The sequence below is a fragment of the Hordeum vulgare genome, chromosome 3H, assembly GCF_904849725.1.
Source record: "Hordeum vulgare subsp. vulgare chromosome 3H, MorexV3_pseudomolecules_assembly, whole genome shotgun sequence".
In the NCBI taxonomy this organism is placed as follows: Eukaryota; Viridiplantae; Streptophyta; class Magnoliopsida; order Poales; family Poaceae; genus Hordeum; species Hordeum vulgare.
The window spans coordinates 313,243,781-313,315,869 of record NC_058520.1 but is presented as its reverse complement, the minus strand read 5'-3'; the positions used below and the strand labels follow the sequence as shown (position 1 = coordinate 313,315,869).

General features: G+C 46.1%; 1 protein-coding gene and 1 long non-coding RNA gene across 4 annotated transcripts; both read right to left on the bottom strand.

Annotated features, from left to right (window-relative positions):
• Positions 1-32,728: 32,728 nt before the first annotated feature.
• Positions 32,729-56,096, bottom strand: LOC123443722 (probable protein phosphatase 2C 5). Of its 2 annotated transcripts, none has more exons than XM_045120219.1 (11): positions 55,644-56,096; positions 55,431-55,559; positions 54,672-54,774; positions 54,450-54,563; positions 43,605-43,684; positions 43,441-43,494; positions 34,815-34,931; positions 33,492-33,546; positions 33,362-33,394; positions 33,184-33,230; positions 32,729-33,053 (listed from the first exon to the last, which is right to left on the bottom strand). In XM_045120219.1, exons 1-11 carry the CDS (start codon positions 55,961-55,963, stop codon positions 32,927-32,929), a joined length of 1,179 nt encoding a protein of 392 aa, XP_044976154.1. In that variant the 5' UTR covers positions 55,964-56,096; the 3' UTR covers positions 32,729-32,926. The 2 variants fall into 2 exon arrangements, with proteins under 2 accessions (XP_044976154.1, XP_044976155.1); XM_045120220.1 differs by having other exon boundaries at positions 54,450-54,560.
• Positions 56,097-57,110: 1,014 nt separating this feature from the next.
• LOC123443721 lies at positions 57,111-59,314 on the bottom strand. Of its 2 annotated transcripts, XR_006630800.1 has the most exons (4): positions 58,746-59,314; positions 57,771-58,645; positions 57,606-57,670; positions 57,111-57,157 (listed from the first exon to the last, which is right to left on the bottom strand). It is a non-coding gene; the product is annotated as an uncharacterized LOC123443721 (long non-coding RNA). The 2 variants fall into 2 exon arrangements; XR_006630799.1 differs by lacking the exon at positions 57,111-57,157 and having other exon boundaries at positions 57,246-57,670.
• Positions 59,315-72,089: the final 12,775 nt, after the last annotated feature.

The window sequence follows — 72,089 nt, the reverse complement described above, 5'->3', positions numbered from 1 at the left end:
TTTGAGACTACTTTCAAAGCATAGATCAACTACCAAGCCACGCACCGCTGTGCTCTAAAAGATAGAAGTGAAGCACATAGAGCAAAAGTATCTAGCTCAAAAGATATAAGTGAAGCACATGTGAGCTGAATTGTCTACCTAAGGATATAAGTGAAGCTCGACAAAATCACGGTGAGTGCATGTCTCTCTCTCTAGGTGTGCAGCAAGGATGATTGTGATACAACAAAAAATATAAGACTCCTACGATACAAGACGCTCCAAGAAAAAACACATAACATGTGGTGAATAAAAATATAGCCCCAAGTAACGTTACCGATGGATTGAAGACGAGAGAGGGGATGCCTTCCCGGGGCATCCCCAAGCTTAGGCTTTTACGGCATCCTTGAATCTCTTGGGGTGCCTTGGGCATCCCCAATCTTGATCTCTTGCCACTCTTTATCTCTTTGTCCATAAGAACTTCACCCAAAACTTGAAAACTTCACAACACGAAACTTAAACAGAAACTCGTGATAACATTAGTATGAGAAAGCAAACCACCACTTCCTTAGGTACTGTAGCAAACTTAAATTCTACTTATGCTGATGTTGGGTTATTGTATTTTCAATCTTCCATGGCTAATACCCCCCGATACTATCCATAGTTTCATCAAAATAAGCAACCAACACAACAAAAACAGAATCTGTTAACAACAGACCAGTCTGTAGCAATCTGTATATTTCGTATACTTCTGGAACTTCAAAAATTCTGAAAAATTACGACACTCTGAAGAATTTTCTTAGAAATCAGCATCAAAAAGAATCAACTCAAATTCTCTTACATCAAAAAAAGTAAATTCTTTTCGTGAGCAGAAAGTTTCTGTCTTTTCCACCATGACCAAACGATCATCCCCAAGACTAATCATAACGGTTTTGCTTGGCACAAACGCAAAAATAAACACAAAAAACACAATCATAACATAATTATGAAAGTGTGTAAAACACAAAACAGAAAGAAAAAGAATAAATTTGTTGGGTTGCCTCCCAACAAGCGCTATTGTTTAACGCCCTTAGCTAGCTATAAGGTGATGCTCTCACAAAAGACAAGAATTGAAGGACAACGAGAGCATCCTAAAGCATGTGAAAACCACATATAAGTCTAACATACTTCCTATGCATAGGCATTTTATAGGAAAACAGATTGTCAAGACAACCAATAGTTGCCATATGCAAGGAAGAAGGAAGAGACAATAGCAATCTCCACATAACGAGAGGTAATTTGGTAACATGAAAGTTTCTACCAAAATATTTTCCTTTCTCATAGAAATTACATGTGGGATCATATTCGAATTCAACAATGTAACTATCACATAGGATATTCTTTTCATGATCCACATGCATGCAAAGTTGACGCTCTTCAAAAATAGTGGGATTATCATCAACTAAAGTCATGACTTCTCCAATCCCACTTTCAATATTGTTGCAAATATCATATTCATCATGAGGTTTGAACAAATTTTCAAGATCATAAGAAAGATCATCACCCCAATCATGATTATTCCAACAAGTAGTGGACATAGCAAAACTTGCATCCCCAAGCTTAGGGTTTTGCATATTTTTAGCATGATTGTCACTAATAGAATTTGTAGTGAAACCATTGCAATCATGCTTTTCATCCAAGGAGCCCTCGTGAATCACTTCATAAATTTCTTCCTCACAATTTTCAGATTCACGCATCTCAAGCAAAACTCCATAAAGATAGTCAAGTGCCCTCAACTCACTAGCAATTCGTTCCACATAAGTGGGTCTCTTAAAGAGATTAGCTAGTGGATGAGGATCCATATCACTGGATTTTCAACAAGCGAAAATGCAAGCATATTGAAGGCACATGACACACAAGCGAACAAAAATCAAGCGAGAGAAAAGGGCGAACGAAAAAGGCAAACGAAAAAGGCAAATGTGAAGTGGGGGAGAGGAAAACGAGAGGCAACTAGCAAAAAAAGTAAATGCAAGAGATGAGTTTGTGAGACGTACTTGGATAGATCTCTCCTTCCCCGGCAACGGCGCAAAAAATACTTCTGCTACTGCAACAAAAGACCTTCCAACGGCGCCAGAAATAGGTGTGTTGACGGCACGAGGAATCCTTCTGCTATGGCTACGCCTTAAGGGACTTCCTAGGCAAATATTCAAAGGATTTCCCCCGTGGCCTTGGAGCCTTGCATTGGTGTTCCCTCGAAGCGGAAAGGGTGATGTAGCGCGGCGGTGGTAAGTATTTCCCTCAGTTTTGAGAACCAAGGTATCGATCCAGTGATGGAGTATCACAAGAGCCTGCACAAACACAAAAGGCTTGCTCCCAACGCTATGAAGGGGTTGTCAATCCCTTATAGATTGTTCGCCAAGTGAGAACTGAAAGCAACAAAGTAAGAAAGCAAAGTTAAAGCGAAAGTGGAAACGATAGGTGCGAATAGACCCGGGGGCCGTAGTGTTTACTAGTGGCTTCTCTCATGAAAGCAAGTAGACGGTGGGTGAACAAATTGATGTCGAGCAATTGATAGAACCGCGCAAAGTCATGATGTCATCTATGGCAATGATTATATCTATAGGCATCACGTCCAAAACAAGTAGACCGATACTTTCTGCATCTACTACTATTACTCCACACGTCGAACGCTATCCAGCATGCATCTAGTGTATTAAGTCCAAAAGAACAGAGTATCGCCTTAAGCAAGATGACATGATGTAGATGGACAATCTCATATCTACGACAGAGGCCACCTTGTTACCCTTGATGGCAACTACACAATGTGTGCCTTGCTACCCCTACTGTCACTGGGAAAGGTCACCACACGGTAAGAACCCAAAACCAAGCACTTCTCCCATTGCAAGAATCATAGATCTAGTTGGCCAAACAAAACCCAAGACTCGGAGAGACTTACAAGGATATCAAATCATGCATAAGAAATCAGCAAAGACTCAAATATATATCATAGATAATCTGATCACAAATCCACAATTCATCGGATCTCGGCAAACACACCGCCAAAGAAGATTACATCGGATAGATCTCCATGAAGATCATGGAGAACTTTGTATTGAAGATCCAAGAGAGAGAAGAAGCCATCTAGCTACTAACTACGGACATGAAGGTCTGAAGTGAACTACTCACGAGTCATTGGAGGGGCGATGATGATGAAGAAGAAGCCCTCCAACTCCAAAGTCCCCTCCGGCAGGGCACCGGGAAGGGTCTCCAGATGAGATCTCGCGGAAACGGAAGCTTGCGGCGGCGGGATAGTATTTTCGTGGATCCCTTGATTTTTTCTGATTTTTAGGGAATATATAGGCGCAAGATCTAGGTCAGGGGGCGCTAGGGAGACCACAAGCCTGCCCACCGCCCCCTCCCCCACCCCCTGGTGGCAAAGTGGGGGCTTGTGGGCTCCCTGTAACCCTCCTGGCTTGGCCCACAAGCCCCGTGATCTTCTTCCATTCGGGAAAAAATCATTTCGAGGATTTTATTCTGTTTCGACTCCGTTCCAAAATCAGATCTGAAAAGAGCCAAAAACACAGAAAAAACAGGAACTAGCAATTAATAAGTTAGTCCCAAAAAAGATATAAAAGGTACATAAAACATCCAAAGATGACAAGATAAGAGCATGAAACCATCAAAAATTATAGATACGTTTGAGACGTATCAACTGCCAAGATGATGAAGATGGCCTCTGATGATGATTGCCCCTTGTGATGCCCTCGATTTAATCGTACGCTAATCATACACGCAAATGCGTACGATCAAACTCAAGGACTCACGGGAAGATATTACAACACAACTCTAGACACAAATAAAACAATACAAGTTTCATATTACAAGCCAGGGGCCTCGAGGGCTAGAATACGGAAACTCGATAAACACACGAGTCAGCGGAAGCAACAATATCTGAGTACAGACATTAAACATGGGGGTGCCTTAGAGAAGGCTAGCACAAAAGATACAACGATCGAACGAGGCGAGGCCTCCTGCCTCGGAACCTCCTAACTACTCCTAGTCTTCAACGGCCTCCAAGTAGTAGTAGGCACCGTTGGGGTAGCAGTCGGCGGCGGCGGGATACTCCATCTCCTGGGCTCCATCATCTGGTTGCACCAATGGATCAAGGGGGCAAAGGGGAGCAAAGCAACGGTGAGTACTCATCCCAAGTGCTCGCAAGTCTTACATCAAAACTATGCTAATTATGCATCAGTATCAAAGAAGGGGGGGTTATATGTGGACTGACTGCAACAATGCAAGAATAGAGAGAGAAGGCCTAGTCCTATCGAAGACTAGCATCTTCAGGGTCTTGCAGCAATAGACGAGAGTAGAGCAAGGTAACACAAATAATAGTAATATTGTTATAGCAATATTAATATGAGGTCACGCCCAGAGATCCTCTCTCGACTCCGTGCAAGGAAGCAATCTCGGGGCAACTAATTCCAGTTAAGTAACAAGTGTAGTTGTATAAGATCAGGGCACAACTCCAAGTCGTCCTATAACCGTGGACACGGCTATCCGAATAGTTAATATTCATCCCTGCAAGGGTGCACCAAATTTCCCGTCACGCTCGATAACACTCTGGCCGGACACACTATTCTGGGTCATGCTCGGCCTCGGAATATCGATACGTCGCAGCCCCACCTAAGCTCAGCAGAGAGGCTAGCCCGCCGGTCTAACTCCTAAGCACAAAGGGTTTGTGGTGTCCCACTTGCCCTGCGCGCTCCTGCATGATGCGTGTGCAAGGGTGCACCAAATTTCCCGTCACGCTCGATAACACTCTGGCCGGACACACTATTCTGGGTCATGCTCGGCCTCGGAATATCGACACGTCGCAGCCCCACCTAAGCTCAGCAGAGAGGCCAGCCCGCCGGTCTAACTCCTAAGCACAAAGGGTTTGTGGTGTCCCACTTGCCCTGCGCACTCCTGCATGATGCGTGGGCGGCCGATGTCAGTCCTAGCACCCCTTAATACAAGAGCGATGCATCTCGGGACCACTCGGGCGCGCCCCGCTCCATCGCTGACGTCTAAAGAGCTTCGGCTGATACCGCGACGTCGAGTACCCATAATTCTTCTGCGGTGCCGGTTAGTGCGAAAAGGTCTCCGACCAACCCAGATCAAATACCTAAATCCATTATCATTTTAATTTTGTCATCGACGCAAAAACGCGGGAATCCACCCGCCTAACATCTATTAATCAAAGATCCCAGTAACATGGTCAAGTAACTGTGTGGTAGAAACATCAGGGGGAATCCGAGGTATCACCCTCGTTGGATTCCGAACAATGTGTCCGTCAAGGTGGACCTAGAGGAATCACCCTCGAGGGTCCCACACTTGAGGGGTTGCACGATAGAGGCATCATCAGGAATGGTGAAGGAGGAATCACCCTCGATAACCACGACGGACTAGCTACACTACAGAGGTATCATCATGAGTACTTCACGAGGTGTCACCCTCGGTGCCCGATAGTAGCTCTGTAGCGTCGTATAACTAAGGGGGGTGTAATTGTTGTGCGGGGTCTGGCTCGTTGATCAGGGATCGAGACTTGAAAACAAAGCGGGGCAACTGGACTACGGTGTCAGAGAGGATGACTGCTCCACCTATACTAAACAGTTTAAAGTGCAATACTGAAAGTAGCAGTTCATCAAAATTAAGCTATGCATTAGATATAGGAGCTACCTACAACAGTAGCAAAATTCTAATGCAAGCATGAGGAAGAAAGAATAGGCGACATAGGGATGATCAAGGGGGCTTTGCTTGCCTTGCTGCTTTGCAGCAAAAGGGTTGGTCGACGGGGTCGTAGACGTACCCGACAGCAGCGTCAGTCTCGGGGTCTACCGGTAAGAAGAGGGGGGAGAAACAATAAATAACAGCAACAGGTGCAACACTAAGCATGACATGGCAATATGCAGGCTAGACATGAGCTAATGCAGTAACATCCGTCATAGACGGGTCGGGAGAATATTAGATGATATTTCCTAGGTGTGTGGCTACTACCGGACAAACTGAAAACAATGGAAAACTTCCACGTTTGCTCTGCTAGGGACGCGTGACACACGAATGGACTGCGTATCCGGGTTCGTCTCGTTCTGCTCATCAACTTTCATGTTGAAAATATTTTGATCTGACCTACGGTTTATTTTATATTAATTTTTAAAGTTTTATTAATATTTAGGAATTAAAAACAGATTTAATTAATTCAACTAATTGCTATTATGATATCAGCATGATGCCATGCCGACATCAACAGTTGACTGGTCAACTGACCAGTGGGTCCCATGTGTCATAGACACAGTTCATTAATTAGGTTAAATATTAATTAAGCAGATTAATTAAATGGGGGACCCACTTGTCATACTCTAATAGGATAATTATTTATCTATATTAACATATTACTAATTATTCTAATTACTCATAATCATATATTAACTAATTAATTAATTAATTCACTAACTAATTTAAACTATTTATTAAATATATATTTTTTCTCTTTTCTTTTTTTACACAGGGTGTGAGGCCTCCCTGTCAGTGGGAGTGGGGGGTTGGCCCCACATGGCAATGGCTCAATGGCCACACACACACACATCTTCTGTACATAAATTTTAAACACATACACACCTGTTTTTACATACATCCACACTTATACATACATATACACATTAATACATACGTACATGCATACATAATACATACATGCATCTAATACATCCATTTTTATTTTCTTTGCTAACTCTCATCTCCAACCTTGTGTTCCTCTCTGTGTCAACACAGAGACAGAGGCAACCTCCACCTCCTCCTCTCTCAGGAGAGGTCAACGGCGCCGGAATGAGGCAGTGTTCGCCGGAATGGAACCGGAATGAGGGAAAGGAGGAGAGGGTGGCTGGGGCCCGGAGCTCACCGGCGTTGTCGGGGATCGGGCCGGCGAGGCTCGGGGAAGCCGGTTGGGGAAGAGGTGAGGAAGCTGGTTGAGGAGGCGTGCGATGGGGAGGCGGCACGATTCCGGCGAGGAGGAGATCGAGGTGGTAGCTCGGCGTCGGGGCTGTCCGGGGTGAGGTGGTGAAGGGAGGCCCGACGACGTGGGGAGGGCCGGCCGAGGGGGAGGCCTCCCTGCTTGATCTCTCCTGGATCGAGCGGGAGGGAGGGGCCGACGTGGAGGCATGGGTGAGCGTGTGGGTGAGGGAGAGAAGCATTGGGGATGGGGTTTGGCGACGGTGGTGGCGCTGGATGGGGAGGGCCTCAGTACGAGGGAGGAGGCAGGGACGCCGTGGGCGCTGTGGTGTGGGGTGAGGGAAGCTCGCGAGAGGGAGTGGTTGGGGGAGGCGCTGGGATCCAGGGGGCTGCGCACGAGCGGGGTCTGGTGGGGTGGGACGAGGGCATTGTGGGGAGGGGCTCGGGGCGACGAGGGTAGGTGGGGGCGAGGGGGTTTCCCTCGGTCCCTCGCGGCGGGAGGAGGAATGGGTGCGAGGGGCGCTAGCGCTAGGGTTCCAGGGGGCCTTTATACCCCCTAGGTGTAGTGGGCTCGGGGGTGGCCGGCTAGGCCACTTGGCCCAATTAGGCTCGGGGGCTTTTGGGTTTGTTTTTTTAATTAATTATTTCTTTATAGTTTCTGTTTTTAAATATATATAGGGGTTTTAAATAATTTTAAAAATGCCCGGTTCAATTCTATAAATAATTAAATAATATTTGTAACTCATCCGACATTTTTATTTCAACATTTGAAAACTTTTCTCGTTCGACTTATTTTGAATTTGACTCGGTTTCGATTAACACGAGACCAACGATAGAAATCACGGTGACATGGCATCATTAGCGTGGGATCACTGTAGCTACATTACATACATTACTGTAGCAAAATATAAGGATGTCACACCCCTCCTGTAGGGTGCGGGAACAGGGCTCCGTATGATATTTATTTGGTACACGGGCTTGCAGCAGAGGAGCAGGATTTCTAGGTTTATTAGTGAGGGTTTCTCTATTTGTAGGCTTTTTCAACGTTGGAATAACGCTAAGTGGAGCCTCGGGGTGGTCCTAAGGTAACACGGCGTGCCCTAGGAGGTGGTTGCACCTTGTTGTCTTGGGGGAACCTCGGGGCACCCACCGGTGGTTCTCTGCTCTAGTTTTTCTTATATGTTCGAGAAAAAATCATCAAAAAGTTTCCGGCGATTCTGAGAACTTTTATTTTCTACACAAAAATAACACCATGGTAATTCTGCTGAAAATAGCGTCAGTACGGGTTAGTTCCAAATAAATCATATAAAGTGCATAAAAACATATAAAATATTGTAAATATAGGCAAATATGGCATGAATACTTCATTAATTATCGATACGTTGGAGATGTATCAAATAGCGCATAGTTATGACATCTTATTCAAGGAAATGATCATGTATATAGGCATCACATCCATAAATAAGTAGTCTGACTCCTGCGTGCATCTACTACTATTACTCCACTCATTGACTGCTATCCATTATGCATCTAGAGTATTAAGTATGAAATAGAGTAATACTTGCAGCAAGATGACATGATGTAGACAAACTAAACTCAAGCAATACGAATAAACCCCATCGTTTTATCCTTAATGTCGGCAATACAAATACGTGACATCCCCTTTCTGTCACTAGGATTAGGCACTTCAAGATTTAACCCATCACAACGGACCACTTACACTGAATATAAATCAATCTAGTTGGCCAAACAAAACCAATAGATCAAAGATAAATACGATGCTATAATAATCATGCATAAAATAATTTAGAGAAGACTCAATTAATATTCATGAATAATCTTATCATAAACCCACAATTTGTCGGATCCCAACAAACAGACCGCAAAGAAGATTACATCAAATAGATCAGCACAGGAATCGCAATGAACTTTGTACCTAAGATCAAAGAGAGAGAAGAAGCCATCTAGGTACTAGCTATGGACCTATAGACCTGTTGTGGACTACTCACACAACATCATGGAGGCAGCAAGGTTCATGTAGATGGCATCCATGGTCGATTCCCCCTCCAGCAGGGCATCGGAAAAGATCTCTAGATGGCCTCCCATCGTAACACAGACTTGTGGCGGCAAAAAAAGTGTTTCGGGTGGCTCTCTGATATTTTCCCAATATTTGAGAATTTATAGAGGTGGAATTAGTTTAGTTGGAGCAACGAGGGTCCCACAAGGTAACACGGCATGCCTACCCCCTTGGGTGTACCCTGTTACCTTGTCTTCTCCACGTGTGTCCTCTAGTCTCCCTTAGACACTTCCAGGTCTTATTTTTGTCCAGACAAAATGATCAAAAAGTTTGGCAGCGTTTGGACTCCATTTGATACCGGTTTCCTGGAAAGCCAAAAACATGTAGAAAATAGCAATTGTCACTACGTACTTGGTTAATAGGTGAGTTCCCAAAAATTATATAAAATAGCATATAAATGCATATAAAGCATCCAAGATTGATACTATAAAAGCATGGAAGAATCAAAAATTATAGATATGTTGGAGACGTATCAACGGACAAGAGAGAGGTTTGACAAATGATGATGATTCTTGGTCAGTGTTACAGAAGGTCTTAGTGAGATGCCCTCCAACCGACTCGAAGTTTGTGTGCGTGTGGTGGGGGGTACTTTATAATGCATATGTCATGAACCTCCGTGAGGTCGAGGATGTCTGGTTTGTGAGGCGCATGTACCACATCAAAGTTGTGAATTGGGTATATTTAAATATCACACCGCCCCTTCATACATATAGTTGGGCCACCCGCTCTTGGATGTGGCCTCAGCCATCACACGCCATACACACCCATCTATGGGCCCGCAGAATCCACCTTTGACCAGAAGTGAGATGAGGTGGTTTGATCATGATGTATTCATATGGGGTTTAGGGTTTCGTGTTACGACAGGGTGAGATGCGAGACCTATTTGTGGGCATGCATTCGTAGCTAGGATTCCCTCCCGTCGGAACGAAGCGAAGGCATACAAGACATGTGCCACATCAATATTTGAACATATCAAAACACCTTCTACATACATATTTCCGTTCCACATGCAAAAGTGTTTGTGTTCTAACCCTTCTAGCATATTTGTTTGTGAAACGCTCATATACATTATCGTTATTATACTACTAAATAGCAGACAATTCAAATGAAACAACCGTTTGTACATTCGACACACACGATTCCCTTGGACTACCATGTGTCACGATCGTGCCCTATCACATCACCACACTCCACTTGCGAGTGCTGGACACGAATTGGCTCCACGAGACTTCCCTCACAATCTAAAAAATATCTAACGCCTTGAGAAATTTGAAAAATTGAGGTTCTATGGCTTTTCCTACTGATGTTTGGGTTGTGTGAGATGTTTGTTGCTCCCACGTCGTTTCAATCTTGTAATGTAAATTTCCAGTAGCTCCGACATCCCAACATTTCACTCTGCCTAGTAAAAAATTTGGTATGTGCGGCATTTCCTCAAACACCACCTCCCCCCCCCCCCCCCCCGCGCACCATAAGACCTCTGCTCAGATTACGTAAAAAACAAAGAAAACCTCCGCTCACAGACACACCACTCACCCCTCGCTCAAACCCTAGCTAGCTCATCACCACCGCTGCCACCCCCAACTCTACCGTCAACCTCCGCCGGTTTGCCTCTTCATGTTACCCACCTATCTCCATACCCTCGCCACCCCGAGTTCCTTAGACGGCGTGTGCAAAACACCCCCTTTCCAACAGATCACCATCCTCATCCCTGCTCCCACTAAGCCCGGCTACGCTAGATGATGGATTGTTGGCCACCGAGGCCATGAGGGAAGCTCACTATGATGACCGGCTGGTGCCTTTAAATTAGCGGGCTAGGGCATGTGAGTATGTCGCGGCAGCCGGCTACGACATCAAGCTCGTCTACAACGATGACTTGACATGGGTTATGTCACAGGTTAAGTGGCGCACCCCACCCCACCCCCCAGTTTCAACCCCCGTTGTTAGGAATTTTCCTTCCTTCATCGTCATCGAGACCCTTTTGTCATTTTTGAAGGATACATTCTATGGCAGTGGCTCGGCATTGTTAGCAGCTAAGTCATACCTCATTGAAGACCACAAAGATGACAAGGGCACTCTATCTGTATCTTCCAAGGGGAAATAGCACATCCATGACATCGGGGAGGGCATCATTCAATCATGCTCTTCCAAAGGGAAGGATCCAATATGCAACATCATGGAGCCCACGGTGCGCACCCACAGTCCGGGCTCTTCCAAGGGGAAGGAGCATATATGTGACAAGTGATGAAACCCATGATTTGTTTTGTTGTGCCTCCTCTAAGGGGGGAAACTGCATATGATCGTGCAAGTAGCTTTTTCCATGCTAGGTGTTAACCATGCAGTGTTTTATCATTTCATTCATGCAAAATGTAATGTTCAAAAGTGCAATTTGATATGCTGGAGTATGAATTGTTTAGTCCAATTTCATGAATACCTATGTTTGGTTGTGTGTAATGAGCATATACCATGTTTAGCTATTTTTGGTTATTTGTAGTGAACATATGTCGAGTTTCAACCGCTATGTTTGGTTTTTCAATCATATAATTGGTTCCTATTAAAGTTGGTGTAGTTAACACGCCACTTTTATTTAAGTTTTCCCATAATGTAATGTTCAATCATACAATTTGATGTTTAAGCACAAGGTACATTCTATGAAATTTCAACAATACCGCTATGAATGTCTACTTGGTTGTTGTTAAGTTTGTTGTAGTGAGCATACACCTCCTTTAAAGGTTTTTGGTTGTTTCCAGTAAGCATTTGTCCAGTTTGAATTGCTATATTTGGTTGTTCGTAGTATACCTTGCTTATTTAGTTATTCATAATGCACAGTATAATTTGATAAACACCAGTTCAATGGCCATATTTGTTTCGTATTAAGCCTGGAGTAGGTAACATGCCCCAATACGTCTCCAATGTATCTATAATTTTTTATTGTTCAATGTTGTAATATTATCAATCTAGGATAATTTATATGCAATCTATTTTATATCAATTTTGGAAACTAACCTATTAACCCAGTGCCAAGTGCTGGTTGCTTTTTTGTGTGTTTTTGGCTTTTCAAGAAACCAGTACCACACAGAGTCAAAACGCAACAAAACTTTTTGATGAGTTCTTTCTGGACCAAAATAAGACCTAGAAGCTTCGACACAGACCACACGATGCACGAGGATATGACAAGGCAACAAGCGCGCCCCGGGGGTAGGCATGCCCTCTTAACTTGTGAGCAGCTCATGGCTCCGTCTGACTTAAGTCCACCCCTATAAGTTCTCATATATCAGCAGACAAACAGAGATCCACCCAATATTTCCGTTATCTCTTTTCTGATGGGAGGCCATTTGGAGACATTTTTCTGGTGCCCTGGCGGAGGGGGAATCGATTATAGAGGCCATCTACATCAACCTTGCTGCCTCCACGCCTCCATGATGTTGTGTGATTAGTCCACCGTAGACATACGAGTCCATTGCTACTACATGGATGGCTTGTTTTGTCTCTTTGATCTTCATACAAGTTCACCGTGATTCCCACAGTGATCTATTCAATATAATATTTTTTTGTTGTGTTTGTTGGGATCTGATGAATTGGGTTTATGATCAGATTATTCATGAAATATTAATTCAGTCTTCCTTGAATTATTTTATGCATGATCATTATAGCTTTATACTTCTCTCTGATCTATCCGTTTGGTTTGGCCAACTAGATTGATTTATCTTTCGTGGGAGTGGTGCATTGTGATGGATTCAATCTTATGGAGATAAATCCCAATGACATAAAGGGACATCACACATATTTTATTCTTCCATTAAGGATAAAACGATATGGTTTATTCATATTTCTTGAGTTTGTTTTGTCTATATCATTTCATCTTTCAACAAGTATGACTATGTTTGCTAGTTTATTTGCTTGCTTGTTACTATGGCTAGTTCTTCTCTTGTTCTGTGCATTCCCGAGAATGAGGTGCTTAGTTTTACATAAAGGGGAGGAGAAAGTTTAAAATATGCTTGGCATAGGATTTGCAATGCTCAAAATAGATCAACTCGTAGGCAATCCACCAATATATTGCTTCGTAATTTCTATGTGGGTATTACTACTTGGTATAGATTTGTTCTTGATACTATTACTCGTGGTAATTTCTTAATGAACCATACTTTGAATGCTTTCAATTCCATGGAAATTTTGGTGGGATCACCACCTATTACTATTAATGAAACAACATTGACTTTGGAACATGTTTTGCAAAGGCTAGAAATTATTTAAAAAATTCCTACCATAGAACACACTGAGGATTTAGATAAAAATATTCATAATCATATTACTGAATTTGGATGAAAGGTAGGTATTACTTTGAAAACACTAATAGAGAAGGAAACAATAATTAATTAGAGGATGGAGCAAGGTCTCGCTAGAATTGATAAAATGGAGGAAGTCATTAATAAAATAGGTTCCGGTTTTACCTCTACTAAAACTAATGCTAGGACTCCTCTCGATAAAAATCCCAAAGTTATGTATGTTCCTAAGCAACAAGTGTCACACCTAGTAAAAGAAACAAATATCTTAAAATGGTTAGTGTGCACGCCAATTTTATAAACATGATAAAGGAACATATCATCAAGCCTCCTATCTTTGTTCCTATGAGTGTGGTCATCAATAACTTATGTGCTAAAATTCCTAGGAGTCATGGTTGTGTGATTAAGAAGCTAGATATCAAAGATGACAACACTTGATACTATGCATTATGCCTAGTTAGGGGCATAAAACACTAGCACGTGTCTCGAGGCAACCCAATAGTTGACTTAATTTTTTGTTTTAATTTATATTTTAGCATGTTGACATTCTTATTACTACTTTAATGATTGTGTTCTTATGTCTTAATTCGTGTTTGTGTCAAGTAAAGTCTTTGGGATGATTTCGATGGTAGTAGAATTAATCTTGTGCAAAAATAGAAGCTTTTACGTCCAGCGCAGAATTTATCTTATTTTACTCAAACGTATTTTCAATCTGAATTTTTGAAACATAATTTCTATACAAAATTCCCAGGTTTTCCTAATATTTCAAAAAAAATGGAGTTACAGAAGTATGGTATTAGTGCTGATCACAACAAAATGTTGTGTTCTAGATAGATTCTGTTTTTGCAAGCATAATTTTCTTGTTTTCATGATGATATGGATTATATCGGGGGTATTAGTCATGAAGAATTAAGAATACAATACCTTATGCGATAATTAAATATGAACAAATTTATAACAATACCTAAATTTTATGATTTTCCCATTATACTAACGGATCTCACGAGATTTCTCTTGAGTTTTGTCTGCTGAAGTTTTGAAGTTTTGTATGAGACTATGATGGATGAAGGAATAAGGAGCGGAAAGACCCCAAGCTTGGGGATGCCCAATGCACCCCAAGGTAATATTCAAGGAATGCCTAGGCATCTAAGCTTGGGGATGCACTAGAAGGCATCCCCTCTTTCATCTCCATTCTATCGATATGTCACTTGGAGCTACATTTTTATTCATCATAGTATATGTGTTTTTCTTGGAGCATCGTGTATTATAGTTTTCCTTTATTTTTAGCTTTCCACAATATTTTTTTTGGACACACACATTTGAGACATACACATGTTCATCATAATTTGTTAGAATATTCTATGTGCTTCACTTGTACATTTTGAGCTAGGAAGTTGCTTTAATGCTTCAGTTATATCTTTTAGAGCATGGTCACAAGTAAATTTTATATAGAAATATTTGTAATCTCATGCTTCATTTAAGTCCATTTCGGAGTCTCGGGAATAGTAATGGCAATATGCACGGTTTATAAGACTTGTCCAAAAAGGATAGGTTCAAGGAGGATCTAATAAAAACTTTCATGTAGCTCACTAAAAGAGAATTGTGGGTTAATTATATTGACGTAGTAATATGAAGGGACATGAGTACATGATTATTTGTTAGTATAAATATTTGTATCAAATCATGTCATTAATTACTCATCTAAATATTGGTTATGTCATGATGATGATGTGTGAGCGTTCTTACGTCTGAATGAAATCCTATGTGCTACTTGGGTCGGAGGCGCGCGATGGTTAACTTCTACCAACCTTCTCCCTAGGATTATGTGGTAGTACTTTGCTTCGAGAGAGTTAAGAGGTTTTGCAATAGGTATATGAGTTCTTTATGACTAATGTGAACCCATGGATATGCGCACTCTCATATTTTCATATTTGCTAGACTCTTTGGCACCATGCATTGCCCATTCTCACCCCGTGGATCAATGCAACCATCGTTGGTGCATCCAAACAATGTGATATGATACGCTCTATCACACATAAGCGACCTTATATCTTCCCAAAAACATCCACCATACCTACCTATCATGGCATTTCCTAGCCAATCTGAGATATATTGTCATGCAACTTCCACCTTTCCGTCACATGACTTGTGTGTTCATCATCATATTGCTTTGCATGATCATGTAGCTAACATAGTATTTGTGGAAAATCCACCATTCATCATTAGCTACATGTTATTTTAGATCATTGCACCTCCTAGTACACTGCCATAGGCATTCGTATAGAGTCATCTTGTATAGAAGTTTTTCATATCGAGTTGTAAGTGAATAAAAGGGTGATGATTATCATTATTAGAGCACTATCCAAGTGAGAAAAGGATGATGGAGACTATAATTCCACCATAAGTCGGGATGAGACTCCAGAGAAAAATAAGAGAAAAATAAAAACAAAGAGAAAACCAAGAAGAATAAAAAAGAAAATAAGAGAAAGAAAGAAAGAAAAAAAGAGAAAAGAGGGAAGGGGCAGTGCTACTATCTTTTTCCACACTTGTGCTTAGAGGGAGCACCATGTTCTTCATATAGAGAGTCTTGTGAGTTTTCATTTTCATACGCTAGTGGGAATTTTTCATTATAGAACTTGGCTTGTATATTCCGATGAAGGTCTTCCTAAAATGTTTGAGGTCTTCATGAGCAAGCAAGTTGGATGCACACCCACTTAGCTTTCATTGAGCATACATACACTTATAACACTTAGTGCATCCTTTGCATGGCAATCCCTACTCCTCACATCGATATCTATTGATGGGCATCTCCATAGCCCATTCATTTGCCTAATTGATGTGACACTTTGTTTCCAATTTGACTCCTTTGATCCCTACCACCATGTTCTATTCCACCCATATGGCATATCCACGGTTCACGCTCATATACTGAGTGAGGTTGAAAATGCTGAAGCGCATTAGAAGTATGATATGATTGCCTAATTTGACACCGATCAGGTGCTCATGATTTATACTTGTGCGCTCAGGACGGAGTCATGCCATACTAATAAGATAAAATGGGTAGGGAATAACATTCTTTAAGGATATTATAATTTTAATATGAATGATTATGTTGTTTATGTTTATGTATATTATTACGATAATATATATTAGTTCATCATTTCCTAAGGTCATACCTAAAAGAGATAACATGTTGGGCAGCATGTCCCATAAAGAATTCTATTTTTATCATTTACCTACTAAAGGACGAATAGAAATTAAGCTTGGGGATGTTGATACGTCTCCAACGTATCTATAATTTTTTACTATTCCATGCTATTATATTATCAATCTAGGATACTTTATATGCAATTTTATGTCATTTTATATCATTTAGGAAACTAACCTATTAACCCAGTGCCAAGTGCCAGTTGTTATTTTCTACATGTTTTTGGCTTTTCACGAAACCAATACCAAATGGAGTCCAAACGCTGTGAATTTTTTATGATTTTTTCCGGACCAAAATAAGACCTAGAAGCTTCAAAAGGTGACGAGATGACGCACTAGGAGAAGGCAAGGCAACAGTGCATGCCTAGGGGGTGGGCACACACTCTTGCCTTGTGGGCCCCTCGTGGCTCCTTCGGACCTAATTACACCCCTATAAATTCTCATATATCGGGAAACCAACAGAGATCCATCCGAAACACTTTTTCTGCTACCGCACGTATATGTTCTGACGAGGGGGCATCCGTAGACCTTTTGCGATGCCCTATCGGAGGGAGAATCAATCACGGAGGTCGTATACATCAACCTTGCTGCCTCCATGATGTTGTCTGAGTAGTCCACCATAGACCTACGGGTCCATAGCTAGTACCTAGATGGCTTCTGTTGTCTCTCTGATCTTCAATACAAAGTTCACTATGATTCCCGCAGTGATCTATTCAATGTAATCCTCTTTGTGGAGTGTTTGTTGGGATCCGACGAATTGTGGGTTTATAATCAGATTATTCATGAATATTAATATAGTCTTATCTGGATTCTTTTATGCATGATTGTTATAGATATGTATTTCTATCCGATCTATCGGTTTGGTTTGGCCAACTAGATTGATTTTTCTTCAGTGGGAGCGGTGCGTTGTGATGGGTTCAATCTTGCCATGCTCAATCCCAGTGAAACAAAGGGCCATGACACGTATTTGTATTGCTGCCACTAAGGATAAAACGATGGTGTTTATTCATATTTCTTGAGTTTACTTTATCTACATCATTACATCTTGCTCCAAGCATTACTCTATTTCATACTTAATGCTCTAGATGCACGTTGGATATCGGTCGATGAGTGGAGTACTAGTAGTAGATGGAGGTAGGAGTCAGTCTACTTGTTTATGGACGTGATGCCTATATACATGATCATTTCCTTGAATAATATGCCATAACTATGTGCTATTCTATAAATTGTCCAACAGTAATTTGTCTACCCACCGCATGCTATTTTCAAGAAAGAAGCCTCTAGCGAAAACTATGCTCCCGAGGTCCACTAAAATTATATTGCTAAAACCACAAAAACATTGCTGCCATTTGTTTTTTTGTTATATACTTTTATATTTATATTATATATATATCAGTATTTAATCCTTGCAAGTAACGAGTTCAAGGGGCTTGACAACCCTCTTACCCGCGTTGGGTGCAAGGGTTTCATTTTGTGTGTGTAGGTGCTGAGGACGAGAGTTTGCATGATTATCGTATTGGTTCGATAACCTTGGTTCTCACTGAGGGAAATACTTACCTCTACTGTGTTGCATCTCCTCTCCTCTTCGGGGGAAATCCCAACGCAGTTTACAAGTAGCACGCCCCTATTTTTTCACCCTGTGGTGTTCAATTGTACAATTTTATGTTTAAGCACAAGCTATGTTCTATGCAATTTCAACAATACCATTATGAACTACTATGTTTGGTTGTTGTTAAGCCTGTTATAGTGAGCATATGCCTCTTTTAATGGTTTTTGGTTCCCACGGCTATATTTGTTTCCCATGTCTCATATATACTCCCTCTGCCCGATAATGTAAGATGATAATACATCCAATATGTTAGTATATATGATGTAATTACATCTTTTATAGCGGGACGGAGAGAGTATTGTACTACATCATTGTACAATTCTAGTTTAGCTTCTAATATTACTTGTGGCTTGTAGGTACATATGTTACTCGTAAAGATTTGCGCTTCGACCTTTTTTGCATATGAGGCAATGAGATATTCATGATCCAGCATCATGTGAGGTAACTAATACAGATTGTTAGTAAAATGCGTCAAAATATGGCAATTAAAATATTTATTTACAATTTGTCCAAGACAACAGTGATCCGCAGTATGGTAACTCAGAACTCTGTAGCCTTTTAAATGCCCATAATGAGTTGTTAGATGACAATGTGTGTATCATTTTCAATTGCAGTGATTCCCAATAGAGTTCGCTCAAGATCACCTCTGAAACTACATGGTTGTTGGACAAGAAAAGGTACATGTATTTCTACCAGACTACATTGACTATATACAAGTCCTCATGAAGATAGTGAAGGATGGGTGGTCGGCCACCACAAGGGGTTGGAATAGAGTCGAGTGTGCATTCGGCATGGAGGAAGGCACAATACGGGCATTCCGCTTCACCTTTTACAGCAATAGAATATCTTTCATTTTTTTTACCATCTTTAATTCAAGTATTCAACCATCGTTCATTATTCTTTACTTGTTGCTTATGTAATTCTTTTGTTTATGTAATTATTTAATGTTTGTACCTGTGAATCGAATAATGCTTTGGTTGTTGAACCTATATGTGTATATAATAGATATGGAAAAAGTTATTCCCTACTTTCAAATTCAAATTTTGTAAAATTTAAATTGTTGCGATTAAATTAAGGAAAAAATGCTCTGCAGGTCATTACTCCGGATACGGCTTATAAATCTCAACATTTGTGATATACTTCATGATCCGACACATTTCACATATAGAAAACATGTGCGACCATGCACACAATTGTCGTTTCTGAAAGGCTTGTGATGTGAGACAATATCACAAATGGTGCAACCGGATTAAATGTTAGTGATATTATCTATATCGCTCACAGTTCAAAATGATAAACTATTTGTGATGTCGTATGCATCGTAAACGTACACCATGGAATAGCATGTGCGATAGTTATCCCATCCGACACGAGTATGACATTCAGACGTTTCGTAAACTTAACGGACACTTGTATGACAGTTAAATTATCTACTTAGTGACAAAAATCGCAAACAGTGAAGAAAATATAGGTGTGTGGGATATTCTCCTTATCGTAGATGATTTACAATTCTAAACTATTTGTGATGCAGTGCGCATCATAAACGTTGCACCACAAAAGCTGAGTGTGGTGGTAATGCGATCTCACACGGGTAGCAAGGATGGGCCGTATGGGAAATATGATATATCTTAAATGGTTGAACGATGACTCCTGTTTGTGATAGATGTGGACATCACACATGCTTGTTTTTGGCAAAAATTTGCATTCATCAGTCACTATCACCGAGGATGGACCCTCCCTATCGCCCACACATGCGAGGCAACGGTTTAAAACTCTGTCGCGGAGAAGGGGTAAAAACCGTTTGTATAGGACGTCGATGCACCAGTGCAGGAACACTATGAAGATACAATAATGGTTGGGTTCGAATTGTTACCAACTCCGAGTTACAGCAGAATAATATGAGTAGGTGTAGATTATTGATGAAGTTCCTCGAAGCATAGATGAATGATCCCGCGAACCGCCCATGAACGATCCCTCAAACAGAATACAAAAAGCACGACCTCACTACTTGGTTGCAAGCATACGGTTTTCACGATCCGGCGACGCTTCGTCATCTAGAGCTAATCGTCACTAGAGAATTAGATGGAAAAGATTAGAACCACACTGGGATTCTAATTATGAGGATTAGATGATCTAGGTCTAGCTCTAACCAACCAACTTTGGTTAACTAGAACTAGAATTAGAGGACTAGAGGAGACTTCAAAAGTTGTGTATCCAAAAGGGTGGAGAACATCTAGTATATATCTATGTGAGAGGGGAGCTGGGGCTGCCACCAAGGAGGGAAAGTCCCTCCTTGGTGTGCCAACAAAGGGGGGAGGAGGATTCCTCTTGTGACAGCCCGAGACCGACTCCCCAGAAGATTCCCCTTTTATTCCATTGCCGTCGTGCGATTAGATTGTCTGCCGCACTCATCATCACATCATTCGCATCATAAGCATTGCATCGGCACTCCGTTGTCGCCGGTTTTCAAAACCTGCATCTGTTATTAGTAGTCGGTTCTCGTCGTGTTCGTCATTGACCGTTTTGAGACCAACCATACACGCACGTGCCCGCGGCACCGTTAAAAATATTGTTTTTAAGGTGTCCGAAACATATTCTCGGATTGGGTCGAAACTTGGCGTGTGGTCTTAATATAGTGTAGGTAGGCCACCTGCCAAAATTTCGTCGTAATCGGAGTCCGTTTGGTACCCGAACGGTGGACCGTAGCGGCACCGTCATCGGTTTATCGTCGGACGGTTTTCGGTGTTCAAATTCTCGTGTCACGGGCTGCAACATTCCCTCTCTTCCCACCTAGTCCATTCTACACAACCACCGCAACCCACCGAGACAACCCCTCCGATTGGAGCCATCGGATCGCGATCCAACGGCCCGAAAACGGAGCAAAATAGCAAACCCTAGCCCAAACTGCTATAAATGGACATTCCCACGTCCAAATCGGGCAGCCCCAATCCCCACCTCGAAATCCGTGCCCTCCAACCTTCAGCCGCCACCCAGCTCCTCTCTCTCCTCCAGCTGCCAGCCTGCCGAGCCAAGATTGGGCCCAGTAGGCCCGGATCAGCCACCAGCCCCGAGGGGAGCAGCAGCTCGAGTAGCCATGTCTGTCTCTCCTCCCGTGCGCCGAGGAGCTCTGGTCCTGCACCCCACCCACGGCCGACTGCCTCCCCTCGCAGGACCTAGCCAGCTCGCCGGAGATCCGCCACAGTAGGCCAGCTGCCGTCCCGCGCCGTTCCCGTAGCTGTGTCGGCGCCCTGCTTCGCCCCATCGCCTCCCCCACGCCCGATCCAGATCGGGAGTCAGATCCGATCAAGGATCCCCTGCTGCTCGTGTTGATCACTAGCGCTGCATGGGACACCGCCCCAATGACCTGCCTCTAGCCTCACCTCCTACGGGCAGGCCCAGCCGCCGGCCCAGCTCGCTCCCTCCGCGATGGGCCGCTTTGCCCTCTAGGCCAGCACCAGGTCAAGGGCCAGCTCAGCCCAAGCCATCCCAGCCCTCCTCTTCAACCAAGGTGAGCAACTCGGCAGCCCCTATATCGCGCCCTGGGCAGCATTTAGTATCTTGCGCCATACCCTATTTTGGTCCATATGCATTTCGGCCCGTTTAGTAATTTCTTTAGGTCCTCGAATTTAATTCATTTTCAGCAGAAAAAATGCATATTTTTAACACGGGCGTACTTTTAAAACCGTGCGTCGGATTGTAGAAAGTTTTATATGTAAAACATGTAGAATTTCGCGTAGATTAATATTTTTCAACTCTCATGCATATTTAAAGTTGCTTAGTGTGCTGTTTGCATCGGTTTGTGTGTCGACATGATAGAAACGGTTTAGATCGTAGTTATTTAACCGTAGCTCCATTGAAGATGAGCCATATGTGTAAATGTACTAGAACAACGACTAGAATCACGTGAAGCACTTTGTTTCTCCGTTTAACAAACATAAAATGTGATTAGGACAAATCTGGACAAAATTAGAATGTAACGCGTGGGGTCATTTCGGAGATGCTATATGTCATTTCTGGCCTCATTTAAAATGACTAGATAGGTAGATTATTTTTGCTTCACCCCGTGCCAGGTCTAACAACATTTAATATTGTCATGTACCTAACGGGAGTGAACTAAATAATTAAACGTGGAGTTTCGTCAATATGCAACCCGTTGCATATTGAGCTTCACTTAATGTGTAGCGTTTGACTGTATGAATTGATATGCCATGCCGTGCATATTTGACCCAATCATGCATCATATTAGGGTGTGCATCATATCGTGCATGTGCTGCGGTGAATATCGTGTGTTGATTCTTGTTTCCGGTTTGCTTCGTCTCGATAGAGTTTCGCAAGCGTGTCAGAATGTGAGGAGGACCCGTTCGACTACATCGGTTCGTCTACTTCACAGAGTCGTTCTTCTTCCAAGCGGAATCTCAGGCAAGATGATTATTTCCCCAGATATCATTACTATCATTGCCATGCTAGTTGTCTCGTTTCTTTCGTTGCTAGTTAAATAACAGCCTCCCAACATTGCCATGAAAACCTTCAACCTATCTACAACCTAGCAAAACACTGATTGGCTATGTTACCGCTTGCTTAACCATTTGATAACGTTGCTAGTTGCAGGTGCAGTTTCTTCCATGTGATAACATGGGTTCCTTGTTATATCACCATATTATTTCTAATTAATTTAATACACCTAGGTAAAAGGTGGAAGGCTCGGCCTTTCTAGCCTGGTGTTTTGTTCCACCTTTGTCGCCTTAGTTTCAGCTACCGGTATTATGTTTCATAAATGAGTGCTCCTAACATGCTTGGGGTTATTATGGGGACCCCCTAGATTCATGTTTTGGGATAAAGATCATCTGGCAAGGCCAAACATTGGTACTATATTTGCCCAACATAATAATTCTATTAATACTGAAAAACATACGGCATCATGAACCCGAGGAGTAATTCAACATAATACAGGGAGGGCCAGTGATGATGGTGCTGGTCCAAAACAGAGCACTATGCGGAACCAACCCAGGGCAACTTGAGTGATTCCTATCAGGCTACTGTATGCGTCGCTTATCCATCGTGTACTCAGAACGAGATACACGGCTCCTATCGGGATCGTCAACACGCCGGGCGGCCTTGCTGGACTTATTTTACCTTTCTCGAGCGTCTTGTGCGAGGGATTCTGAGGATACTTTGGGTTATCTCGAGGTTGAGGCTTTCCAATAGGAACCCCAGGAGATCACGGGTTTCCCTGATCAAGGTCATTCCGTCGTAGCATGTGGTAGTTTGTAATGGACTAGTTGGAGCACCCATGCAGGGTTAAATCTTTCGGAAAGACATGCCCGCGGTTATGTGGCAACGTGGAAACTTTGTTTAACATCCAGTTCTAGATAATTTGAAGTAAACTTAATTAAAACTTGCCAACTGGGTGCGTAACCATGATTGTCTCTTTTGTGAGCTCCTTCTCCGATCGAGGACACGGTGGGGTTATGTCTGACGTAAGTAGGTGTTCACGATCATTCTTTTGATCATCAGTAGTTCACGTTTGTTATGTGTAGATCATCCCCCTCTTTTATTCTTGTACTCGTAAGTTAGCCACCTCAAATAAATTCTTAGTCGCGTGTTGCAGCCTCACCACTTAACCATACCTCACCCATTAAGCTTTGCTAGTCTTGATACCTTTGGAAATGAAATTGTTGAGTCCCTGTGGCTCACAGATTACCACAACACCAGTTGCAGGTATAGGTAAAGAGTTACTTTGACATGAGCGCGTTGATTGTGCTATTTGGAGTTTCTTCTTCTTCATCATCGATCTAGGATGGGTTCCAGGCCGGCAGCCTGGGATAGCAAGGATGGTCGTCGTTATTTTATCGTTTGTTTTCGTCCATAGTCGGACCCTGCTCTTCTTCATGATGATTGTATATATTGTACTGATGTGACTCTGATGTAGCTTGTGGCGAGTGTAAGCCAACTCTTTATACTCATCTTTTCAGTACATGTACTTGCAACGATATCCATTCTTACGAATCAACGAGATGCATTTCTATCCCTGTCGAGGCCCTCGTGCCAAAATAAGGATAGGACCGCATCTTGGGCGTTACACCTCCCCCCACTCCAATTCGGCCTCCCCACTTGGAAAAGTGGGGAGCTTCCCTATTGGGACATGGTGGCCCAATACTACTTCCACTACTTGGCCTTTTAAGGCATGTTTATATTAAATTAAATACAAAAGCATCCTAACTATGTTAACAGCCTTTAATTGTTAATTTAACATCTCTCGGAACATGGTTACATATATAATATTTGTCGATAATTCCTGGTGTTGCCTGATAGTCACTAAAACCCTTTCGGTGACCCCGAAATACATCCGGGTCCTCTTGAAGATAATTAAAATATTAATGGAAAAATTTCAAAAATATGTTCTCATTACTCTCGTCCTACTAACACTAAATTGTGAGTACCTTAAGCTTGTGACCCCATAGTTTCGGTAACTCATAGACATGAACAAAACTCCTTCATTCAATGACTAGTAGTGGAACCGTGGACATCCATATCGATTCCTATGAGTACACAAATGATATTCGACTGAAACTTTGGTTATTGTGTGATATGCCTTTGCTTCACGATACTTTACAAAACCCGAGACGCATCGGTATCCTCCTGAGTCATACACATGCTCACTATACCATTTTCCTTGTTATCGGTTTTTTTTCTCGTTGATGTGTTACGGCATCCCTGTGACATAGTCACGGGGTCTGGCCAGAAGTTGATGGATGCCATCACCCCAAGAGGTCCCTAATAATTATATTCTCCATCATCGAAGGAGCTAATTCCACTCTTGAGCTATCTAGTCTCGCCAGAGAGTTAACATGTGTTTTATGATCCCACTCTCAAGCTATCAATTGTTATAACATAGAGAGTTAACATGTATTTTATATTTTTAGACCATGAGAGTATCGTAGTCACTTCTTACCATACTATGAGCTTTGGGGTTTCTCAAACGTCATATGTAACTAGGTGACCAAAACGACAACTTACATGTTCATCGGAAAGTTTGACAATTCTTTATGAGCATTCGTATATTGGTTATGGCATGGTGATAATGTGTGAGCATTCTTATTCCTCGTTGAAATCCTAGTGTTGTTCATGTCAGGGGAGCACGATGGTTAACTCCTACCAACCTCCTCCCTAGGGGCATGCGATAGTACTTTGCTTTGAGAGAGATAATAAGGTTGTGTGATAAGTATATGAGTTCTTTATGAATAGTGTGAATCCATGGATGTACGCACACTCACCTTTCCATATTTTCTACCCTTGGTACAATGCATCGCCCATTATCACCTCAAGAACCGATGCAACCTTCGCCTGTGCATCCAACCCCACTGATATGATACACTCTATCACACATAAGACACCTTATATCTTCCTGAAAACAACCATCACACCTACCTATCATGGCATTTCCATAGCCATTCCGAGATATATTTCCATCCAATTTCCACCACTACATCACATTACTTGTGTGTTCATCGTCATATTGCTTTGCATGATCATGTAGGTGAAATAGTATTCGTGGCACAACCATCGTTCATCATTATTTACATGTCACGCTATATCATTGCACATCCTCGTACACTGCAAGAGGCATTCATATAGATACATCTTGTTTAGTAGTTTTCCATATCGAGTTGTAAGTAGATAGAAGTGTGATGTTCATCATTATTAGAGCATTGTCTTAGTGAGGAAAGGATGATGGGGACAATGATTCCCCCACAAGTCGGGATGAGACTCCAGACGAAAAATAAAATAATAAAAGAACAAAGAAAGAAATAAAAAAAGAAATAAATGAGAGAAAAGGGAGAAGGGACAATGCTACTACCTCTTTTTTCACACTTGTGCTTAGTGAAAGCACTATGTTTTTCATATAGAGTCTCATGTTTTGTAATTTTTATATGCTAGTGGGAATTTTTCATTATAGAACTTGGCTTGTTTATTTTGATGACGGGCTTCTTCAAATGCCCAGGGACTTCATGAAAAAGCAAGTTGGATGCACACCCACTTAGCTTCCGTTGAGCTTTCATACACTTATAGCTCTTGTGCATTCGTTGCATGGCAATCCCTACTTCTCGCATTGTTATCGATTGATGGAAATCTCCATAGCCCGTTGTTTCGCCTAGTTGATCCGAGCCTTTCTTATAAACTTTTGCTCCTTTTGATACCTACCACCATACTCTACTCCATCCATATGCTATGTCCATGGTTCATGCTCATGTATTGAGTGGAGTTAAAAATGTTGAACCGCGTTAGAAGTCTGAGCCAATTTCCTCTCTTAACACTGTGGTGCTCAACATTTGTACTTATGTGGTGAAGAGGGAAACATGCCATGCTAATATGATAAAATGAATGGAGGAAAACATTCTTTAGGAATCGTTACTTTGGAAGTTGATTATTGTGTTATTTAGGTTCATGGATATTACTATGTTGATGTTTATTAGTTCATTGTTTCTCAATGGTAATACCTAAAAAGATTACATGTTAGGTAGCATGTCACATCAAAAAAATTGTTTTTATCATTTACCTATTTGAGGACACGTAGGAATTAAGCTTGGGGATGTTGATACGTCTCCAGTGTATCTATACTTTTTGATTGTTGCATGTTATTATATTATCATTCTTGGATGCTTTGTATGCATTTATATGTTGTTCTATATCATTTTTAGGAACTAACCTATTAACCCAGTGCCAGTTGTTGTTTCATGCATTTTTTGGCTTTTCAGGAAATCAGTACCAAACGAAGTCCAAATCCAACAAAACTTTTTTGATGATATTTTTGGACACATATAAGACACTGAAGCTTCAGAGGGAGACCATACGCCACACGAGGTGGTGCCAGAAAGGCCCGCCCAGGGTGGTGACCGCACCATGATGGCTTGGGACCACATCCCGCAACCTCTTGATCTAACTTCGCCTCTATAAATCCTAATATGTTGGGAAAACACTAGAGAGCCACCTGAAACACTTTTTCGGCCGACGCAAGCCTTTGTTCCGCCATGATCCCATCTGGAGCCATGTCCCGGTGCCTTGTAGGAGGGGGGTCTATCACGGAGGTCCTCCATATCAACTGTGTTTCTCTCATGGTGACGTACGAGTAGTGTACCACATACCTACGACACCATAGTTAGTACCTAGATGGCTATCTCTCTATATATGTTGTTAAATACAAAGTTCACCGTGATTCCCATGGTAATCCATTCGATGTAATCCTCTTTGCAGTGTGTTTGTTGGGATCCGATGAATTGTGGGTTTATGTTCAGATTATTCATGAAAACTATTTGAGCCATCTCTGAATTCTTATATGCATGATTATGATAGCTTCGTATTTCTCTTTGATTTATCGGTTTGGTTTGGCCAACTAGATTGATCTATCTTCAGTGGGGGTGGTGCGTTGTGATGGGTTCAATCTTGCGATGCTCAATCCCAGTGATAGAAGGGGACATGACACGTATTGTATTGTTGACATTAAGGATAAAAATATGTGGTTTATTCATATTACTCGAGTTTACTTTGTCTACATCATGTCATCTTGCTTCAAGCATTACTCTCTTTTATACTTAATACTCTAGATGCATGCTGGATAGTGGTCGATGAGTGGAGTAATAGTAGTAGATGCACGCAGGAGTCGATCTACTTGCTTATGTACATGATGACTATATGTGTGATCATTGCCGTGAATAAATATTACATAACTATGCGCTTTTCTATCAATTGCCCAATGGTAATTTGTTTACCCACCGCATGATGTCTTTGAGAGAGAAGCCTCTAGCGAAAACTATGGCCCCCGGGTCTTCACAAATGATATTACTAAAACCCTAAAAATATAGTTGCACTTTTTATTCTGTTATTTTATTTTATATTTATATTATTTATCTATTACTACTTAGTACTTGCAATTAACAAGTTCAAGGGGCTTGACAACCCTCTTGCCCGCGTACGGTGCAAGTGTTTTCTATTTTGTGTGTAGGTGCTGACGACGAGCATTTACGTGGTCCTCCTATTAGTTCACTAACCTTGGTTCTCACTGAGGGAACTACTTATCTCTATTGTGTTGCATCTCGTCTCCTTTGGGAAGAGGGGGAACCCAACACAGTTTACAAGTAGGAAATGTCGATAACACTCATGCTAAATGTTGCAAGATTAAAAGAATACCACATATGTGTGGCATTGTATTTAGTCACATGGCGGAAACCCGCATGGAGAAATTCCATAGTGATGGATTTTGAAGTCATCTGATTATGAATCATCTTACACTTGTAAATTTCTTCCAAATAGTGAAGTAAACCAAAATATCGTTCATAGGCCATACAGGAACAAGCAAAATAATAATTGGAAACATGCATGTTAATGTGTGTAGTCCAACAAGTATTGTTGCAAGGAGTGGATTTATCTATCTTCAAGGATGACTCAAGTAGATATTTATATTTACTCAGAGATAAAATCTGGATCCTTAGAAATGTTTCAAAAAGTTTTTAGAATGAAGTAGAAAAATATTGAAACAATAAAATTTTGTTTCTACAATTGAATTGGAGAAAGGGATATTTGAGTTACAAGTTTAGAGAATGTTTGATGAGTTGTGAAAAGAGTTTTATAACTTGCACTTCCTAGAACATTACTAAGTGTATAATGTTTTGAGTAGATGTGATTAAACTATTTATGACATGGTGAGATCAAAGATGACATTAATCAATTTGTCAATATAATTTTAATGTGATGCTTTAGAGATTATAGATTTACACTGAAAAGAGTGTCATCATATTTGTTAAAATGACACCATATAAGATGTGGAGTGGTATGCAAACATCATTTACTCTTTTTTAACATTTGGGAATATAAGTCGTAAGTAAAAGTTTTTATGAGTTTATGTCCCAAGTTAAATAAGTGCTACTTGTGGGTTATCCCAAGTTGAGTATTCCTCTATCACTACGCCAAGCCAAAGTGAATTGCCACAAAGTAGATAAAATTTTGGAAAAATTGTTTTCTACAAAAGAGTGAGTGGACGGTTCTGCATCTCGACGAGATTATAGAATCTTCGTAATCAGGTCAAAGAAAAAAATGCTAGAAGTTATTCCAGACTTTCCTACCGTGACTCATACGGAAGCCTCTACATGAGATACACGGACTTTTGTCAAACTGGTAGCTGAACTATGTAGGTTGGACAAACTCGTGCAAACCTTCATGATGCACAGACGTGATATTGTTGAAAAAACAATGAACCTAGAATATACAAAGAAGCGTTATGGGCAATGACTCCAGAATTGGCTACAAGCCAAAGTAATACTCCCTCCATTCCTAAATATAAGTCTTTTTAGATATTTCAGTATGGACTACACATGAGGAAAAATGAGTGTCTACACTCTAGAATATGTCTATATAAATCCGTATGTAGTATGTATTGAAATCTCTTAAAAGACTTATACTGGGGAACGTAGGGAGTACGAGATACTATCCATACACATAATTCAAGTTTAGAACTTGATGAAACCCTCCGGGAGACTCAGAGTCTAATGTATAGTAATAGATCTATAAATTGACAAACATAAAATTTGTTTAATGAAGCTTCACTTGTTGCAAATAATTTATGACAAGATCAAGGGATTGACTAGGATGACATTGTCTCATTATAGCAATACTTAAGGTCAGTTTGAAATAAAACTAGCAATTACTACATATTTCAATTATGATATAGAATGGATGGATGACAAAAGGATTCCCGTGTGATCGAAATGGAAGCAGGATTGATATGATATAATGTAAATTTGTCAATCCAGATGATGCTAGTAAGTGTACAAACTGTAAGAGATTCTATAATGAACTAAGGCAAGCATGGTGGAGTTGGAATCTTTGTTCTGATGAAATGGTCAAATAAATTGATTTCATCGAGGAAAGCAAAGATGCTTGTATTTACAAAAAAGAAAGTGGGAGCATGATACTATTTCTAAACACTGTGTGTGCATAACACATCACTGATTGCTAATTATATAAATTTCTTGACACGAATTACAACTTTATTCAATATATTTTTTTAGTAAAGCACTTAGGCAATATAGTTTTGGTATATGCGTAATAATCTATGGTGATAGTAGTGCCTAATCAAGGTAAGCCAAGTATATATTGACAAGATACTAAAGAAGTTTAGTACGGTAAAACGATAAAAGTGTTTCTTGTCGAAGTCACATGGAATATTCCATGGTATGTAAACAAGCTGATATGTCTAGTACTCCAAGTAAGTTGTGAGTAAAGTTACCACAGTGATCAAACTATTGATCATAGGACAACAATGAAAATGTCGTCAAGTACTAAAATAATAAAGATGACATGTTTCTCCCAAACGGAGAATTACATCAATAAATGATCCTTGTAAGTCGTTATATCTATAAAGTCTTCATTGGTACTCCAAGTGGTTCTCGATTTCAATTAGGAGGATTTAAGTTAGTTGGTGGTACATCAAGTTGGAATTGGTCCAAGAAAATTATTGTAGCCAATTCTATAACGAAGGTTGAGTATATTGTCACTTTAGAAGCAACAACGAAGGGTGATGAGTCAGAAGTTCATTTATGAACTTGGTATGGTTTCTATATGATTGTGCCAATGGAACATTGTTCTTAATGGTGGTTCCATAGCTCAGTCTAAGAAATCAATGGTCCTGCCAGTGATTCAATATATACAAAGCCAATTTCATACAAATTATGATATTTTGTGAAAGCATGGTAAATACATTGAAATGCAAATGATACTCATGGATCTGAACTTGTCAGTTTCGATAGGACGAAGGTTATACCACACGCAGATCATGGGTTGCCATTAGTGTAGAAGTAAAATATGCTAACCAGATTATTAACTTTAGTGCAAGTGAGAGTTTGTTGAAAATATGCCCTAGGGGCAATAATATCATACTATTATATTTCCATGTTTATAATTAAGAGTTTATACTTTATGTTATAACTGCTATGATCATGGAATATGTGATTGAGTGGAAAACTCATATGCACATGTGGAATGATAAACGGTAAAACCAGATTCGCGGTCTCACCTCTAAGACTAACTTAAGTGTTGTTAGTGATCATGTTTTGTAGATCTTAGTATGTCGTTAAATGTAACGATAGTCCTAAAATAACTTTGAGAGTATGACGCTCAAAGAATGGTCAAATTGAATCGACCCAAACTTATTTTTTATACTTTGAGATACAATCGTCACAATTGATATCCGGGGTTCTACTTTAATTTGCTCAAAATGTTTTAAGTGCTTTAATATAAATCTCATTAACCACTATTGTTTTCATGGAGTGTTCCTTAACTCTAACAAAAAAAGTGTTGGGAGACATGTACACTATTCTAACACCAAATAAAAACTTGCTATTGTACAACCAAGACCATGTTGTTGGGGATAGATCACGGGAACGGGTTTATCACTAGACACACAGTCACCACAACGAAATTAGAGTTAGTGATGTGTGTAGCCCATCAATCAAGCAGTCTCCTCCTCGTCTGGCCGATCTCCCGCGAACGATTCCTCACAGATCCCTCAAACGACTCATTGCGGTTCCCTTGAACGGTTTATTCTAGCACCGTATGTGTGATGCCTCCAAGGTATTTACACATACAGAAGCATCGGGCGATGCACTGCTAAGTCCTTTCACATGGCACGGTGGTGTGGGGAGTGGAGGCGGCAACTGTGTCAGGAGGAAAAGGATCAACCCTCGGAGGTGCGTCCACTTCCCTTTATATAGACCTCTGAGGTGGACTCAACACTCGAGGCCCACTAGGAATATACATCCATTTTTCATCTAGATTCAATCCGAATGGGATGCAGCCCCTAAAGTATGCGGCCCTATGGTTCAAGCACACATGAACATGACCTAAGTCGATACTTGGTAGTGGCTCCTAACAAAACGTTCCATCCGTGCATAAAGTCGTTTGACAAACCTTGACAATGTGTCCTATGCAACATTTCTTTTGCATCACGATATATGTTGTCGAACCCATGGCGAGTACTTGTCATCCTTATGTACTCCCTTCGTTCCTAAATATAAGTCTTTTAAGTAATTTCACTAAAGGACTACATACAGAGCAAAATGAGTGAATCTACACTTTAAAGTATGTCTATATACATCCGTATGTAGTCCTTTAGTGGAATCTCTAAAAAAACTTATATTATGGAACGGAGGGAGTACTAAGTATAATTACTAGTTGTGCATCTAATCTTTGAAACAAGTTTATGACATAAAATGTTCATCATAACTATCTATAGATGATATTTTGAAGTAAATTTACATATGCCATCTTTAAATCCTTAAATAAAATTTTGTATGGCTCATAGAGCAGCGGAGATAGTAATTATTCTCCATGCTAAATGTGTTTTACTCACGACAAGAGTTTATTCATCTTGTCAAATTTATGAGAGAGGATCTGAAGATCTGCGTCTGTGCCCCCGTTAGATCGTACATAGATGGTCATGCGACGCCTTGATAAACTGAACCCGGTACTGGTACCGTGTCAGGCACGGTACCGTATTATTTCAGGCACTTGTCGATGACTGCTACAGGCAGGACATCGTGCCAAATTTTAACGGGAAAGAGAAAAGCAAAGTTCACACGGGTGATTCACATGACCGTGTCGTAGTCAGCTGGAGCACAAGTTTTGTTCTTCTTTTCAGTCCAGATGCTACTCAACAGTTTAATCAGGAAACTAATTACCTATAAGGATATACAGTAGTACATACATATTTGCAACTGGAGCCGAAGATGTGAAGATGTGCACACCCGACCTTAACTAGGCCTATTGCAAAGTGAGAAGCCATGAAATCCAAATTCCTACTGATACAGCCCCTACAGTCGCAATTGCTTGACTTAGCTCCAACAACACGTTTGGCCTTGGAACGGCCAACTCCTGCCAGTTTGTCCTTCTGCCAGGAAGGACAAAACAAATTGTAGGAATATAAGCCAAGAGATGCTCAATTAGACTAGGCATGAAAGACCACGGATAACAAAATGGGCATAAACAAACTTCATGCCAACAGGTTTAAGAACCAATACCCCAAGTCAGCTATGACTATGCTAATATTGTCTTGTGACCGCCGATCCTACAATCAAAAATAAAAAAGAAGAAGGAAAATCAGAACATATTTGATTGTAATGAGGTTTAATAGAAGCCGAATATAAAGGTGGAAATGAAACAATGAATGGAAAATTTGAAGGTGGCAAACAACAATACCAGAGCTTTCTCCCCAAGCGCCTCACAAGCCCGCTACAAACAACCAAATGAGAAATAGGCAAGCATACAAAATGTACTGTAACAGGCATATAGTAGGGATCATTTATTTAAGCAGAGAGAGACTGCATACCTGGACATCTCCATGTTGACGTAGTTGATCTCTGACAAAAGCTACAGCTTCAGTGCTGCAGAATACAGTCATTATCTTAAACAGATAACTAAAGTATCTTGGGAAATTCTAATCAGCGTGCACGGCTGTCTTCGACATGCTGCGGGGCACAAAGACAACCTCTATGCATGTAAACTAGTACACTAACATGACATCAGCAAATATTCTTTTAATATTGAATTTTTAAAGAGTTTTATCTCTTAAACTACAAATCAAATTGACGATCCGTTTTCGTCATTAGCTTTCTCGCAACGAGATCTTCAAAACTAGATCCCATGTTGACATGTTTCGACAACTTTTTTTTTCGTCGATAGTTGCCAGATTACTATTATTTAGTTGTTAGATTATGAGACACTTAATAGCCACATTTAATTAACTTAGTTGTCAACTTCGCAACTGTGTGTATAGATTTTTTGCAACTACGCTTGCTTAGTACTTCCTCCGTCTCAAAATAAGTGACTCAAAAATGACTCAATTTTACACTACTTTAATGCAAAATTGAGTCACATTTGAGTCACTTATTTTGGAACGGAGGGAGTACTTACTAATATGATAAGTAAGTGCAACAAATGTGATAAGTACTAGAAAAAATAATAAGTATGACCACGTGAGATCAACAATCTTTGCATGAAACGACATCAAAAAATATAGTAATTAAGTTATTTTTATTGAGCAAGTAAGTGGTTAATAATATAGCAAGTGAGTGGAACAATGTGACAATTACGGAAGGAAAAAAAATGTTTGTCGAAACATGTCGACATGGGATCTAGTTTCAAAGATCTTGTCGCAACAAAACCAACGGTGAAAACAGATCATCGATTGAATTAACAGTTTTAAAGATAAAACATTTTGAATTTCAAACGAGAATCTTTAGGTGATGAATGTGGAGCCGCCGCATGGAAGCACCAGCATGCGGCGCCTCTGCATAGTTAAATCCAAGTATCTTTACGAGGACAAAAAAACGACAAACTTAAGGCTGTATCTATATCTAATAATAAAGCGGCTATTGCTTCCGTCGGAAAACCCACCACGCCATTTTTATAAAAAAGCCCCTGTAATTTTTGTTATTAACCCGCGCTTCAATTTCTCATTATGATGGAATTAACAATGAACGGGTTGATTTTTCAACAAAATAGGATAGGACTACATTAGTTAGTTAACTTATTATTTTAATAAATCAAAATAATTATAAAAAGATTAAAAGCGTGTGGTATTTTTTTCTCCCATTGCAACGCACGGGCTATTTTGCTAGTAACTAAAAACATGGACAAGTCATGGATTTACCTTTTAATGTAATCCCAAAGACCATCAGTTGCTACCAAAACAAATTCCGCATCCGGTCCAAGCTCTACCAGAGATACGTCAGGTGAAGAGATTATTAGATCCCCATTAAATTTTATTCTGCACATAAGAGGTTGCATAATCAAAAAAAAGTTCACGTACACCATCTACCAAAAGTGTTGTAAATCATGGTAGGCTCAACTTTGGCGACATGATATTTCAGGGCAAGAGTTATGGTTGAAACTATAATATTCACCATCAAACAGGGTAATGATATCTGTCTGATTTGTTGAAGGATATTAAGCTACACAATTGGACATGTCGTTTCTACTATACCAGTCATCTCATACTGTGCAGCACCAACCAAAAGCATGTACAGAAGTTGGATAAACATTAAATGTGTGGGAATAAGCAGATAATTATTGAGAGTATATAATTTAGAATAGTTTTCAACTATAATAATGGAATTTTTCATCAAATCCCTGATCATAAAATGATCATTTCAGTTTTTTTTTGGAAAACGCAAAGGCTTGCGTTTCTTTTCATTGAAAAGGAAGAGAATATGTACAGTACATGCCTTTGAGAAGGAGGCTATAGGGGCTCAAAAGAAAGAAAATAAAAAGAAAAGGAAAGAAAGGCCTGCACAAGACTAGTGCACGTCCCAGGTGGGCGGCACGATCGTCCCAAGGCCAGTGGCCCCAGCCCGAATCCAAAGGGAGGCTTCCTCTCTGATCTTTTTCGAAAGCACGGCAGTGGAGGGCCGTTCGCCGTCGAACACACATGAGTTGCGGTGCTTCCAAAGCATCCATGCTGTGAGGAGGGTTGCCGTGGCGAGGCCCTTGCGCATAGCCTTAGGCGTGCCCAGCCTGGTTTGCATCCACCAGTCGTTTAGGGAGGCCTCTTGGTCTGGCGGCCGGCATGTCAAACGCAGCCAGGAGAGCGTGTCATGCCACACCTGCCGCGAGAAGGGGCAGGTGACTAGCAAGTGGCGCATCGTTTCATGCTCTTGGTCGCAAAGGACACAGCGTGGGTGGTGTTGAAGGCCGCGGCGGCGCAGGCGGTCCGCTGTCCAGCACCTGTCTAGATTGGCAAGCCATTGGAAGAACTTGACGCGGGGTGGCGCCCAGCTTTTTCAGGTCAGCTTCCATGCATCGCAGCTAGTGGAGCCCTGGAAGGTGACGAGGTACGCGCTGCGCGCAGAGTAGCAGCCATTTGAAGTCCGCCTCCAGATTAGCTGGTCCGGTCCCTCGGTGAGAACAAAGCCTTCGGTTTCGCGCCACAGCAGCAAGTATTGGCCTATTTCATGGATGCCTAGGTGGCCGTGGATGTCTCTAGCCCAGGTGTAGTTGAGGAGGCCTTCTGCAATTGTGCGCTGTTTGCGCCGTCGCTTGGGGATGCAAGCGTATAGCCTTGGCGCGACCTCGCTGACGGAGCGGCCACCGATCCAGCGATCCTCCCAGAATCTCCCCGTTCTGCCATCCCCCACGGCCAGTGTGGTGGAGGCGAAGAACAAGGCCTGCTCGTCCTTGGAGAATTGGAGATCGAGGCAGCGCCAAGCCCGGCCCTCGTCGATACGGCTGAACCAGAGCCACCGCAGTCGTAGGGCGAGCCCCGCGCACTCCATGTCCTGGACGCCTAGGCCGCCGAGGGAAAGCGGCCGGCAGATGCGTCGCCAGTTGACGTGGCAGCTGCCACCGTTTGCGGCGGCGCGGCCCTCCCAGAGGAATCCTCTCTCAATTTTTTCAATGAGCTTGGTGGTCTTCTTCGGAGGGGCGAAGACGAGGAGCTGGTGGATGGGGATAGCGCAGAGAACTGACTTGACGAGGGCGAGGCAGCCCGATTTGTTCATGAGCCTAGATTTCCAGCCTGGGAGCATGCCCCCCACCTTGTCGACCAATGGCTGCAGCTGGGCGCTGGAGGGTCGCCTGATGGTGAGGGGGATCCCGAGATATGTGAGTGGTAGGGTCGCTATCTTGCACCCAAGGAGCTCCGTGGTCAGGTCTGTATCTCCCGGATCGCAGTTGAGCATGGTGGCAGAGCTTTTGTTGTAGTTGAGGCGCAGCTCCAGGATCGCCTTGATCGCAGCAATGTCACTCCAGGATGGGTGGCAGAAGAGTACCACGTCGTCAGCGTAGAGCGAGATCTCCGGGACGGGGCGGTGCGGGTGCAGCTGCTTCAAGATGCCCAGCGACACGGCCCGCTTAATGAGGCGCCCCAGCATGTCCACGACAAGGACGAACAGTTGAGGTGACAGCGGGTCACCCTGCCGCAGCCCTCGGCGATGCCAAATAGGGGGGCTTGGCTCGCCGTTGATTAGTACTCGCGTGCGCGCAGACGCCAGCAGGAGGGCCAGCCAGTCGAGGAATCGGCCTCCAAAGCCGTACTGACGGAGTACCTCGAACAGGAAGGGCCACGAGACGGTGTCGAAGGCGCGCGCGAGGTCTAGCTTGAGCAAGACCCGGGGCGCGCGCAATCGGTGTAGGAGACGCGTCGACTGCCGGACGAGGACAACGTTGTCGTGAAGGGAGCGGCCGGCGATGAAGGCGTTCTGATTCCTGCTGATCAACCTGTCCAGCTTTGGTGCCAAGCGTAGGGACAGCGTTTTGGCGAATATCTTGGCGACCAGGTGGATGAGGCTGATGGGTCTATAGTCGCCAATGGCCTGGGCATCAGGGCGCTTTGGCAAGAGCGTGAGCATGGCCTGGTTGAGGCGGTGGAATCCTCTGCTCCGTAGCTGGAAGAGCTGATGGAAGACGGCGACGATGTCGTGCTTGATGCAGCCCCAGCAGGCGCGGAGGAATTCCGCGGTGAAGCCGTCGGGCCCCGGTGCTTTGCGCGCGGGCAAGCGCTTGATGGTGTCCCATATCTCCTCCTCCGTGAATGGAGCGTCGAGGTCCTGGAGATCATCAGCAGGGTCGATCAGGTGCTCCAGGTTTAGCGTGCACTCGCGGGCAGCGGCGGTGCCGATGAGGGCGTCAAAGTGCGTGAACGCGGCCTCGGACATCTCGCTCTGTTCGGTGAGGAGCCGGTCTGCAGTGGCAAGGCTGAAGATCGTGTTCTTTTGCCGGCGGTAGGAGCACTGCTGGTGAAAGAACGTTGTGTTGGCGTCCCCATCTCGCAGCGAGGCGATGCGCGCCCGCTGCCGTGCGATGGTCCGCTCCAGCGATGCGAAGCCCAGGTAGGCCAGCTTCAGGTCTTTGTGCAGCCACACTTCCAGCGGCGATAGCGTACGCTCCTCTTGGGCCTTGTCGAAGCTGAGAATGAGCACCCTGCATAGCGCGAGCTTGTGCTTTACGCTGCCCACCGACCGCGCAGACCAGCTGGTGAGCGCCTTCGCGGTGGCCTGCAGGCGCAGCAGGAGGCGCCGGAAAGGATCAGCATCGTCCACTAACGCCCAAGCGTGGGCCACAGTCTGCTGGAATCCGTCGAGACGCAGCCAGAACTCCTCGAAACGGAAACGACGGTGGGCGAGAGGCGTGGGGGAGCAGTCCAGCAAGAGGGGGTTGTGGTCAGAAACCACAGATGCGAGGCAGTGCAGGTGGCCTATGCCGACGGCATCCTCCCAGTCTGACGTGCAGAGCACGCGGTCGAGGTGTACCAGTGTGGGCGGGGATTGAGCGTTAGACCATGTGTAGCGGCGACCGTGGAGGTACACCTCTTTCAGAGCGAGGTCGTTGACGCAGCGCCGGAAGCGGCCCATCATCCGCCTATCTAAGAGCCCGTTATTCTTGTCCTCGTCGTGCAGGATCAGGTTGAAGTCACCGCAGATCATCCATGGGCCCGGGCAGTCACGACGCACCTCCCGGATCTCATGGAGGAACGCGATCTTGTCGTTGTCATCCTGGGGCCATATACCACGGAGATCCACCACGGAGTGCACTCAGGCGCAGCGACCCTGGCGGTAAGGATGTTGGTGGTGAGCATTGGGTCGGAGATGGTCACGACCCGGCTCTTCCACGCCAGGAGGATTCCTCCTCGTGTACCTTCCGCGGGCAGGTATAGGTAGCCGTCGAACGCCGGCCCGAGCACCTCTAGGACAGTGGAGGAACTAATAAGTTCCATCTTGGTCTCTTGGAGGCAGACGACCGAGGCGTCGGACGTAGCGATGAGGGAGCGGATCGCTAGGCGTCGCGCGCGTGCGTTGAGGCCACGGACGTTCCAAATCACGAACTTTAGGTTGTAAGCCATAAACTAACATGTTCGACGATGGGAAACAACTACAGGCTAGACCTCCACGAGGCAGCCAGCAGGTACAGGCGTGTGTGGACTCGCGGCCAGGCTCGCCGGTGGCTCGCGGTCGACCAACTTGGCAATGGCCGCGATCACCTCAGCCGAGATTACGGTCGCGAAGACCCCATCGTAAGCCTTCATAGCTTCGGCCGTGACGGGCTGGTCAGCCCCGACGATCCCCAGGGTGCGCAGGACCTGCAAGCGAGCACGCCGCTCCGCGGTGGGGGGTGCCGAGGCCGCGTTCTTCGTCATTGTAGAACGGCCGCGCCGCGGCGCAAAGTTGAGGGATTGGCGGCGCGGGCGTTTCCCGGGTGTAGGCAGGGCGGCCCGAAGCTGTCCGGTGGCCGCCGTGAGGAAGTCTCCCAGCGTCCAGGGAGCTGGGTGCGACTCTGGTCTCCGGCGCGCTCTCCTCATCGTGATCGGTGGCGAGGCAAAACGGTCAGGGGTGGGGCGGGCCGTTTCCGCAGGGAGGGGGCTGGGTGTCCTCATCCCGGAGCAAGGCTCGGCGTTGGCGTCACGGCCCAACCCAACCGAGGGCATTTGCTGTGGGCTCGCCTCGGGACTCGGCCCGTTGCTTGCGCGATTTGAATCCGCGGGGGCGTGGTCGCGGGCTGGCTGGCCAGTAGCGCTGGCAGGCGGGGCCGCGGGACTGTGCGTTGCGCCAATGGATGACGCCGCCAGAGCGTCGCATGGCCCCGACGTGGGATCTTCCTCGGGTGCAGCGGATGACGCCGCCAAAGAATCGCTTTGTCCCGACAAAGTATCATCTTTGGGGATCGTGGGCGGCAGGGGCTGCGAGCCAGTGGGCCCACCGTTGTCTGGTTGCGAATCCGAGACCATGTCGCAGCTGCCAATCGTGGGATCTGGTGGCGAGCGGGTCCGCGAGACAGGCATTCCTGGCGAGGCGCAGGTCAGCTCCTGGTCGTGCGAGGGAGGCGACAAACGGTGCACAGGAGTTGCGGGCCCCGAAGCTGGCGTGGTGGGGCGGCTTGTGGACTGGGAGGCGCCAGCTGTCCCGGCCAGAGGCGGTTCGGTCGCAGCTTGGACCGTGGGGGGGTCCGCATCTGCAGGATCAGGCTGTCGGGCTTTCTTTTGCCAGACCCACTTTCCTCTTTTGGCTCGGCGACGAGGACGGCGGGCCCCGTCCTGGCCAGGCCATGGTGACATCCTCCTCGCATTGGTGGCGGGCCCCGATTGGGGTGGCGGCGGCGCCGTACGAGAGCGGGAAACGGCGGTGCGCCAGTCAGTCTCCATGGCGACCCCGTCGGCCCGACGCGAGCCCCCTGCGGCCGACCAGGTCAGGGCGTCGAGGGTGGCGTCGCAGGCCCGGTCCGCGGGTGTGGCCGGCGCGTTAGGGCAGCGACGCTTGCGCCCGCGGCGACGATCCGGGCCGCGGCCATCGGTGCGCCTAGGAGGGGGTGCCCCACCGGCGCCACCGCGGCCGCCAGCATGGTCGTGAGAGTGCGCACCGCGGGCGCCTGGGAGGGGACGCGCGCTGGGATGGTCTCCACGATCTCGAGGGTGGCATGGCGGCGGATGGACGCCGGGTCGCGGGCGCGCCCGGAGAGCCGGAAGGTGGCGAGGTCCGTCCGGGAACGTGTCCCTGGATGGAGGCGCTCGACCCAGCAGGAGTCGCCAAGGATGCGCTCCACGGTGTCCAGGTTCCAGGCGTGCGCAGGGATGCCGCGGAGCTCGAGCTCCACGCGGTGATCCAGGCTCTCGCAGCCGGCGTGGGCTAGCTTGCTCCAGGGGCGGGGAGACAGCGTGAAGGAGGGGCCTTCAATGTGGTGGTCGCCATAGATGCGGTCCTTGGTGGCCTGGGAGGCGCAGATGATGAGGAAGTCTTCCGGGTGGTGGATGTGGACTGAGAAGTTGCCAGGGTGCAGCTCGAGGTTGGCGTAGAGCGTGTCCGCGACCTCGTCGGCTGTAACTGGCGACCTGGAGCCAGTGATGGTGGCCACCATCCCGCGCTGCAGCACCGCCTCCGCCTCCTCGATCTCGACGGAGCGCAGGATGAAGACGCGCGGCTGCTCCACAGGGCCGACGGTGGGCGTCGTGGCGCACGGGGGCTGGCTGGGCCGCGGCGGGGTTTCGCGCTGCTGGGGCGGAGTGATCGCCGGCAGCAGAGCGCGGTCCCTGGCCTGACGCTCCGGCGTGCAATTTCTAGACTCGTGGCCGTTGAGGAGGCAGCGCCGGCACCGGACCTGGTTCGTGCAGTTGCGGACGGTGTGGTTGGGGTCGAGGCAACGGAAGCAGAGGCCGGCGGCCTCCTCCGGCGTGGGGCTGCGACGGAGATGCGGTGCGGGGGCGTCCGCGTGGCGGGGGCGGCGGTGGCGCTTGCTCCTCGGCAGCTCCCAGGCGCCGCCGGCGTCTGCCGCGTCCACGGCCGCATCAGCCACGCGGTGGACCTCCGAGCGGGGCCCCAGGCGGGTCGACGCAGGGGCGCGCGAGGGCTGCGCGGGGACGGCCGGAGGCTGGCGCGCCGGCGGTGGGGGTGGAGGAGTGTGCACCACGTCGCGGTAGGAGCGCGAGTCCGACGAGGAGCTGTCCGAGTCTCTCCAGCGATCCTCGCGGTGGTGGCGGCTCGTGCCACAGCCAGCGTCAGCGGGGGCCATGACTCCGGGGAGGGCGAGGGCCGGGGAGGGAGGGGTAGGCAGGAGGGTCACCGGCGGAGGGCGTCGGTGGCAGTGGGCTTGGCTAGGCTAGGCGGCTGGGGAGCAGGGAGGGGAGCGGGGCGGAGAGGGGGGACGCCATCCGCAAAATGTCTATCAAGAGCAGATAAAATATTTTATCAAATCCAAAAAAGAATGTTTCAACAGAAAGCGTACTCTCCTCAGATGAGCAATCATTTGTGGTCCGACAAGAAATGAGATACTCCCTCAGTTCCAAAATATAAGACCTTTTAGGGATTTCACTAGAATACATACGGAGCAAAATGAGTGAATCTATACTCTAAAATATGTCTATGTACATCCGTATGTAGTTTATAGTGCAATCTCTAAAATGTCTTATACTCCCTCCGTTCCAAAATATAAGACATTTTAGGGATTTTACTATGAGACTACATACGAAGCAAAATGAATGAATCTATACTCTAAAATATGTCTATGTACATCCGTATGTAGTTTATAGTGCAATCTCTAAAAGGTCTTATATTTAGGAATGGAGGGAGTATTTAGGAACGGAGGGAGTATTATAAAACTCATGCAATGTAAACTGGCATATTTACCAAAGGCAAACCTACAAGCAAGAGTTTTTTTTTTATTGAAACGTCAAGAAAGAGGGTGTGAACAATGAGCCGTATAGAAGGCAAAACATGCTGTGCTTAACACTGTTAGTCCAGCAGTCCTATGGTGTTTGTGGAGATATAGGAACTCTATGATCTTTAATAACACTACTTGGATTTCTGTTTCACACATGTGGAGGATTGTCCTCAAAACTCTCAAAATTTGGGAGATCCTGACACCAGAGCATGGGAAACCAGTGATGAAACACTTCCTGGAAACCTTGATGGTCCACTCCCAGGCACCACCTAGAATCCTAAGTGGCTGATGTCGAAGAAGGTTTCAAATGAAGGGATCACAAAGCTTAAGATTTCTGATGAGCATGACAGCTACCACTCCCCGATCAAGAAGAGAGCCCCTGGTGACAAGTGCTCTGTGAACAGCCCTGTCTCGATCCTCACGGCGTGCTGGTCTCCACAGGCCGTTGCAGCGCCCCCACTGAAGTTCAGGCGATCAGGTGAAGACTTGGTGATCTGATGGATCAAACAGCGGTGGAAAAATATAGCGTCCTCGTAGTTAGCGGCGGAGCTATGTTGAGGCCGGGGGGGGGGGGGGGGGGGGGGGGCAGCCTTGGAGAAAAGTCTGAAGAATTTTTTTTTGAGGTCCTAGATGAGGGAAAAGGTAGTTTTTTGACCCCCCCCCCCCCCCAAGATTTGCATCATTTACACTTGCCCCCCCCCCAGTAGTTTTTGTGTAGCTCCACCACTGCTAAGAGAGCATCCATGTTTCCCTTTTTCGAATGTTTGCTTTCTAGAGAACTGCTCCTCTAAGTGGGCTTATGTATGACATCTATGGTTTCATTCTCGTAATGGAGCCAGGGAGAAAACTCCCTGTTCATCTAAAAAAGGCAAAACAAAATCCAAGTAAATGTGCCAAATTATGGAAACACTACATTTCATCCACCAGGGAAAAAAAGGGAGTACAGTTATACTCCCTCCGTCCCATAATGTAAGAAGTTTTTTTACTCTAGTGTAGTGTCAAAAAACGTCTTTACATTTGGGACGGAAGAAGTATTTGTCAACAGTGGAGAGAAATGGAAGGTCGTTGGAAATTGATACAAAACAAGGAAATGAAAACACAGGCAGTTAAGAAAATAACTATATTCAGCGCTATACCGTGAAACGAACTTTTCAGTCCATCTTCCTTCTTTAACTCCTTTCACTAGCATCCTGCACAACACCATGAGACGTTAAAAATAGCAGGAATGCTATTGAGGAATAATGAGAAAAATGGAGTGTTTAATCGTGTGTAGAAAGAGCAGGGAGTAGAAGAGACGAACTCATTCTTCCGTGTCTTAAATCTTATGTCTCCAAAAGCACGAGATACAGAAATGTCTCCACATATGCGTCCATCATGAATCTATGAAATAAGGTTCGAGTTTGTTAAAAACAAGACTGACCACAAGAGTGAGACAAGCATATTCAAGGTTTCAGGCACTGATTAGAGAGAGCTCAGCATATGACACTAAACACAGTATTGTTGCTTAATACTATAAAACTGATTATCTGTAAAGCAACATAAAGATGACACCCAAGTGAAAGAGAACATGGCAGTTATTGCAATATTTAGTTTCTTACAGAAGCAGGATGACTTAACCTATGATCATTAATTTAGAATGTGAAGGCACTCAGCGGTGTTAAACCATGCATTACGGAGATGTGAGGGCCGGCTGTACTTCCTTGTACATCACGGTTAGGTAGTTAGGAGTAGAGATATTCATGTTTAAACCTTCTCTCTCTCTTATCTAGTCTAACCTCTCCTGTAATCTCTCAGATCGTGCCTTGCACGTTTCCATCTGTAACCCTACGAGGACTCCCCTCGATCACATCAATATAAACCATCGTGGGCTCTATACGAGAGTTGAGACGCTTTACCCATTGTTTCACATGGTATACAGAGCTAGTCCCTTCCACCACATCTAGCTTCGTTAACCCATCTTTCCCACCATGTCGTCTTCCACCTCCGCCATCTCCTCTGGCCTCAACAACACCACCTCCAAGCCCCTCACCCGTACCAACTTCGTCCTATGGCGTGCCCAAGCCCGATCACAGATCATGGGTGCAGGCCTATACGGCTACCTCGACAAATCCATCGAAGAACCCTACAAAACCATCATTACCAAAACCACAGACGGCAAGGATCAGGTCGTTCCAAACCCTGCCTATGCCCCCTGGCTGATCCAGGATCAGCAAATCGTCGCATACCTTCTTCGAAATCTGTCCAAAGAGGTCCTGATCCAGGTTGCCTCGCTGGACAAGTCGCGCGCAATATGGAGCGCGCTAGGAAACATGTTCTCTGCCGTTTCTCTATCACGTGCAAACAACATCAGGGCCGCCCTGACCAATGCACAAAAGAGATCGCAGACGGCCTCGGCTTACTTTGGCCACATGCGATCACTCTCCGACGAACTCGCAGCCGCGGGCAAGCCGATCGACGAGCCGGAGCTCATCTCCTTCATCATTGCGGGGCTTGATATGGAGTACCAGCCCATCATCTCCGCGCTTGACGTTCGCACCGACCCAATCACAGTTGATCTTCTCTTCTCCCTGGTGACCAATTCCGACCAGAGAGTCGAGATGTTCCACGACAACGGCGGCTTCAAATCCTCGGCAAACTCCACTGCTCGAGGACGACAAGGAGGAGCCTCCCTACCGCAACCAGCAAGGTAGTGGCGGTGGTGGCTCTCGTGGCGGCGACGGCTACAACAGCACCGGGGGTGTCGGTCCCCAAGGTGGCTATGGCGGCTACAACGGCACTCGTGGCAGCTGTGGTGGCGTTGGCTACCACAACAATGGTAATGCCGGAGGCCATCAGCAGAACAACGGTGGCGGTGGCCATCAAAGGGGTGGTGGCGGCGGCTACTACCAACCCAAAATTCCGGCGGCAACAACAACAATCGACGCTCCTTCTCCAACAACAGAGGGCGCAATTTTCAAGGTTATGAAGGTTATGAAGGGAAGTGTCAAATATGTAAGAAAACAAATCATATTGCTAAGGATTGCGATCGGCATTATGCCGATGACAATTCCCAAAAAAAGAAAATTGCAGCTGCAGCTGATGCTTCATATGGTGTTGATACCAATTGGTACATGGACACGGGCGTCACAAATCACATCACTGGAGAGCTAGAGAAGCTAACCATGCATGAGAAGTATCACGGCCACGATCAAGTCGACACTGCAGCAAACGGTGCAGGTATGGAGATTAGTCATGTTGGTAAATCACTTATCAAAACCCCACACAAAAATCTTGAAATCAATGAATTCTTGCACGTTCCTAATGCTTCCAAAACCTTGCTATCTGTCCACTGTATTGCTCTTGATAACAATGCCTTTCTAGAGTTTTATCCCTTCTTCTTTTTGATCAAGGACCAGGTCATGAAGAAAATTCTTCATAGAGGTGCCTGTGTGCAAGGGCTCTATTCGCTGCTTCCTAAGGATTGCGAATACAATAAACAAGTGTATGGTGCCATCAAGCTCTCCGTTGAACGGTGGCACAATCGCTTAGGTCATCCGTCTTTTTTCTATTGTTCATCAAATTCTTAGTAGAAATAAACTCCCAGTTGTTGGGGTGGTAGGAACCGCTAGGGTTCTACCGGGTCTAGGGCGGAGGTTGTAGGGGATGAAGCGGAGTTGGCGAGGGCTGGCGTGCGGCGGCCGGCGGGGGGGCGCCGTTGCGCGCGGGAGGGAGGCGGCGGCAGCGCAGCTAGGGTTTCGGCTCCTCTGGGAGCCGGGCAATAGAGTTATGACTATATTGCTTAATTCCAAAAGAATTGTTTACATCGGTTTATATAATCTCGATAACTTGGACTCTAAGATAACTAAAATAACTTGGACTCTAAGATAACTTGGACACTAAGATAACTAAGATAACTTGGGCTAAGCCCGTAACTAATCCTGCCCATTGGGCCTCCTCCTTTGGTACGTAGTACCGGTCATAACATCTCTCCCCGCCTGCGCAAACAGCTCGTCCTTGAGCTGGAAATCTGGATAGTGCTGACTGAATTCGTCACGCTGCTCCCAAGTCGCGTCCTCCTCTGGAAGGCCTTCCCACTGGATCAACAGGTACGACACCCCGCGACATAGATGGGCCCGCAACACCTTTGCTGGCCCGGGAAGGAGGCGCCCGTCGGAGGTCGGCGGTAGTGCCGGCGTGGCTGCCGGTGGCGCCCCACGGAAAGGCTTCAGTAGCCCCACATGGAAGACGTCATGGATGCGAGCACCGACCGGAAGCTGAAGACGATAGGCCACCTTTTCGATGCGCTCCAGCACGGAAAATGGCCCGGCGTAGCGCGGGCCCAGCTTGCGCTTCGCACGCGGGTCAAGGGACTGCGTAGAATGGTGAAGGAGACACAGCCACACCCAGTCGCCCACCACGAACTCCGCCTCGCGGTGGTGGCCGTCATAGTAGTGTTTGGCCAACCGCTGGGCCTGAACGAGGCATTGGCGCACCTCGGCAAGCATCTCGTCGCCGCTGCGAAGATCACCCGTCGCTTCCGTCCTAGCCGTCTCCGGGTCAACCAGTAGGATGGGCAGGGGCGGTCGGCCATAGACCACCTCGAACGGCGTGGCGCGCAGGGGGGAGTGATAACAGGTGTTGTAGCAGTACTCCCTCTCATAGGCTGCGAGCTAGTGATGGCGCACGGCGAAAGGCCTGCTGAAGAACGCGAGGGGCCCGTCGCCCTGATGAAGGAGGGCGCCAAACCCCACGCCGGAGGCGTCGCAGTCGACCATGAACGGTCGGTCGAAGTCGGGCACCTGAAGGACAGGACCCGTCGTAAGGGCCCGTTTGAGGGCCTCGAATGCCTCTGTGGCCTCCGCATCCCAGGCGAAGGCGTCGCGTCAGAGCACGTGCGTGAGCGGGGACGCAATGGGGCCGAATTCCCGGATAAATTTCCGGTAGTAGCCTACGAGGCCCAGGAATCCACGGAGAACCCGCGGGGAGTGCGGCGTCGGCCAGGCCGCAACGGCCGCCACCTTGTCGGCGTCCATAGCAACACCCTCGGCCGAGATGACATGGCCGAGGTAGGTGACTGAAGGCGTCCCGAACGAGCACTTCGAGCGCTTAAGATGAAGATGGTGCGCTCGAAGCTTGTTGAAGACGATGGCGTCGTGCTGAAGATGTTCCGCCCATGTCGTGTTGTAGATAAGAATGTCATCAAAGAAAACGAGCACAAACGACGCAAGTAGGGCCGGAGGACGTCGTTCATCAAGGCCTGAAAAGTCGCCGGAGCGTTGGAGAGGCCAAAAGGCATCACCAAGAACTCGAAGTGACCGTGATGAGTCCGAAACGCCGTCTTCGCGACATCATCCGGGTGCATCCGCACCTGGTGGTAGCCCGAACGGAGGTCGAGCTTGGTGAAGAAGCACGCCCCATGTAGTTCGTCTAGGAGCTCGTCGATGACCGGAATGGGAAATTTGTCTTCGAGCGTCTGGGCGTTAAGAGCGAGGTAGTCGATGCAGAAGCGCCACGAGCCGTCCGACTTGCGGACGAGGAGGACCGGCGCCGAAAACGGTGAAGTGGAGATCCGGATGATGCCCAAGGCTAGCATGAGCGCGCACTGCCGCTCCAGCTCGTCCTTCTGTAGCTGGGGGTAGCGGTAGGGACGCACCGCCACTGGCGCCGTGCCTGGCAGGAGATGGATGCGGTGGTCATACACCCGGGCCGGCGGCAGACCCTGAGGCTCGTCGAAGAGGTTGTTGTGCTGCTGCAGGAGATGGTCCAACAGAGGGTGCGCGGACTCGGCAGCAGTCACGGCCAGCTGCGGCTGTGGCGTTGCTGGTGGGTCGCCACCCGCGCCCTCCCACCGGACGCGGCGACCCAGGCGCCAGAAGGTCATCGTCATGGCGTTGAAGTCCCAGAGAATGGGACCCAGGGTCCGCAAGAAGTCGACGCCGAGGATGAAGTCGAAGCAGCCCAAGTCGATGCCAGCGCATGTGATGGTGAAGTGTTCGTTGCCGATGGTGATGGGAACGTCCCGTGCAAGCCCATGACATCGGGGACGGTCGCCGTTAGCCACGGTGACCCGCAGCTGCTCCCCGCCCGTCGGCTGAAGTGCCAAGCGGCGCATGGTCGACTCGGGCAGGAAGTTATGTGTGGAGCCCGTATCCAGAAGGGCTAGGAGGCGCTCGCCATGGATCATCACCGACAGGAGCATAGTCTTCTCCGCTCGTATACCCGCGAGGGCATGGAGGGAGACCACGAGAGCTGTCGCCGGTGCCGGTGTGACCTCCCCAGCAGCTGGTGCGGCCAAGTCGCCGAGCTCGTCGGCGGGCATGTCCTCCTCGACGTAGTCGGCCGCCTCCAAGTAGAAGAGTCGCGGGCAGACGTGGCCTGGCACGTAGGGCTCGTCGCAGTTAAAGCACAACCCCTGGCGACGGTGCTCGAGCTGCTCGGTCGGGGTGAGCCGACGGAAGGGCCGCGTCGAGGCCGAAGTGGTAGTCGCAGGAGGGACCAGGGGCGGACGGCCCGGCACAGCCGTAGGCTGGGGAAACCGGGTCGGCTGTTGGCCACTTCGCGTCGGCGCCGCCTGCTGCAAGGCCTGCACGACGCTGGAAGGCGCGGGCGTAGTACATGGCCGTCTGGAGGTCCTGGGGCCCCCGAAGCTCCACGTCCACGCGGATGTGATCCGGCAGACCACCAACGAAGAGCTTGGCCCGCTGCTGAGCCGTCATGCCTGGCGCGTGGCACGCCAGGGCCTGGAACCGGTCGGCGAAGTCTTGTATCGTGGAGGTGAAGGGCAGTCGGCCGAGCTCCGCTAGCCGGCTCCCTTGTAACGGAGGTCCGAAGCGAACGAGGCAGAGCTCGCGGAAGCGTTCCCATGAGGGCATGCCGCCCTCGTCCTGCTCGAGGGCGTAACACGACGTCTGTGCGGCGCCTCGGAGGTGATATGAGGCAAGCCAAGTGCGGTCCGACGTGAGTGTGCGTTGCCCCTGGAAGAACTGCTCACACTGATTGAGCCAGTTGAGGGGGTCCTCCATACCGTCATAAGTGGCGAAGTCAATCTTGGCGAAGCGCGGCGGTGTCTGAGTAAGACTGTCGTGTTCGTACGGCTCGGCGATGCGAAGCAAGGGTGACGGTGTTGGGTCAGTGGCCACTGAGGGTCCTCCATGGAAAGACGGCCCGTCGCGGCTGGCGTAGGGGCCCGCGGAGCTTGAGGGCCCCCCGTACTGCACAGCGGTCGCCGTCTACTCCGACGCCATCGTGTAGACCAGCGACGGAACGGACCCGGCCAACCAGGCCGGAAGTGGGGACGGTGAGGGCGGAAACCAGACCTGCTAGATCGGGACGTCGGCTGGTGTTGTGGCAGGCGGCCCGGAGCTGAACTGCGGCGGCCCCGGCAGCTGCAACGGCAAGGGGCGGCCGGCGAGGCCGACGCCGCAAGTGCTTGAGTCGGCCAGGGCGACCAAGGCGAAGTGGTGGCAGGTGGGGGCGGCGGCTGAAGTGACCCGGCGATCGCGGGGCCCGGCGGTGGTGGCTGCTGCCAGGGAAGCAGCTGCAGCCCGGCGGCGGGGGCCGGCAGCGCCGCTGGTGGTGAACTGTAGGGGGCGGCCAGATAAAGGCGGATCCCCTGGAGCGCGGTGACGAGGTTGCGCAGGGCCCCCGTGACCTCCTCCGGGGTGTAGATGACAGGGGTCGGGGCGGCAATGGTCGAGATGGCCTGCAGCGGGGTGGTGGTGACGATCGGGAGGGTGGTGGCGGCCAACGAGGATGACATGATCGGCCTGGAGTCTCTAGATACCAAATTGGTAGGAACCGCTAGGGTTCTATCGGGTCTAGGGCGGAGGTTGTAGGGGATGAAGCGGAGTTGGCGAGGGATGGCGCGCGGCGGCCAGCGCGCGGCGCCATTGTGCGCGAGAGGGAGGCGGTGGCGGCACAGCTAGGGTTCCGGCTCCTCTGGGAGCTGGGCAATAGAGTTATGACTATATTGCTTAATTCCAAAAGAGTTGTTTACATCGGTTTATATAATCTCGATAACTTGGACTCTAAGATAACTAAGATAACTTGGACTCTAAGATAACTTGGACACTAAGATAATTAAGATAACTTGGGCTAAGCCCGTAACTAATCCTGTCCATTGGGCCCCCTCCTTTGGTACATATTACCGGTCATAACATGGGGAGAGAAACTCTGAAACCATTTGTGATTCTTGTCAACGAGCAAAAATTCATCAACTACCATATCATGTTTCTACTAGTGTGTCTAGCAAACCTTTGCAACTTATTTTTTCTGACGTTCGGGGTCCAGCACCCACCTCTGTTGATAGACGTTCTTATTATGTGAGCTTTGTTGATGATTACAGCAAGTACACCTGGATTTATCTCCTTAAAAAGCGTTCTGATGTGTTTCAAGTTTTTCATAACTTTCAAGCCCTTGTTGAACGTAAGTTTGATAGCAAAATTATTGCCATGCAATCTGACTGGGGTGGTGAATATGAGAAACTAAATTCCTTTTTTTTCAAAAGATTGGCATCTCCCATCATGTATCATGCCCCCATGCACATCAACAAAATGGATCTGCCAAGCGCAAACATAGACACATCGCTGAGGTTGGTTTAGCTAATTTAGCCGCAGCCTCCATGCCTCTCAAATTCTAGGATGAAGCCTTTCTTACTGCCGTACATCTTATTATTGTGTGGCCTAGTCGCGTTATTTCCAATGAAACTCCCACTGAACGACTCTTGCACGTCAAACCAGATTATACCACCCTTCGAGTTTTTGGTTGTGCCTGTTGGCCCAACCTTCGCCCTTATAACACTCGCAAACTAATGTTTGGATCCAAGCAATGTGTCTTTCTTGGATACAGTGCTCAACATAAGGGTGTTAAGTGCCTCGATGTTTCGTCTGGTCGTGTCTATATTTCTCGTGATGTTGTCTTCGATGAAACATAATTTCCCTTTGCCAAGCTTCATCCCAACGCCGGTGCCCTCCTTTCCTTCTTTTTCCTTCACTTCTTTCCGGTGTTGATCGTATGGGTAATGATACAAGTGGTGATCTAACATTGACTAATATATCTCCTCTTATTATACCTGAGTCTGATGCTACAGGAAGCAACAATGCAGAAAATGTTGTGTCAAATGGTGTGAATTCTGTTGCCAATACTGCCCAGGAGTTCTCTGTTGCTATCCCCGGGGAGCTAGCCAGATCGCCCTCGAGATCGGCACGCCCAGACGCGTCAGACCCGACCGCATCTACCTCGGGCTCCGCGGCTCGTCAGGAGGATCGTGCCAGCCAACCTTCGCCCGCTCCGCGCCCATCCGCATCTGACACGCGCTCCACGGGTGGCCACACCAATCGGCACTCGTGGACCAGCCGACCGTGCGTTTTGCGCCGGTTCCGTTGGCCTATACCAGGCGAGTGCAGCAACCTGCTCTCGCTGTCTCAGGCGGGCCTGATGAGAGCTCCGATGCTGCTCCACCCGCCTCGCCCGGATCATCTACACCAGCCTCCTCGCCCCTGACATCTGATTCTGCCACAGCCGATTTGCTGGGCTCAGGCGAATCTGCGCCCTCAGGATCAGCTGGATCTCCTGCTTCCTCGGACGTCGGGCGTGGATCTTCTGCGGCTCTGCCTTCGCCACACCGTACACGCCTCCAGTCAGGAAAACTTCAGCCGATCAATTATAAGACCAAATATGGTTTAGCTACTTCTGTTGTTTCCACAGGTGAACCCTGGAGTGTTCAAGAGGCCCTTGCTGACCAATTATAAGAAGCAAGCTATGGATGCAGAATTTCATGCACTTAAAAAAAACGTACATGGCATTTAATCCCATCACATCCAGGTAAAAATGTGATTGATTGTAAGTGGGTGTTACGCATCAAACACCGGTCAGCTGGCACTATAGATCGCTACAAAGCTCGTCTTGTTGCAAAAGGATTTAAGCAGAGGTATAGCCTAGACTATGAAGATACCTTCAATCATGTTGTTAAAGCTGCCACTATTAGTCTTGTTCTCCCTATTGCATGTCCAGAGGCTGGAGTCTTCGACAACTAGATGTGTAAAATGCGTTCCTTCATGGTGTTCTGGAAGAGGAAGTTTATATGAAGCAACCTCCTGGGTTTCAGGATCCGCACAAACCATCTCATATTTGCAAGCTTGATAAATCTTTGTATGGATTGAAGCAGACCCCCCGAGCATGGTATTCTCGTTTGAGCATGAAGCTGCAAGCTCTTGGTTTTGTTCCCTCCAAGTCTGACACATCCTTGTTCATTTACAAAAAGTCCAACACAGTAATTTTTGTGCTTATTTATATTGATGACATTATTGTTACCAGTTCCTCCAACACAGCCATTACAGCCCTTTTACAAGACTTAAACTCAGAATTTGCTCTCAAGGATCTCCGTGACTTGCATTTCTTTCTTGGTATTGAAGTCAAAAAGAACCGGGATGGTGGTCTTCACCTGTCTCAAGAAAAATATGCAATTGATCTTTTGAGCAAGGGCAGGATTACAGGGATGTAAACCCTCTCCAACTCCACTATCCAGCTTAGAGAAATTGTCTCTTGTAGAAGGAGATCCCTTGAATCAAGAGGATGGCACTAAATACAGGAGTTTGGTAGGTGCTCTCCAGTACTTAACACTCACCAGACCTGATATTTCCTTTGCTACGAATAAAGGATGACAGTTTCTTCATGCACACACTACAACTCATATGACTGCTGCCAAGCGTATTTTGAGATATGTCAAGCATACTTTCAAGTATTGGACTCACTTTCAGTAAATCATCATCCACTCTTGTTAGCGCTTTTTCAGATTCTGACTGGGCAGGATGTCTTGATGACAGAAGGTCCACAGGTGGGTTTGCAGTTTTCTTTGGTCCTAATCTGATCTCATGGTGTGCAAAGAAACAACCTACAGTATCAAGATTAGGTACTGAGGCAGAGTATAAAGCTTTGGCAAATGCAACAGCAGAGATCATATGGGTTAAGTCAATGCTCAAGGAGCTTGGAATATGCAACACACCACCTCCATGTCTTTGGTGTGATAACCTTGGTGCTACATATCTGTCTGCCAATCATGTCTTCCTTGCAGGGACTAAACACATTGAGATTGACTATCACTTTGTGCGAGAAAGAGTTGTTAGCAAAGAGTTGGAGATTCGATTTGTTTCCTCAAAAGATCAAGTTGCAGATGGCTTCACAAAGGCATTGGCTACAGGACCGTTTGAAGAGTTCAAGCGTAATATAAACTTACAAAGTTCAGATTAAGGGGGAGTGTTAAACCATGCATTACGGAGATGTGAGGGCCGGCTGTACTTCCATGTACATCACGGTTAGGTAGTTAGGAGTAGAGATATTCATGTTTAAACCTTCTCTCTCTCTTATCTAGTCTAACCTCTCCTGTAATCTCTCAGATCATGCCTTGCACGTTTCCATCTGTAACCCTACGAGGACTCCCCTCGATCACATCAATATAAACCATCGCGGGCTCTCTATACGAGAGTTGAGACGCTTTACCCATTGTTTCACAACCGGCACAACCAGGAAATAGATGCAAGGGCTCCAAATGAATCAAACAATATACAAATATTTACAAGAGGGGCAAAACTACAGCAATACTGACTATTTTTGTTGGAATATCAAGGGCATGCATATGCAAGTAGTATCCAATGGAAAAAAGAAGAATCTTGTAGAAGAGAAATCATGCTGCAAGACAATGGCATGATTTGTCGGTGACCAAAACTGTGGCAACAAGCATTCGTTAGCTATATGGTCCATCTATTTTAGACGTAACTTGTCGACAAAGGCTATTCTAAAGAACCAAGTTGACAAAATCTCTCAAACTTGCAGTGTACTCCTAAACCACAAACATGCAGCTGCCAACAAAATGTAGGGCCTCCTAGATGTGCTAGATTTTCAGCAGGATTTTTGTGTTGATTGTTGCCCACATACAGAAAACAGATACCGATTTATATAACAAAAGGATCATGTTCATTTGTGTGTGGGAGTAAAGAGTTAAAAGAACGTCATGGTAAGCAGCCCATATTCACTGAGCATCGTGATACTTTTAAGGGTACAACTACAGTAGTTCATCAAAGGCCAGGAGACTTGCCCTTCCATTATGTAAAAAACGAAACAGGTAGTTCAGGTAAGGCAATTCAGCAGAACTATGGAAGAGAAAACACACCCATCCACCTGCTGCCCTAATCCGCTTGACCTCTTCAAGGGATGTTTTGTTGTTCCCGTATGGTCGATGAAAATTGGTCAGAGACTGAGGTCTTCCACCACGTGATATGACCTGCTAATCAACATCGACGAGCATATTATTATCACCAACAAAAAGTTCTCACACAATTAAACATCAATCCATAATTAAGTTTCAATGTCACAGTGCTAAAAATGCTACTACCAGGCAAGAGTCACCAATGTGCGAGACAACAAGGACATCATTCCTCAGAAAAAGGGCAGTGGCAGTAGCACCAGAGTCGTCTTCCTTATCCATTTGCTGAAGCCTATGAAGAAGGGACAATGAAGCTTGTAAAATGTCAGAACACAAAACTTCCATGGCTATGTAAGAAACTGGACAAGGAAGCCCCCGAAACACAGCTATGTAAGGAAGTGAGAGAATTCCCTACATGCCACTGGTAAGTAGATCAATTCCCTCTAGACCACATACAAAGACATGCCAATGGATAACAGTTTTGAATTCCACTTCATGCTATTGTGTTATCCTCCCTTTAGAAGAGCTCTGTTAAGTCACATAAAAGTTGTTGTTTTCCCGAAAACATATAATTAGGAAAAACTTTGATGAGAAATTGTTGCTCGAAGAAATGAAAAAAAGACCGTCCTCTATGAATATGGCATAGCACGCATAAGTGGTGTACAGAAAACTATTGTATGCTTGACATATCATGGAGGGGGCTGCATCAAATCTGCAATACATGAGCAAAATGGTCTTTTTGTACGTAATGGAGCCTGTACTAACAGGCAGTTTATGGAATGGCATGAAGGGAAGTAGGAAACAGCACTTTTTACGCATAAAACTATTATCCAGTGGTATGTAGGCAGTAAGTCCTTTTCTAGTGATACATAGTGAATTGATCTTCCTGTCAGTTGCATGCGGGGACTGTATCCATTAAAATGGGTAAATGATCATATAGAGCCTGACCAGGTGGAGAGGTTGGCGTCCACGGTGGCAAAGGCACGCCTGATCGAGTCCGTGATGGCCTCGAGATTCTTGGTGTTAAGCACCGCGCCACCGTCCAACGCGGCCGCGCATTCCTTGAACAGCTCGTCCCTGCAACACGCACAAAAAAAAATCGGGTTAAGTGGCCGTGAAACGTGCGACACTGCAGCTCAAGAAAAAATGATCGGTGCGTGCCTGAGAAACTGGACGGTGGAGAAACCGGCGTGGCCGTCGAGGACGGCGGCGAATGAGAAGCCGTGGAGGAGGGACTCGGGGCGGAGGACGACCTCGTCCTCCATCTCCTCGCGGGCTCCCTGCAGTTTGGCGCTGCCCCACCGGATGGCCTCCAGCTCCGACGACGACGAGGAGCCCGCCGCCACGCTTCCCGACGCCGTAACTTGGCATCGCGCAGCGGAGGCAGCAAGCCGGCCGCAGCACCGGAGGATGCCGGCGCCGGCGCCGGCGCAGTGAGCGGCGAGCGGCAGCCGCGGAACACGCGGGCTCAGCAGCGCCATACTAGTGGTGTGATATTTTTATTTTCTTTCTCGAGATACTTATTCATTTGAGAGATTATTACTCCCGTCCGATTTTCTCTTCGCTCATGGAGGGATAAGAGGCGAACGGCACCGTGGATTCCTCGGCGAATAGCGTCTGCGGCTGAGAGTCTCTTGGCCTCTTGGGTAGTCAGGTCGCTCGCTTCTTAATATTTCATTCTTTGATTTGAAAGATTAGTAAATTTGCACGTGCAACGCACGTTATAATCTTAACATAAAAAGTTAACGTCCATTTAAATTAGAAGATATACATACTTTGATAAAATAAACTAATTTTCACTTTAAGGTTATATTCATAAAAATTCTCACATGTCGATTTGATGAAATACTCAGATTTTTTTATCCAATAGATAATTAACCATTTGTGCACACTGAGAAGACATGTTCACATACCTTTGAAAAAGTTATGAATATCATTTTATGCTGAATATGAGAATGCCAAGGGCCACGACACTCCTTTTCGGTAGAAGACAAACATCCCAAAGATTATGGTGATGTTGCTTAGTACACCAACAATACATGATAAAGAGACAGGAATTGTTTAACATGACGAAGAAAAAAAGCGGATAGCAAAGCGCACGTCAGCTCCTTGATTAAAGACATTCAACTTCATTATATAAATGAAACAACCTTTTAAATATTATAGCCAAAGCCGTAAACCGAGATGCGTAGATTTATGTATTACCCGGTGGGTAGCTTGGTACCGAATGTAACAAACTAAATGCAAGGGAGATATGAGAGCATCTCCAGCCGCGCCCCCAACAGCCTCCCGGGACCATTTTTTCCGTCGGCGGGCAAAAAAGGGCCCAGTCGCGCCCCCACGAGCCCGTTTTTCGCCGGATCGAAATTGGCCCCGGCGGTCCCAACCCAAACCTAGCGCGCTCGGGGCGCCCAGGGGCGTCGGCGGAAACGTTTTTGGCAAGAAAATTGCACATCTCCCTTGGTTGTCTGATGGTGTCACTTTTTTGCTTGGCATATATATGATGAAACGGTATTGTAGAAGATGTGGTCCTGATAACATAAGCTAAGCAAGCCAATTCAACATCATCATCCTCATATGGCTGCATGTGTATATTTTCGCAGGGCATACATAAGCTAAACGGTTAAGGTAGGCTCAACCCTTCTCTGAAGTCTGAACTATTATTCCAGTCACAGCTACAAGAGAAACTATAGTAGTTGGCATTTTGATTTGTGGACATACATAAAATTAGAAGCATGATGCTGACAAAAATGTACTCAGTCCAATAACTCTTTCCACAGACTTAAGGTGAAACCTGAAGTTATCATTCTTAATCATGGCCTCCCATCACAAAGTCCAACAGATGAATCATCTTATGTTTCCTTGGCAATATTAATATTTCCAATATGAATTACTCGGATTGGTACAACTATGAATATAGCTGCCTGTAAAAAAATTCAATAAAGGTGCATAATATATTTCTAAAATTGGCATTCTCGATAGCTTTGGGCGTAATACGACTGGGACCTGTTTTTCCTAATTGATGACAATTATCTGCATCACTAATTTCTACAACCTCAATATCTGAGGGTGTGTATAGGTAATGCAAAGATCATCCATGATGAGCAAGCTAGTCAACTCAACCCTGAGTATCCTGCAAGTTATGGAACGCTTGAGGAGCGGATGGATGGCCCTCTTGAAAGGAATGCCTACATACAAATTTAGCAGAATATTAATTCAGTCAAACGATAAAGACCCTGGCATTTCAGTCGAAAAAATAAATACCCTGGATAGAAGAACGTATTTTACGTCACAATGCCAAGAATTATATTTGATGATTCAAGCCCAACTTCTCTCAAATCTGAATGCAGCGATGACCTTCAGATATCAGAATTAGTTTGGGACCACAACAACGGCGCCGCAGATGGGTGGACCTTCTCCTGCTGAGTCCGGATGAATGATGACGGCGGCACGGATATCTCGAAAAGAAAATTGGGTGGTTTAGTTCCACTATAGAGACCATATGCTGAGTCAAAAATGACAAATCGAAGGACTAATGTTGGCATACAACACGGGCGCAGCTCTCTATCTAAAACCATTCTTAAGAGAACAGAAAAACAACATTTGCAGTATTAAACATATGAGCAATTGAAAAGGATATTTCTATGTTAAGGTGCATGCTATATTTCTCATGCAGTGTTTTTGTTCAGAATTCCAACTTGTTGTTATTAGTATGTCATTATTCTGAATTCCTTCTTAGTGTTATTAATTTATTAATGATAACATGCATTGTACTTCATTTTTATTAATAAGTAAAGAAAGGGAAGAAACTCATGTGCACACTCTGCAGATATAAAAACTCATGAGATAAGACACTCTTCGGGGCATACCAATATTTAAGTCTTGTCAGACCACAATAAGAGAACAATCAATCTCAGGTGGATACTTGGTTTCAGTAATAAGAAGGATCACAAGTTCGACCTAAAAAAGGAAATGCACTTAGTTACTGGAGTTACAAATTTAAGGTGATGCCATAACCTGCCGTTGGCTTCAAGCTTGTGATCCCCTCCCCTCCTTGGTTATTCCTTTTCCCCCTTTTCATTTCATTGAGCTTTCTTCCATGTAGTACAGTCGGGCACCTTATATCAAACATCTGCAAGTTTTGCAAACTCAACATTGTGGATCTGCACAAGTAGCAGTAGTAGTGCCCACACATGCTAATTAGAGGAAACAAGAACCTCGTTGTATGACAGACCGAAAGTGACTTAAGGAAGCAATACTTACCTGTAGACCATCGAATCGATGGTGACGGGGTGCATGAACTGTTCCACAGGTGGTGGATTCTTTGTTTCTGACCCTGTGGAGGATGGAGAGTCACCCCTGTCTGTGTGGGGGATGGGCCAGGGATAGGCGCCGAGCGCTAGATGAGAGACTGTCGGGCGGCCGCCAATATTGTCGTGCGAGGGAGGCGGACGAGCGGGCCGCTGACGGGCATCGTGCTCCACAGGATAGGCGGACAAGCGAGGTTCGACGGTCAGCGGTGAGGGAGGTTGCGCTGGCGGCGTGCGTCGCACGACATAGAGAACATATATGCGGGTTAAATCAATGCATATAGAAAACATATATGCAACGATGATGTAGGTGAAAGCAACATATCAATCAGCTTATATACTTGAGAAAGAAATGGGCGGTACTTACACATGCATGGAGCTAAGAGGGGCTGAGGGAATTGCAAGCATTGCTGCATGTGTTTGTAGTGTGTCTAAAAGCATTAAGACAATCAACAAGAGCACCACCGAAAACTAAAAAGTACACTCGAAGCACCTCTTCAGCTATGAAATGCTTAATAAAATAAAATTAATTGCATGGCTAGTTTCGATCCATGGCGTCAAAAATTGTGTGGAGTAATTCAGTAAGCATTTTTGAACAAAGCAGTAGAACTAAAGGAGCAGAGATACTGAATATATTGAGAAAGTAGTTTCCTTCTCTACAAACAACGACATAAATTTATTTTGCTGAAGAAGAAACTATGTATGGAAACAATAAGTATTTAGGACTAAAGGTGCCAATGGCCATGGAAAAGAAATAGCAGATATTCCAGCCCTTAAAATGGACAAATAGGATAATAAACACATGAATAGTAAGGAAAATCGGTTGAGTATGAAAGAACAAAATAAAGGCACGCGAACTTAATCTTGGTAAGGTGAGATGATTCATGGAATGGGTCATGGAGATGGACCCAAAATCAGTCATTTCTTGCCTGCAAAAACACGGGCATGAAGTCACGTATACTATTTATTAGCGTGAACAGGATAATTGAACCTTAATCCTGGGACTGACGCCCTGGCTGTTGGGAGTAGTGATACCAACGATGAATATTTGTAGCTGATTTTGGACCTACAACACGCAAGATCTGAGTTAATTAGGTAGGCAAAATTAGATTAATTACTTCCTTGAGGTAAGTCGATCTCTTCTTCCACTCCCATCGAAAGCCATGCCTAACGGGTCACCAAGTTCCATCCAGAGCAAAGGGAGGAGGGCATAAGGGGGCTCCACGATGGGAACCAACACAGTTCATGGTGGCATTGCAATGGCGTGTGGTGGAGTCTGTAGGGGCAGCCGCAGCCGAGCGAAGTCGATGCGGACGATCAGAGGAGCCCGGCTAGGCGAAGCTGGTGTGGGGAACTGGTGAGGCGCTTCAGGTGTCCGGCGATGTTTTGCAGGTGATGGATGCGCGGGGCCGCGGGGCCTAGTGAATTTACCTTTCCCTGAGCTCCTCGTGTTACTGAATTTACCTTTCCCCATAAGCCCGATTCCTTGTCGTACCAATATCTTCGAGGCTTGAGCTTCTGAGGTGGCCGCGAGCAACTAAGCAAGTCGGTCAGCTCCTCTGGCCTCAACGGGCAGCCGTTCACGATAAGTTGCTCGGGCCGAAGCTGGTTTGCTTGGCACTCTTTCTCAGCTTTCAAAATCTGCCTTACTTCCAGTGGGCTGAGCAAACGTGCGAGTGTGCTCGAGCTCTTCCCAAGCTTGGACCTCTTGGACTCGTCGATCGGCTTCCCGATGCAGGTGACGCACTTGCGGCCTTCGGGCATCGACCCCATCATCCTCAGCACGAAGTAGCCGCAGTACCTGGCGTCATAGACGATGCAGGCCTCCTTGCTCTCCCATTTCCTCTTCCCACACCGGTTGCACGCCATCCGCCTCCGGTGGCGCCTCTTCTCCTTCTTGGTGATGACCACGTACTGCTCCGACATGTCGTCGCCGCTCCCGCCGTACTTGCTGTCCGGCGTGAACCCGAAGGTCACCACGGGGGCCCTCCTCCCGTCCCGGCTCCCTGGGTGTGACAGCCCGATGCCGACGTTCCAGAAGCTTCCCCTTTTCTTTCCGTTTTCGTCGTGGGGGTATTTTCAGTTTCCGCATCATCATCGCATCATGTGCATCATCTGCATTGCATAGGTGTCTCCGTTGCCGCCCGTTTTCAAAACTTGCATCCGTTGTTAGTTGCCGGTTCGCGTCGTTGTTCGTTCCGAGCCTGACCGCACACGCACGCGCCCGCGGCACCGTCGAAACCCTGTTTTTAAAGTGCGTTTAAAACTTTCTCTGATCGGGTTGGGATTTGACGTGCGGTCTTATTTTAATATAGCCAGGCCGCCTGTCGAATTTCGTCGCAATCGGAGACCGTCTGGTACCCGAACGGTCGACCGTAGCGGCACCGTATTTGGGCTACCATCGGACGCTTGTCGGTGTTTTAAAATTCGTTGTCGCGTCTCCCGTTTTCCCTCTCATCCCCGCCTAGACCCTCTGCACAGTGCGTCGACCCTGCGCGCGGCCCAGTCCGAAAACCTCCCGAAACCCGAACCGGGTGCTCGTGACCGTTGGGTCCAGATCAACCCTGTTTTGCTGCAAACCGTCTCCGGTTTGTGAACTGGTCTCCCTAACCTAGTTTTTTTTCCGACCGTCTGATTTAATCGGAGGGTCCAAATACCCCTTTAGTCTAATGCTTTTACTTTATATGTTCTGCTTAGCCTAGATCAGACCAAAACCTAGGGATCCTCCCTGTCCCGATCCAGCCGCCGCCGCTAGCACCTGGTGTCTACCTCGTTTTGCCCACCGGTCCAACCGCAGCTCACCCGCATCCCTCTCCTCTCTCGATCTGAGAGCTGGCCCGAACCTGGTCGCAGCGTGGAGTCCTGTGGCCAGCGCCGTCCCCTGCCGCCAGTCAGCGCCGCTTGCCTCCTCCCCGCGATCTGGATCAGGGATCCAGATCGGGAGCCATCCTCCCGCACCGCCCGAGGCTGCTCTGGCCTCGATTCCCTCCCGTTGACCGCGTGGCGCCAGCCCTCTGGCGTCATCCCCGCTCGCCCCGCCTCGTGAGTCAGCCGCCTGCCCGATCCAGCGAGGCAGCGAGCCCTCGCGCCGGCGTTGACCCCGCGCCTGGGAACCGCCCGAGCGCACAGCTCCTCCCGCCTGGGCCTCGGCTCCTCCAGCGCCGCCAGTGGGCCCCGCAGCCGACCCAGTCGCCCCGCTCGCTAGCGCCAGCCCAGGCCAGCTCGGCCCACCCCCGCATCAGCGCCGCCTCGGCCACTCCGCCCCAAGCCGGACCGCCTCCCCGAGACCATCACCAGGCCGGCTTGAGCTAGGCCCAATGTGAGCGCCCTATGCCCCTCTATCCGGCGCATGTGCACGTTTTTAGTATCTTGTGCTTATCAGTTTTGGCCCGATTAGGATTTAGGGATTTTTGTGTGATTTAATAATTTCAGGGAATTAGGATATTTTCAAATGCGCGTAGTTTATTTTCCGTAAGTCGGATCGAGGTGATTTTTATATGGTTTTGGGGTAGCTTCGCGAGTAGAACACGATTATCCAACTTGCATAATTGTTTGACGCCGTTTAGAGTGCCTAATGCGTCGTTTTGCGTGCTGTCCTATATTGTTTCGTCCCGTATTTATTTTTTCGCGCTAGACCGTATTGCCCGTATGGCCTGTTAGAAATGCTCATGTTTTAGGGACTTATTTGCCATGTATTTTAGAGCGGTCATTGATATTTATGCGTGTAGGGATTTGCCGGTAGTTTATTTTCCCGTATATAGGTTTTATCTCGCATTAATGTGTGGCTTTATTTTGTGTTGCAAACCCCACATATTTTATATGTTTCCGGGGTAGAAAAATCCCATGGATTTTTCTGTGCCATTAGCTTTAGCTTTTGAGGAAGTTAGTTCGCGAGATAATTTGCCGTGATGCCCTTTTGTTTAATTCGTAGGATTTATTTCGTGCGTTGTTTGACGGAGTTGTCAACTAGAGAGTTGATCTTGGGTGTTTAAACTAGCCCCTGGTATTTTTGGTTGCAATAGAAATGCATGTTTAGGTGTTGTTCGACTGCCCTCAAGTTGCTTGGAATAGTGCTGTTTTGGGAGGAGCTGAAATATTTCTAAGTCTGGAATCTATTATATTTTGTTGCTGTCTTGTCTTGCTTGCATCTTGTGATTTGTAGCTCTTTTGGGGTTGGTCCAATGGAGTTAGTTGTACCCCTTGTGTTTCTCTAGCATGCTGTGAATTTTCATGCCATTTGGAGACCTGTAGCTTAGGGTTTTTCTGCTGTCAATATGCCTTCAGGCTGAAAACTGCGCTTTCATGAGGTGTTATTTTCACTAAGTCTGAAATGGTGCGTGAGTTGCCATTTTGTGTCTTCTTTTCCTAGTGCTCCTTGCTGTCACGTTAGTTGTTGTTAGTAGTTTGTAGTAGTGCTTCTTGCCCTCTTCCGTGCCATGCCTTGCTTGAGCAAATCGGAGTTGTGTAGCCGTAGTTGGGGGGCGTAGAAAAGGCTATGTGGCTGATTTTGGCAGATTGTAGCGTTTTCTTGTTTTGCTCGTAGTTTTCGAACCGTAGCTCCGTTTTGATCGTGTCCTACATGAAACTTGCTTAGAATCTCGTGTAGTCTCATTTTCTCGTGCTGTTTGTATGTGTTGAAGTGCTCGTAGCCACCGTTGCACACATTTTTGCATTCATGCCATCATATCTTGCGATGCTTGCAACTTTTGATCCGTAGCTCCGTTGGAGATGTTCTTTATGTATAGATTGCTTGCCTTGACGCGTAGAATCACGTGAACCTATTTGTTTTGCTGTTTAACAACTAATTAAATGCAGTAGTTCAGATCTGGACAGAATGCAAATTAACATGTGAGGTCGTCTCGGAGATGCTATATGTCATTTCCGACCTCATTTAAAATGCCTAGATAGGTAGTTTAATTTCCGCTTCACCTCTTGCATGTTTGACAACATTAATATTGTCGTGTAGATAACTGGGAGTGAACTAAATAATTAGCGTGGAGTTTCGTCAATATGCAACTCGTGCATATTGAACTTCACTTAATGTGTAGTGTGTGATTGTGTGATTTGTCATGCCGTGACTTGTATGTATTCAGTAGCTCATGCATCATATGTGTCGTGCATCGTGTGGTGAATATCATGTGTTGATGCTTGTTTCCGGTTTCCCGCCTCGATAGAGTTCCGCAAGCGTGTCGGATGTGAGGACCCGTTCGACTATGTCGGTTCTTCTGATTCACGGAGGCATTCTTCTTCCAAGCGGGATCTCAGGCAAGATGATCATTTCCCCAGATACCATTACTATCATTGCCATGCTAGTTATTTCGATGCTGCCTCTTTTGTCTCGTTGCCTACCACTGTTAATTATCAGCCTCTCAACAATGCCATGAAACCATCAACCTGTTCAACCTAGCAAACCACTGATTGGCTATGTTACCGCTTGCTTAACCTGTTGATAGCGTTGTTAGTTGCAGGTGCAGATGCTTCCATGCAAGCATGGGTTCCTTGTTATATCACCATATTAATGCTATTTAATTTAAAGCACCTATATACTTGGTAAAAGGTGGAAGGCTCGGCCTTTCTAGCCTGGTGTTTTGTTCCACCTTTGCCCCCTTAGTTTCCGGCTACCGGTGTTATGTTCCATAAATGAGCGCTCCTAACACGATCGGGGTTGTTATGGGGACCCCCTTGATAATCCGTTTTAGATTAAAGCTGGTCTGGCAAGGCCCAACTTTGGTACTACATTTGCCTAAACACCTAATAAAATTGCATAGGGACTTTCCGGACCCCGAGGATAATTTAATCAACCCTCGGGCCAGTGCTCCTCATGAGTGTTGGCCCCACCTGAGCGATGTCCGGCGCCCCTCTGGTCACCCGGAGGTTTAGCGATCCCGACGTGTAGCTCATCCGCCGTGTCCTGAGAACGAGGTACGCGACTCCTATCGGGATCGTCGACACGTCGGGCGGCCTTGCTGGATTAGTTTTACCTTTGACGAGATATCTTGTGCATCGGGATTCCGGTGATGCTTTGGGTAATCTCAGAGTTGAGGTTTTCCATTAGGGAATCCGACGAGATCGCGAGCTTCGTGATTGAGGATTTCTATGCGGCTTGTGGTAATTTGTGATGGACTAGTTGGAGCACCCCTGCAGGGTTAAATCTTTTGAAAAGCCGTGCCCGCGGTTATGTGGCAACGTGGAAGCTTTGTTTAACACTGGTTCTAGATAACTTGAAGTTAACTTCATTAAAATATGCCAACTGTGTGCGTAACCGTGACTGTCTCTTTCGTGAGTTCCTTCTCCGATCGAGGACACGATGGGGTTATGTCTGACGTAGGTAGATGTTGAGGATCATTCATTTGGTCATCTGTAGTTCACGTCCGCTATGCGTAGTTCTTCCCCCTCTTATTTCTGGTACTCGTAAGTTAGCCACCAAATATGTGCTTAGCCGCTACTGCAACCTCACCACTTTACCATACCTCACCCATTAAGCTTTGCTAGTCTTGATACCTTTGGAAATGAGATTGCTGAGTCCCCTGTGGCTCACAGATTACTACAACACCAGTTGCAGGTACAGGTAAAGGTTACTTGACGCGAGCGCGTTGATTGTCATTTGGAGTTGCTTCTTCTTCTTCTTCATCATCATCGATCTAGGATGGGTTCCAGGCCGGCAGACTAGGATAGCAAGGATGGACGTCGTTCTTCTTTTGTCGTTTGTTTTCGTCCGTAGTCGGACCCTGCTCTTACTCTTGATGTTTATGTAATGTACTGGTGTGACTCTGATGTAGCTTGTGGCGAGTGTAAGCCAACTCTTTATATATCTCTTCTCTTCAGTACATGTACTTGTAACGATATCCATTCTTGCGACACGACGAGATGTGCTTCTATCCCTGACGAGGCCCTCATGCCAAATCGAGGATAGGGTCGCATCTTGGGTGTGAAAAGTTGGTATCAGAGCAAGGACCAACCTAGGAGCCCCCTTGATTGATCGAACTTGGCCGAGTCGAGTCTAGTAAAAAACTATTTGAGTCTTAGTTATATATCGGAGAGTAGGATTCTTTTTTCTCCTCTTCTATGCTTTGGTGAGGAATCTTGATGTAATAATTTATTCTACTCCTCTTCCCACTCAAAAAAAATTTTAGGATCACGCGGATATTCTTGGAATCTATATGATGCCGATGTGACGGAGTTCTGTCTTGGTGCCTCCTGTCTGACTTGATCTTCTTCCGAGGAGTTGAGCTCCAGGGGATTCTCGAGCACATCGTTATCATTCAGATTTCTTAGTATCTCAGGACGAAGGATGTTCGTAATTGCTTCAATACTAGTAGTGGCGAGATAACCCCGATGTCCCCAGTACTGGTGCAGATTGTTCGGGAGTACTGCCATGCTTTGTATCGTGGTGATCACGAGGGTCTGTTGTAGATGAAGGTCCGGGATTCTGGTCGTGTGTTGACGGATGTGATACAAGTGACGGTTTAGTATAGGAGTTGTGTGATTATTACTCCTTGTATCCGTGTACCAGATTGCATGACCAGATATTTCGGGAATTCATAGGTGGGAATTCTAGTAGTTGCTTATAGGACAATCTTCCAACAAATGCATGATGTTAGGTTGGGGTTCGACATCTAGTGGATTCGTTTGTTCACGGTCGACTTACGGCGGTACACGTTGTGTCTTAAAGAGTCCTTGTAGCTTGCTACGACTCAGGGACGCTTCGTATGTCAGGTGCACTGCCTTGCACTTGATGGCTTCTGTAAATCGTGCCCGTGCGATCCTGTCCATGAAAATATCGGACGGAATCTTTCTCATGAGTTTGTTCTGGCTTGATTCATGAGCCACACCCTTTGTTTTGTTGAACTATGGTAATTCAAGTCGCTTCGATGTCAAGTGGTGATTTCAGATCTTTCCTAATCTGTGTTCTCATATTTTTTATGGGAATGCAAATTCTTTGCTCAATCAGATCGTCGTATCAATTCCATTCAACAGGTGTGCTGCTCTTCAGTGAATTCAATCCTCTCCAATTCTTGCAGATCAGTCTCTCATTTTATTCCAGAGTTCACCTCATCTAGCCCAAGTTGTCTTTGTTTTTTCCCGCCCTCCCGCCCTTTTTCTTCTGTGATTCAATTTTCATCCAAGAGTTTTCTCTTCGTTGTGCTTCCGCTGTCTGTTCTTTTCTCTCTTATCTGGTGATTCATTGTGAAGATTCTCACGAGTTCTAGTGCATCATTCCTTCAATCTGGTTATCTTTTTCCGGCGAATTTAATTCAGTTGCCCGTGTCATCATATCCTTTTCATCCTTGTAATTCTTTCCTATGTTGGAAATTTTTATTAGTCTATCTTCTTGTTGTGTTTCTCTCTATTCTATCCAGAGCGTTGAAGTTATCTCATATTTCTTGTTTCAATTCTTTCATTATTTCGAGGTTCTCAACCTCATCTAGTTCTCTTCATACTGGTGCAATATCTCTCTTTCTAGTATTCTTTTCAGCGGTGATTTCTTTGAGTGGGCCCATAACCCACAGGTTTTCCCAGGATCTTACCTGGCTCTTTAATCTTTTCCGGAGATCCTTAATTCTTTTCAACTATGACGTAAGTATGATTTTCATCAGTCATATCCCTTCTCCAAGATCTATTCGAATTAATTCTCATATTTGGATCAACATTGCATTCTTCTTTATTCCGGAGTGTCTCAGCTATTCTTGCTGTTGTTCCTCGTCATCATTCTCAGCTTGCAAATTCGGAGGAGTGTTTCTCTCAATCTTGGTTCATTCTCTTGGATATTCGTCATTTCAGCTTTGTGCCATCATCTTAGTTGTTATAAATCATGTGTATTCGTTTCTCGCTACCCGGTGCATTTCTGAGTTGTTGTTATTTCTCGTTCCTCCGAAGGCCATCATTTTAGAAGATTCTTCGTTCTCAGCTTTCAGCTTTCATCCTCAATTCTTCTCAATTGTTGTCTCTTCATTCGTCTCTCGGTTATCCGGTGCCTTATTCAAGTTTTCTGTTAGGTGGCTCAAGATCTTTTCATTCTCTGATATCTCCCTTAATTCTTGGTTTTCCCATTCAATTGTGAGTTCTTACCGGTGTTGCCTTCAATTAGGCTTCAAGTGGGGTTTTTCTCTCTGTTTCTCCAAGATTCATTTCTACAAGAATAAGTGGTATGCTAAATCCGCTGCTTGTCATCAATTAAACTTGATGAAGGATGATCATAACATAATTCTTATTCTTGTTCATAGTAATCTGAATTCTTCTTCTGGAGGACTCATGATATCAATTCTTTTCTCAAGTATTCATTCTCATGGTATTATAGCCTTCTTGTTAGTGTAGGAGCCTCAGAGAGTTTTCCTTTCAAGAATGAGATAATTAAACCCACCAATTCTATGATCATGAGATATTTCAACCCATGATTTCTTCATTGAGCTATCTTGGTTTGGATTTCACCTAAAGCTTTTCCTAGGGATTGTGCCATCATGGTGCTTGTCATTAATCCCAGTTCTCAATGTATCCTCTCGGTGTAAGAAGTTTCATATCCTTGCTTTCATCTGTCCTTGTTTCTTTTAGTGGTTGGTTGTCACCTCATAAATGTTGTGATGATTTCCATAAGCCCACTATTATCTTGTTCTTTTCGTTGTTGTTTGTCCAACAACTCCGTCCAATTCTTCTCGCAAGGATGATTGCCTAGTTCATTGGAATTAGTAGTTGTCATTCTCTTCTTTCGTATGAGCTAGTTCCTATTCTATTGTTCCGGAGGCATTGTGATGTTGCTCTTTTGGGTCAATCTTGTCGTTATATCAAGATCATGGTGTTCCCTTGTTATATTTACTTATTTGTTGTGAATATTGTCTAATTCTACAATCTTATCGAATTTTTTGTCCCTTTTTCCTACCGAAGTGCTGCCGAAATTTTCCGTGAATTCTCGCTTCTTTCTCATATCATTCCTCATCGCTTTGCAACTTTCAAGGATCGTTGGTTTCACTCGTGTGTCAAAGAAGCGACTAAGTTTTTACCTCTTGTTCTTTCTCACCCCTTCCCCTTTCATTCTTGGATCTCAGGGCGAGATCCTCTTGTAGTGTAGGAGAGTTGTGACAGCCCGATGCCGACGTTCCAGAAGCTTCCCCTTTTCTTTCCGTTTTCGTCGTGGGGGTATTTTCAGTTGCCGCATCATCATCGCATCATGCGCAGCATCTGCATTGCATCGGCGTCTCCATTGCCGCCCGTTTTCAAAACTTGCATCCGTTGTTAGTTGCCGGTTCGCGTCGTTGTTCGTTCCGAGCCTGACCGCACACGCACGCGCCCGCGGCACCGTCGAAACCCTGTTTTTAAAGTGCGTTTAAAACTTTCTCTGATCGGGTTGGGATTTGACGTGCGGTCTTATTTTAATATAGCCAGGCCGCCTGTCGAATTTCGTCGCGATCGGAGACCGTCTGGTACCCGAACGGTCGACCGTAGCGGCACCGTATTTGGGATACCGTCGGACGTTTGTCGGTGTTTTAAAATTCGTTGTCGCGTCTCGTGTTTTCCCTCTCATCCCCGCCTAGACCCTCTGCACAGTGCGTCGACCCTGCGCGCGGCCCAGTCCGAAAACCTCCCGAAACCCGAACCGGGTGCTCGTGACCGTTGGGTCCAGATCAACCCTGTTTTGCTGCAAACCGTCTCCAGTTTGTCAACTGGTCTCCCTAACCTAGTTTTTTTTCCGACCGTGTGATTTAATCGGAGGATCCGAATACCCCTTTAGTCTAATGCTTTTACTTTATATGTTCTGCTTAGCCTAGATCAGACCAAAACCTAGGGATCCTCCCTGTCCCGATCCAGCCGTCGCCGCTAGCACCTGGTGTCTACCTCGTTTTGCCCACCGGTCCAACCGCAGCTCACCCGCATCCCTCTCCTCTCTCGATCTGAGAGGTGGCCCGAACCTGGTCGCAGCGTGGAGTCCTGTGGCCAGCGCCGTCCCCTGCCGCCAGTCAGCGCCGCTTGCCTCCTCCCCGCGATCTGGATCAAGGATCCAGATCGGGAGCCATCCTCCCGCGCCGCCCGAAGCTGCTCTGGCCTCGATTCCCTCCCGTTGACCGCGCGGTGCCAGCCCTCTGGCGTCATCCCCGCTCGCCCCGCCTCGTGAGTCAGCCGCCTGCCCGATCCAGCGAGGCAGCGAGCCCTCGCGCCGGCGTTGACCCCGCGCCTGGGAACCGCCCGAGCGCGCAGCTCCTCCCGCCTGGGCCTCGGCTCCTCCAGCGCCACCAGTGGGCCCCGCAGCCGGCCCAGTCGTCCCGCTCGCTAGCGCCAGCCCCGGCCAGCTCGGCCCACCCCCGCGTCAGCGCCGCCTCGGCCACTCCGCCCCAAGCCGGACCGCCTCCCCGAGCCCATCACCAGGCCGGCTTGAGCTAGGCCCAATGTGAGCGCCCTCTGCCCCTCTATCCGGCGCATGTGCACGTTTTTAGTATCTTGCGCTTATCAGTTTTGGCCCGATTAGGATTTAGGGATTTTTGTGTGATTTAATAATTTCAGGGAATTAGGATATTTTCAAATGCGCGTAGATTATTTTCCGTAAGTCGGATCGAGGTGATTTTTATATGGTTTTGGGGTAGCTTCGCAAGTAGAACACGATTATCCAACTTGCATAATTGTTTGACTCCGTTTAGAGTGCCTAATGCGTCGTTTTGCGTGCTGTCCTATATTGTTTCGTCCCGTATTTATTTTTTCGCGCTAGACCGTATTGCCCGTATGGCCTGTTAGAAATGCTCATGTTTTAGGGACTTATTTGCCATGTATTTTAGAGCGGTCATTGATATTTATGCGTGTAGGGATTTGCCGGTAGTTTATTTTTCCGTATATAGGTTTTATCTCGCATTAATGTGTGGCTTTATTTTGTGTTGCAAACCCCACATATTTTATATGTTTCTGGGGTAGAAAAATCCCATGGATTTTTCTGTGCCATTAGCTTTAGCTTTTGAGGAAGTTAGTTCGCGAGATAATTTGCCGTGATGCCCTTTTGTTTAATTCGTAGGATTTATTCCGTGCGTTGTTTGACGGAGTTGTCAACTAGAGAGTTGATCTTGGGTGTTTAAACTAGCCCCTGGTATTTTTGGTTGCAATAGAAATGCATGTTTAGGTGTTGTTCGACTGCCCTCAAGTTGCTTGGAATAGTGCTGTTTTGGGAGGAGCTGAAATATTTCTAAGTCTGGAATCTATTATATTTTGTTGCTGTCTTGTCTTGCTTGCATCTTGTGATTTGTAGCTCTTTTGGGGTTGGTCCAATGGAGTTAGTTGTACCCCTTGTGTTTCTCTAGCATGTTGTGAATTTTCATGCCATTTGGAGACCTGTAGCTTAGGGTTTTTCTGCTGTCAATATGCCTTCAGGCTGAAAACTGCACTTTCATGAGGTGTTATTTTCACTAAGTCTGAAATGGTGCGTGAGTTGCCATTTTGTGTCTTCTTTTCCTAGTGCTCCTTGCTGTCACGTTAGTTGTTGTTAGGAGTTTGTAGTAGTGCTTCTTGCCCTCTTCCGTGCCATGCCTTGCTTGAGCAAATCGGAGTTGTGTAGCCATAGTTGGGGGGCGTAGAAAAGGCTATGTGGCTGATTTTGGCAGATTGTAGCGTTTTCTTGTTTTGCTCGTAGTTTTCGAACCGTAACTCCGTTTTGATCGTGTCCTACATGAAACTTGCTTAGAATCTCGTGTAGTCTCATTTTCTCATGCTGTTTGTATGTGTTGAAGTGCTCGTAGCCGCCGTTGCACACATTTTTGCATTCATGCCATCATATCTTGCGATGCTTGCAACTTTTGATCCGTAGCTCCGTTGGAGATGTTCTTTATGTATAGATTGCTTGCCTTGACGCGTAGATAACCAGGAGTGAACTAAATAATTAGCGTGGAGTTTCGTCAATATGCAACTCGTGCATATTGAACTTCACTTAATGTGTAGTGTGTGATTGTGTGATTTGTCATGTCGTGACTTGCATGTATTCAGTAGCTCATGCATCATATGTGTCGTGCATCGTGTGGTGAATATCGTGTGTTGATGCTTGTTTCCGGTTTCCCGCCTCGATAGAGTTCCGCAAGCGTGTCGGATGTGAGGACCAGTTCGACTACGTCGGTTCTTTTGCTTCACGGAGGCATTCTTCTTCCAAGCGGGATCTCAGGCAAGATGATCATTTCCCCAGATACCATTACTATCATTGCCATGCTAGTTATTTCGATGCTACCGCTTTTGTCTCGTTGCCTACCACTGTTAATTATCAGCCTCTCAACAATGCCATGAAACCATCAACCTGTTCAACCTAGCAAACCACTGATTGGCTATGTTACCGCTTGCT

Excerpts from the sequence above, each read along its gene's own strand:
- LOC123443722 (XM_045120219.1), bottom strand. The coding sequence starts at position 55,963 with ATGGCGCTGCTGAGCCCGCGTGTTCCGCGGCTGCCGCTCGCCGCTCAC. Across the intron at positions 43,495-43,604 it reads TTTAAGACACGGAAGAATGA|GATGCTAGTGAAAGGAGTTA; the intron begins GTTCGTCTCTTC and ends GGTGTTGTGCAG. Across the intron at positions 34,932-43,440 it reads ACTGAAAAGTTCGTTTCACG|AATAAAATTTAATGGGGATC; the intron begins GTATAGCGCTGA and ends TCTTATGTGCAG.